We start from the raw sequence: 70,850 nt of genomic DNA, 5'->3' as shown, positions 1-70,850 counted from the left end.
GGATTCAAGCCAAGTGTCTGCTCTCAGGCACAGACCAATAAGATATCTGCTTTCTGCAATCTGTAGTCCCATATCCCACCACCGCTCCTCCTCCTCTTGTCAAAGTCTCTCCTTCTGGAACATTCTATAAATCCAGTTTGGGTGACAATGGTGGCTGCAGAAGTAGAAGGCTATAGCCAGGGATCTTTCTGACTTTGGAGAGAGGGCTACAGCTGGAGGCCTAAGGTCCTCCCATCTTAGGCGTGGCTCTTCTATTTCCAGTCCATATACTGGCTGCTTTCTCTACTGCTCGCTCAGGATACCTCTCTCTGCCTGGTCTGATCAAAAGTGCCCATACCCGACACTGGGCCCACTGCGAGATCCAGGCTCCTACCTCTCTCTGGCCATGCTTGTTCTAAGCCATCTTCTTGCACCTCTGAGGACACCCAGCCCTGCTCCTTATCCTTTGCCTTCAAGTCTGGGCTTCCATTATGTACCTCCTCTCAGCTCAGCTCGCTCTTAGCTCTGGCCCCATCCACTGGTGACATGGCCAACTGATGGCCAACTAGTTGATCCCCTGTTATAGATGATGGTGTTGGGAGTTTGCCCACAGTTGACACCTCTGTGGGGCAATGGGGATGAAAAGATATCTGCCCTCAGGGAGCTTGCTGGTGGCCGGGGTGGCAGCTATAAAGACTTGGCTGGAGGAGTAAGTGTCCTCCAGCTACACCACCCCCACAGCCCCCTACCCTCCACAGCCATCTTCTTTTGACCTGTGGTCTATAATTTTTTAGATTGTATCTGGAAAATTTTGAAATTTACAGAAAAGTTTTAAGAATGGTTCAAGAAACACCTCTTTTGCTTCACCTGGAGCAGTGGTTCTGAGCTAAGGGATGGTTTTGCCTCCCACAGGAGGACAGGTCTGGAGGCAAGATCTAGAGATATTTTGGTGGTTAACAACTCCTGCCTTCTAGTGCTATAGAGGCCAGGGATGCTGTTAAAGGAGCTATAATATGTGCCATGTGGTGATGGTCCCTCACAACAGAGAATTTTCTAGTTCTCATCACAGGCAAAAAAAAAAAAAAAAAGAGTATAGTGATGGATGCTAACTAGAATTATTGTGATCATTTCTCAATATACACCTATATCCAATCATTCTGCTATACCCCTAAAACTCATACAATGTGGTACGTCAATAATATTTCAATAAAGATAAAGAGATACATTGAAATAAAACCACACTGAGAGTTGTGAATGAAAGCTGGGGGAAAATGTATAATGTGAAAATACTAACCAAAGAAAACTGGTGTAGCCATATTCATATCAGACTAATAGATTTTAAGCAGCTATATTAATAGGATTACAAGGGAAAATACATAGAGTTAAAAAAAATTCTTTAAGAAGGCACAACAATCATAAATGTGTCTGTGTCTAAAAGCATAGCCTCTAAATATGTAAATGGAGAAATGTACAAACCCATAATTAATTTGGGATATTTTTACTACATCTGTCAAGCAGACAAAAGGGAGAGGATATAGACTTTCTCAGCAACGAAATACATGATCTTTGTTAGAGATAGACAGATAGATAGAGGAACCCCAGCCAAGGCTGGAGGACTTCTTCTTACACAGCGAGGTACTAAATCTCATGGTATTTGGGCAGTTGTCCCCTAACAGCCCTGGAGATGACATATTAATGCCAGCTCAACTCTTACAATAAAATGACGAATTTGGAATTGCCATGTGAACTCTAAAGAAAAAAGGAAAAAAGCATTTTATGGCCCAAAATGTCAATAATGACAAGATTGAGAAATCCTGCTCTAAATTAACCAATGATAAATGTTTGACTCATATACTTAAATCTCTCTTTCTATTTTTTTCTTCTTCTTCTTGTTCTTTTTCTTCCTCTTGCCCTCCTCCTTCTCCTTCTTTTGATGAGTTCTTTCAGAGTAAATTGCAGACATCATGACTCTTTGCCCCCAAAAATGACTCTGTGCCTCCCTGCATTACCACAATACACATTTGATGCAAAACAATGATCTTGTATACAGTTTACACTGAGATGCTGCCAACTGTCCCAGTAATATCCTTGATTGCATTTCTTTTTGTCACCTGGAATCTAGCCCCAGGTAGGGTCTATATTCAGCTGCCCTGGCCCTTTTCCCTCCTTCCATCTGGAACAGTTAGTTCCTTGGCCCTCTGTATCTTTCATGACCTTGACATTTCAGCAGAATACACGCCCATTGTTTTGTAGCATGGCCTTGTCCTTCAGCATGGGTCTGTCGGGTTGTTTCCCCCTAATCAGATCCAGGTCCTGCATTTTTGGCAAGGACTCCCCGACAGCATAGCTGAGTCCTCAGTGAATCACATCAGGAGGCATGTGATGTCTGATGGTCCCAACTGATCTCTCGGCTAAAAGCATGTCTGCCAGATTTCTCTCCTGCAAAGGCTTGCTTTCACCTTTTGGAATTCGTAAGTAATATGCAGGCTGATGTTTGGAGACTGTGTCTATGTCCTCCCCATCCCCAGCAAACTACCCCCTGTGATGATTCTTACCTAAATCCATGTTCACTCTTATGGAGCCAAATGGTTTTCTCACTCCATTGTTCCTTGATGATTCTGACCCGATGACTTGCCAGCATCCACTGCTGAAAAATGAATTCATTTTTACTACAGCGGTTGTCCCTTGATGCTTTTATGAATCCATCATTCCTTCTTTGCTTATTAGTTGGCATTCTTCTGTAAGGAAGTGCTTTCCCTCCTCCTCCTCCTCTCCTTCCTTCCTTTTTTCTTTATTTTGTATTTATCAATGTGAATTCATGGACTCTTCTATTCAATATGTCATAATCCATTGTCATCATTATTCAATGCTCAATTGTCTCCGATAAGTCAATACTCAAATTGTTCCATAGCTGGCAGCAGTGGCCGCTTCAGGCTGGCTCCTGCACCTTTTTGGTGTATCTCCATCATTCTTTGGTCATTTCCATACTTTCTGCCAAAACTTGATGTTCCAGGCTCATTTGTATTTTTCCTGTTTCGGCCTTGGAACCATCCATTTCCCCAAATTGCCCCAGTTCCTTTTACTGGGGAAAGACATTTATGAGCTGAGATCTGTGTGCTCATTGTTACGGGGGTGTCATTGATCCTGTCCTTTCCAGCAGAAAGAACCGGAAATCAACATTCATTTATGTTTTAATGTATTTATATTGTGAGCTCATACTTTCACCTCAAATTCCAGTCCAACACCGCAGGCTTCTTTTTCATCATCTCCCTCCTATATTTGGACCTTCCCTCCTGAAAACCCTAACACTCTGACATTAATTAATGTATTTGCTCATTTGCTTGGTGCTACCATAACTGCAAAATAGCTTCGGACCTGGTGAGCAACAGGAAACCTGATTACATAAAGTTCAGGCTATCTTTCCAGCTTGGATTTGTTCTTTGTCCCCTCTCTGTCATATCCTGCTATCATGGGGGTAGGATATCAGTTTGTTAGAGTTAGATGAATTTGTTTTGGTTTGGATTTAATTTTAGGTTTTGCTGAGTCTTACTGATTTGATTTAACACCTTGCTTAATTCCCCTCTGCCTCTACTTCCTGCGATGTTGGACAACGACCTGGGCTAAAAATGCCAGGGTGCCGCAGGTGCTGCTGGGAGCTCCTTGTGCTTCAGGCTTTCCCCTGCTGCATCTCTGGCAGAGATTATTTTTGTTTTTATTTATTTTTTAAAAGATTTCATTAATTTGAGAGAGAGAAAGCACGTGCACACACACACACACACACACACAGGCATGAGCAGGAGGAGGGGCAGAGGGAGAGGGAGAAGCAGGCTCCCCTCTGAGCAGGGATTTCCCCATATGGGGCTCCATCCCAGGACCCTGGGATCATGACCTGAGCCAAAGGCAGACACTCAACCACCTGAGCCACCCAGGCGCCCCTGGCAAAGAAGATTTTTATACTGACTTGGCACTACTAGCAGTAAATCACCTGGTGAGAAGTGGATTCTTTTTCTGATTCCCCTTCATTGTCTGATGACTTCTGGAGGCAAGTCTCAGGTTGCAGTTACTGTGGCTTTAATCGCTCCCTAGCGCTCGCTCATCTCGCTTTGTAAAAAAAGTTTGAGCCCCCCCGCCCCCCCCCCCACACAGAGCCTGTAGAAGGCAGTGTTATTTAGGTAGAAGACAACATTGGCTTATTCATCTATGTGTTTTTTAGAGCCAGACTGCCTGATTTCAGTGGTAACCTTGCTGCTTTCCTTCTGTGACCCTGGGCTAGTTACTTAAGGTCACCGTGCCTCAGTTTGCCCAATTCCATGCTTGAGACATAGTGGCTTCCCAGTATAGGACTGTTAAAATGGCGCATGGGGTCATGTTTGTAAGGTGTCTAGCAGAGAGCCTGGCAACATGGTACGCATCAGCTATATTCATTTGTATGATGACCTTCTGTTGATGGGAAGTGATTCTAGCTTTCCATTCAGGATAATGATGCAACATTTCCTTTTAAGATACATTTAGCTCAGCGAGCCAATGAAAAATAAAGATTGAATTTAGAAACAAGTGGTCTTCAGATTTAGCACAAAGAACGAAACACTACAGTGTGACTGTGACGAGGCAGATCTTCGGATTTCCTGCTGCCCCTACTTATCAATAAGAAAGAGCACTGGAAACTGTAGAGTGCTCTCCCCCCCTCCCCTCCTTCCCTCACTCTTTCCTCCCTTCTATCTTCCTTCTTCCCCTCCTCCCTCCAGCCCACCTTTCTTTCCTCCTCCTCCCCATCCTCCTTCCACCACCCAACTCTTCCTCCAGCCCTCTTCCCTCCCTCCTCCCTCCCCCCTTCCCTCTCCCTCCTTCCACAAGTAATAATAAAGACTACCCCTAGCTGCTGGGCTCCAGAGGTGAGTAAGTCATGAAGCCTCCTCCCGGAATTCACAGTCTGGTTGGGAAGGCAGACTAGTAACTAGATAATTATGAGCCTGTAGTAATTGCAGTGATGGCAGATCTCAGCAGAGCATGTAATTGGAGCAGAAGGGGGGTGGGATTGCCTCACACAGCAGGGGTGAGGGTGGGTCACAGAGGGTTGCTGACGTCAGAACTCCATCTTGAAGACTGCATAGGAACTATTGGGGTGAAGATCGGGAAGGTGTTTCCCATGGGGAACTCCACCCGTATGAAATTGCGTGGCCTTAGAGAGGGTGTGTTTGCTCAGGAAAACGTGAGCATGTCGGGGTGGTGGGGTGCAGGGTGCAGGGCTTGGGGGTTGAGGCACAAGGCTGGGAGAGGTCCACAGGTGTCACTGATGAAGGAACCAGAAGGTTAAGTCAACATCCTGGGCTTGATCCTGGACTACCGTGAAGCCACGGGAAGAGCGAAGTATAGCCTAACTTGGCCACATTGCATTTGGGGAAGGTCATTTGGATGCCAGGCAGCGTGCCTGGAGGGGCCAGCCTGGAGTCGGCATTTGGGGAGTCTCTCAAGCTTGACCCCACAGTCCCCAGACCCCATGCCTCTCCCTGCTCCAGAGGCATTTGGACCCACTCCCTCCTGAGCCATTTTCGAGCTCGGGTCCCAAGACAGAGGCCCCATCCAGCATGGTAAAGCGAAGACTGAGTCACCCTGATCCAGTATCCTAACCCAGCTCTGTCATTCTCTGGCCAGGAGGTCTCGAACAAGTCACCTCCCGTCCAGAAGTCAGTTTCTTCATTGGCACCATGGACAGAAACCCACCTGCTTCAAGGATCACAGTGAAGATCAGTCATGGAACCCTAAGGGAGAGTCCCTAATGCCTTGTACAGGGCCATGTCCACGCATGGGGTGGGTGTTGGCACCCAGTTTCTCAAACTCCCATAGCACCTGGCTGAGTCAGGGCTTCAACATGCTTCGCTGCCCTGTTCCTAGCTCCAGGCCACCCACCCACTCCTGTCCTTTCTAGCAGATGTTCTAGGTCAGGTCTCAGGGTTCCCTCATTGGTGCTCTGTGCACATAAGAGGTTGCCAGCCCCTGATGATGGCCTATCCCCAGCTCTGACGGCTGCCCCACACTGGATGTCCCCACACTAGAGGACCCTCTTACCGGAGTCACTGCTGCCATGTCTGCCGACCTACTTCCTGTGAGTCAGGAGGACAACAGGAGCTCAGGTCAAATGGTCTTGTGTCCATCCATCCAACCATCCATCTATCCATCCAACCATCCATCCATCCACTTCCATTCGAACTCCAAGCCTCCATTCATCTTCCCTGAGCCCCTTTCTCAGTGCCAGGCACAGAGCTAAGCTGAGGAGAGAGGGATGAAGGAGATGGGTGCGTACCTGCCCTCATGCGCAGTGGGTTTGTTCAGGAGAACAGGAGCATGTCTGGGTGGGGAATGTGGGGCTCAGAACGTGGGGGTGGAAGCACGAAGCTGGAGAGGTCCAAAGGGGTCAGAGTAGAGGCTGGTGGGGAGATGACTGCACACAGGTAAACGAGACCACTTTAGGCTGGCGTAGTATCAGGAAGGCAGGGAACAGGGCCCTCCAGGGAAGGATGGTTGGGTTTGTTGGAGGGCTGGCAGTGGAAGAGGGTGAGACCCTGGGGGCTTGTGGACTGGGCTTGCTGATGGGTGGTCCTCAGGGATGGTGAGGAGCTGCCACCAGAGAACTTGGCTTGCCCTCCAGGTGGCTCTGAGCCTTCTGGATGCAGGCAACCATCTGCCCCAGTGTGGAGACCTGGGTTCCAGTCTGAGGTCCTCTACTCCCTGGTTGCATGATCTTGGACCAATCATCTTCCCTCTTGGACTCTCATTTCATTATCTCTAGAATGGGAATCATGATAGTACTGTCCTCTTGAGTGATAATGATAAATACACATCAAATAACATCAAATAACTCAGCAGGGTGCCCGCACCCAGGAGGTGGTAATAAATGCTAAATTTTCGAAGTCTCTACTCCTTTCTTCTCACCAGGGGCCTCAGGAGTTCCAGAAACCCTGAACACCCTGCTTGGTGTGGCTCCTGCTACAGCTTCCCCATCTGTAAAATGGGGTAGTAACAGTGCCTTGTATATAGTGAGTGCTCGGTCAATGTCAGTGGCTGCCGTGATTGCCTCAGCAGCCAGAGGAGCTGTTAGCCTGCACCTTGCAGACCCCTTTCTGAGAGTCTCGCCACTGCATCTGCCCCTGACCCCACTGCCACCTCTTGCCTCCTCCCCACGGGTCTCATGGACTTTCATGCTTCAGGCCCTTTGCTCAAGAGGCTTCCCTCTAGCCAGCTCCCTGCTGCTCTCCTTACTCCCAGTCCTTGGGCACTCGATCACATCACTCTTTTATTTTCTCCAGGGTCTTATTTTTTGCTGGGATCGGAAAGGATCTTTCTTACGTCTTCTATTTATCTGTTTATTATCCGTTCCCCTTAGTTTGGGAGTTCTAGAAGGCAGAGCCTACATCTTGCTCCCTGCTCTGATCCCAGCTCATAGCACAAGGCCAGGCACACAGTGCATATTTGCTGAGAGAAGGAAGGAGGACAGGAAGGGAAGGAGGAAGGAAGTAGAAGAGATGAAGGAGTGGAGGAGGGCAGCAATGCCTGTGGAAGGAGGGAAGGAGGAGTGGCCAGGGGTGGGGGAGCCCCACACCTCCTCCCCTGCTTCTCCACACAGTTCTTTTTCACATTTCTGTGGTGACTTTTACCTGAGCTTGCTTCCTTTTTTATTTTATGGTGGTAAGAATACTGAGATGAGTTCCATCCTCTTAATAGATTTTTAGGTGCATGATACAGTGTTAACCACAGGCAGTGTTGTACTGCAGACCTCTAGAACTTACTCCTCTTGTGTGACTGAAACTTTATACCTATCGAAAAGTAACACCCCTTCCCCCTCCCCCCTGCCCCTGGCACCCACCATTCTCCTCTGCTTCTATAAGTTCTATACCTCATATAACCAGAATCACGCACTATCTGTCCTTCTGTGACTGACTGATTTTCCTCAGCATGGAGTCCTTGAGGTTCCTCTGTGTTGTCGCATGTGGCTGGATTTCCTTTTTGAAAGGCTGAATAATATTCTGTTGTATGTCTATACCACATTTTCCTCACCCATTTATCTGTCCATTAACATTCAGTTTGTCTCCACACCTTGGCTGTCATGACTGATGCTGCCCCGAGCATCAAAGCAGATCTTCCGCACAGTGAAGGAGACAGGAAACGGTGAAAAGACACCCCACAGAACGGGAGAAAATACTTACAAACCATATGTCAGCTAAGGGATATAGATCCAAAATATATAAGGAACTTCTACAACTCAATAGCCCAAAAGTGAGTAAGGCTTAAAAAATGGACCAAGGACTTGAATAGACATCTCTCCGAAGAAGATGCCACAACGGCCAACAGATATATGAGAAGATGCTCGATGTCACTAATTAATCATAGGGAAAATGCAAATCAAAACCTCACACCTGTTAGGATGGCTATTATTTTTTAAAAAGGCAGCAAATGTTGGTGAGGATATCAAGACACTGGAACCCTCACGCACTGTTGGTGGGAATGCGCACTGGTGCAGCCCCTATGGGAAACAGTGTGGGGGTTCCTCAAAGCAAATTGTCAGGGCGCCTGGGTGGCTCAGTGGGTTGAGCCTCTGCCTTCAGCTCAGGTCATGATCTTGGGGTCCTGGGATTGAGCCCCGCATTGGGCTCTCTGCTCAGCAGGGAGTCCCCCCCCCACCGCCTGCGTCTCTGCCTACTAGTGATCTCTGTCCGTCAAATAAATAAAATCTTAAAAAAAAAAAAGCAAACTGTCACATAATCCAGCAATCCCACTGCTGGGTATATATAACCAAATGAATTGAAACCAAGCTTGATTTTGAAGTGGCCAGTACTCTCCTTCCCCAGGCTTCTATTGGGCAAAGGTGACTGCCCTCCCCCACCCCATTCCCACTGCCCCTGGGCCTGGGTACTTTGTTGGGGCTTTCGGTTCAGGAAGCACCTCTTGATGCGATGGAATGAGCTCTGGGTGTTACGTGCAAATGATGAATCACTGAACTCTACCCTGACACTAATAATACACTATATGTTAGTTAATTGAATTAAAACAAGACAAAACAAAACAAAACCTGAACCTTCGAAATCTTGTTTCTCATCGGTGATTGAAGATTTTGTTGAACAAGGGGCCTCTGTCGCCACCTACTGGGCATCTGGGGGAAAGGGCTCCTACATTCCCCTCCTGACATCTGGGCACTTAACAAATAAATGTCAAGAACAACTGCGAGAGAAACAGTCATGATTACTCTTTGTCAGATACTGTACCAGGTGCTTTAAAGACATGATGTCTTAATCTTCAACAGCCTTGTAGTGTGGCTGGGGTTACACTCCTGTTACACAGAGAGATGAGGAAACAGACTCAAAGAGAAAGAATGGTCAAGGTCACACAGCTAGTGAATAGCCAAGTCTGGGTTCTAACCCAGGTCTCTCTGGCCCCAAAGGGGAAGCTGAGCAGTGTCCTGGAGAAGGGCAGAGGGGGAATGAGAGAGCAGGCAGGAAAGATGGGAGAAGGGAGTAGGGTGGAGGGCCATAGAAGGCTCTAAAACTATTCCTGGTGTCCTTGCCAGGAAGGTTTACTCACAGTCATTCTCAAGGCACTCGCTGATGCTGTCCCAGCACCTTGCTCTGAGCACCCCCTCAGGACATCCTCCCAGCCACCCTGAGTGCTAATGCTGGGAAGCCTTCTTGCAGTCACCTCTGTCTGCCTCAGGTCCTACCCTCCCTCCACGCCCCACCTGCCAGGGAATGCTAGCGGAAAGACCTGGGGCAGTCTTATCTCAAAATATGTATCTGATCAATGAATGAAACTCTGAAATGCACATTTTTATCCCCACCTTGCAGATGCGGAAACTGAGGCTTGGAAGGGGGGAGGTGATTTGCCCAGGGCCACGCGGCTCTGTTGGGTAGGACCCAGACAATAGCACCCTGAATCACCTCCCATGAAGAGAGCTCTGGGTGGCTGGACTTCCTCAGGGCTAGCTGAAGCCCCCAGCTTAGGCTTGGGATCAAAGGCAGCACCGCAGGAAGCCCATCCCATCCCGACTTCCCCAGAACTAGGACAGGCTTTGACGTCAACACATTCACATTCCTGCCCTCCAGGCCCAGGGCGGGGGCACTGATTTCCTCCCTCCAGCCTGGGCATCACAAACAGGAAGCTGGGTCATGTGGGTAGGTTGGGGCGGGGCAGCAGCAGGGATGGGGGTGGGTCCCCAATCCAGGCAGCAGCTCCCAGCCAGTGCCTACCTGGCCAGGGCCCCTGAGGAGAGCCAGGGGCTGGCATTATATTGTGCCCGCAGGGCACCCACAAAGGGTCCTCAGGGACCCTGACGGTCTCCTCTAGCTACTGCGCTCGCATCATCGACTACCACTGGGTTGAGTGCCTCATGAGAGTCCTCATTTAATTCTTGTACACAATCTTCTTATCTTCCTTTGCCAGATGAGGGGACTTAGTTACTGGCAAGCTAAATCAATCGCCCAAAGTCCCGCAGCAGTTGGGGGTGGGCATGGCAGGGACTGTGACCTGAGTGTCCACACACAGCCTCCTTCCCTGCTCAGCCCCTGCCACTGCAGTGTGGGAAAATGCAGATCAAATCGTGTCTCTCCTGGGCTAACCCCTCTTCCATGGCTCCCCTTTGCCCCAGGGACAAAAAAAACCTGTGCTCTGAGGATGGCATTCTATGCCCTTTATCTCCTGTTGCCCTCACCATCCTGGTCAGCTTTCCTGCGTTCCGTGTATTGAGCCCCTGCTGATTCTGGAACCAACATTTTTTTTTTTTTTCATAATGGCCTCTTTCATAGAGGAGGAATCTGATGGTCAGCAGGGATGGACTTTATCAGATCCCTAGAAATGTTGGGAGACAACTGTGGCTGGCCCTATGCCTTCCGTGTGCAAGGTGCTCAAATGTTAGGAGGCCTGTTCAGAAGGCAGCTTCCTGGGCCCAACCTGGGAGATGCTGGGGGCGGGGGCTGGGAATCTGCATTGTCGGTGATCTCCACCCCCACCCCCTACCCCCGCCATGAGTTTGAGCTCCTCTGCTCCCCAACACTCTGCGGCCACCAGGGCTGTCTGGTGGACTCCCAGGTGTCACAGAAATGGTAAGACTTCATCTTGTGGGACTTTTCCAGCCAGTGGGCCCTACCCATCTAGGGGTCTTATCGACCGGAGCCCAGCTCAGGAGAAGTAGCTTGTCTTTTCACTCCCCTTCTCCCTCAGAGTCCTGCAGGGACTACTCCACGCTCTCCTCCCCCTTTGTCTTGCTTCCCCTAGGGGCAGGTACATTGGACAGACCTGAGGAAGGGCTTGATGGACCCAAGGATGCCCTGGAGGGCTCTAGACCCAGAAGGCCAGCCCCAGCCTGAATCCCTGATTTGGTCAGGGGATGCTCCAGCTGATTCAGAGCTCCACCGTGAGAACCACAGGTGTAGAAGACGGGAGATGCATGGGAGGCCAGCCAGCAGGCAGGGTGTGTGTGTGGTGGGTGGGTCACCATTTTCTACCATGTACAGCTGTGCCTCAGTTTCCTCATTAACCCACATTGGGAACAAGAATACCTACTTCTCAGAATTGTGCTGAGGTCTGAAGGGTGCATGAGAGCAAGGGACTAGTATTTGCTTTTCTTTCCCACTCACAAGTCCTTTTCTAGGCTGGTTCCTTCCACAGATGTTTCTGAACAAATGCATGTTTCTCCCCTGAGGCTCTTGGGCTCGGGTTCTCACAAGGGCAGGGAGAATTTTTGCCATTACTCTGATTTCCGTGGGACTTAAAGCACTAGCTCTGTGGGGCAGGTGCTGGTGGTTCAACAATCCCATTTGACAGATGGGGATATTAGTGGTGACTGAGCATCCTCTTTGCACAAAGCTAGGAAATGGCAGGGGAGAGAATCAAACGGGGTCTCAGTGTCTAGTTGCCCGAAGTGCTTCTCAGGGAGACCACTGCGCACACGCCAAGGGAGGAGACCCCGGGCGCCAGACTCCATCCCCTGCCTGGGGCTTAGGATAGATCTGATCTTTGGGCCGATATTTCAGGTTATAGCGCCCTCTAGTGGTCCTCGTGCAAAGGCGAGGAAGGCCTAGAGATGAAGAGGCTTGAAGAGGAGTTAACTCAGAGGAGAGAGTGGAGATACAACAGTCGTGGGTATCTCTTGGAGTTTTAGGCAGCAGGCTCCGCAGGTGCAAAGGCCGTGAGTCAGGAGGAAGCCCGGTGAGTGAGCTGGTAGGATCTGGGCTGAGTGGGGTGGATGGGAGGAGGACAATGATGGGAGAAAGGCTCTAGAGGGAGTCAGACCCAACCTCACAAGGTCTTCTGAGCCTCAGTGGGAAGTTTGCTTGTCTCTGTGGTGCACCAGTTTGGTGTCGGGGCTACGGGGTGGGCTATGGCCCTAGGCCATGTGGGCTGAATCCTGTTTCTGTCTTATGCCAGCTGGGTGACTTCTGGCAAGTTGCTGAAGTTCTTTGTATCTCGGTTTCTTCCCTTGGGCAACTGGGATGTTAACAGAGCTCCCCTCTTAGGGCTCCTGTGAGGAATGAGTCTGCACAAGTGACACTCCTGGAACAGTGGGGGCCCCTTTAAGCCCCCCTCCTTCCCCATGAGTGTGGGCGGATATCACTGCTGCTGTGCTAGTTATTTGAGAGTTGTGGGATGGGGTGACAGGATCTTAATCCCAGGGGCAGGAGGACTCTGGCCTCTGAGGAGGGTGGCTTGAAGAGGCCTGGAAGCAGGGAGAGCAGGGAGGGGCTGCTGCAGCCCACTGGAGGGTAGAGGATGGTCGTGGAAACAAGGGTACTGGTGGGGAGGAGACGCATTCCACATGTATTGAGGAGGGAAGATGGATGGGGCTTGATTGATGGGTTAGATATGGTGGGGTCAGGGGCACGAGGGAGAGAGCCAGTCCAACATGACTCCCAAGACCCAGGACTGCAGGGCTGGATAGAATACGAGATGAGGACCAGGGGGTTGTTATTGCACTGATTGGTTTTACGTAACCGATTGGGGGAGTGATGACATATGCCAGAAGCCCAGGGCTAGTGCACAGCTGCGGGGAGGCAGCCTGAAGGAGGTGTCTGGCAGAGGGTGGCTGTGAGGCACAGTGCTCCAGGTGAGAGGGGCATTCTGGGTCACCTGCATTGAGGTCATTATTAAAGCCAAGATTGAGGATACCTCCAAGACGGAGAGGATGCAGATGTGAAGGAGGCAAGGCCTGTTCTGAGCACCTAGGAGAGCCCACCAACAATGGCTGGTTAGGGAAGGGTGAGCTGGAAAAGATCCCTGGGGCTAGGGTTTCTGGACATCACAGCATCTGGCCCAGGAAGGCGCATTTCTATCTGCCGGGCCTGAGCGCTCTTCCTCAAAGGGACTGTTCAGCTCAATTCACCAAGTGCCTCCTTCTTGTTTCTTTTTTGTTTGTTTGTTTTGTTTTGTTTTAAGATTTTTTTTTATTTATTAGAGAAAGAGAGCACAAGCAGGGGGAACAGCAAAGGGAGAGGGAGAAGTAGCTTCCTCACTGAGTGGGAAGTCCACAGTGGGGCTGGATCCCAGGACCCTGAGATTATGACCTGAACTGAAATCAAGAGTTGGATGTTTAACTGACTGTGCCACTCAGGTCCCCCCTCCCTGTTTCTTTCAAATGCCCTTCTCCTGCTGCCTAGCCTCTACCACTAGGTCATTCCAATAATACTTTCTACTCTTTTACCTCCCACTCTTTCCATACCCCTCCTCTGTGCAGCCCAATCAGTCCACAGAGTAAAGATTCCACCAAATGCCCCATACCCTCAGCTCCTCTCTATGCTTGCCATTCTCTGCTTATAAGATTTCCTCTTTGTCTTTGGTTTTCAGTCATTTTTCTATAATGTGCCCACGTGAATTTTGATTTGAATTTGCTTTGCCTGGAGGATCTTAGCATTTCTTCTAATTGTGGCTTGAGGTCTTTCATAACCTTTGTAAAATTTTAGCCACTATCTCTTTGAATATTCCTTCCACTTTTCTCATTATTCTCTCCTTTGAGAATAGATTTCACGGATGTGCCATGGGCTGAATTGTGTCCCTGCCTCACAAACTCATATGTTGAAGTCCCAACCCCAAGGACCTCAGAATGGGACTGTATTTGGAGAAAGAGCCTTTAGAGAAGAAACTAAGGTAGAATGAGGTCTGTGAATGGAGATCCTGTCCTCCTGGAGCCCCCAGGCAGGTTCCCAGGTAACTCGCGTGCCCAGGCAAGAATGAGGACGGCACACAGTAGGTGCTCAGTAAATGGTTACTGGGCAAGAGGTGGGAGGCCACAGAGAGAACATGCAGGGGGGAGTATCAACAAGCACCTTGAAACGTGATGTTAGATCTGTATTTCACGAGTTAAATCAAAATAAATTCTAGATGACTCCATTACCTAAATGTTTGTTAAAACCATATAAATGTCCTATAAGATAATATGGGTAAATATATCATCTTTGGATTGAAACATTGTTTTAAAGATTCACCCCAAAGGCAAAAGACCAAGGAAAAGACTGATAGCCTTGGTTACCTGAATTATCATTTTTTCTCTTTACATATAAAACATCTAAGCAAAATTGAAAGTCAAATAAGAAACTAGGAGAAATACTTTCAACTTATCTGGCCAACAAAGGATTATTGTTTTTACTAGCATTCTTAACTCTTTGGCAATAACACTTTGCCAAAAAATCCACAAAGGACAAGGAAAAGGAATTCACAATAAGATAGGCAGTACTCAAACAATAAAATGCAGTGATTGCCAATAATAAAAAACAGGCATTGCAACATCAAGGAGAGGCCATATATTTAAAGTATCTAACTGATTGAAGATGAAAAATAAATCCTACCCAGAGTTAGTGAGGTTATAGGGAAGTAGATAGTCCCACATTGCTGGGGAAGTTGTAAATTGTTTCGGTGGCTTTGGAGAGCTGTTTGGCAGTGGAGGTCTACTGTCTTAGATCTTTGCATATTTTTGGACTTAACACTTCCTCTGCAAGGAATTCCTCCTATAGGAATTTCCTACAGAAATTGTAAGATGAGCAAAAAGAGCTTCAAGGACCTGCAAGACAGGGTTGTTAACCATTGGAAAATGTCACATACAATTTAAATGTTTATTACTAGGGGAACGATGAATACATTTTGGATAATTTAATCAATGGAATACTATGCATTTCTTAGAATTAATGATAAAAATACATGTAGCAATTTGGAAACTGCCCATACATGGTGTGAACCCTAGGGAGCAGCTGTCCCAGAAGCCACCGCTCAGCTGAAGAAGCCTCCAGGCCACAGAAGTAGAGCAAGGTGAGAGCCCATGTCCCTGGGAGACCCTCAAGGTGACCCCGCCCTGCCTCCCAGCCCTCTGGGCCTTCTGTCTTCTTCCAGACTTTCCCTGGGGCCAGTAGTCCCTGTACAACCCCTCAGCTGGCCCGAACCTGCCCGTCCCCCTCTTCTCTCTCCTTCCCTCCCTGCCCTCTCTCTCTTCCACAACACGCACTCCTGCATCCACACACTCACACTCTCTCTCACACACACCAGCACTCACATGTACCCACCCACATTCACGCACTTAACAGTCCCAGAAACTCACAGCCCCCCCCCACACAGGAACCCTCAGCCACCGTATATTCTAACATGCACACACACATTCACACCCGCACTCACACTCAACACATCCTCGCACCACCCGTACACACGTACACAACCACTACTCCCACACACATTTGCACACTCACCCACATATTTGCACCGCACTAACACATTTTCATGTATGCTCCTGCACTCCCACTTGACACGGGCACGCACGGGCACACACAGGCACGCTCAGTCACCTCCCCCTGCCCCGCCCTCCTCTCTGAGATCAGCAGCTGAGGCTCTGAGCTGTCCTCTCCTCTCCTCCCTGGACTGGAGCTGGGCTGCCCCTGAGGACAGGCTCCCTCTAGGTGTATGAGGGGGAAGATGTGTCCACATCCACGCGGGGTGCCTGGGGGCCAAGCATGGCTCTGCAGGTTCCCAGCTCCCTCTCCTTGAAATTCTATCATCCCTTCCGCCTCGTGGCTGCCATCTGCCACCCCACTGGACAACCCCTCCAAGTCCCAGAAGACTGGACCTCGCGTGGGGGGACTTGGAGGCTCACGGGAGTGGCCCATCCAGCTCCGGTGATCTCTTGTTCCCTGACCCCTCAGCCCCCTGACCCCACTGCACGCCAGGGACTTTCCGTCCTCAGAAACCACCACCCTGCAATCCTCCCGTGACTCTCTAGGTTTTCTTTCCCATTCTGAGAACACAGCTCTCCCCTCCACCCCGAGCCCCGGCTCTCTTTTCTTAAGCCCTTTACTTCTCCCGGACTCGCAGCTGATGATCTCAGCTCATTCTTCATGGAGTAATAATAGAGGTCTCCAGAGGCAAAGCTCACATCCGCACCCCCAAACCTACCACCTTCCCACACAGTGGACGCCTCCTCTCTCTGCCTCACAGCACAGCGGATGTCCTTCTCCCCACCATAGCCACCTCACCTTCCGGGCTCTGGATCCCCTCTGGCTTTCTCAGAAGCCTTGCTTCTTTGATTTTCCCTCCCTTCAACATCACTGATGTCTTCTTTTTTAGCGGATCTCCCTACAGCTCTTGGGAGCTCTGTGTGGGCCAAATCTCGCCCGCTAATCCCCTGAGGACAGACCACCTCCATCTTTGCCACGGCGGCGGCCAGCCCGTCTGTCTGCTTGGCCACTTCCAGCCCCGGCTCATTGTCCACAGCTTCTCCCTACCTTGTGCCAGGTTCTGGGGATTCAAAAGTGAGTAAGATAGACTTGTCTCTGCTTCCATCCAGCTTCTGATAGGGTGAGAGAGAAAGTAAACTGACAATGTGAGAAATGCAATAAAGAAGGGGCGCCTGGCTGGCTCAGTCCATTAAGCAGCTGCCTTCAGTTCAGGTTATGATCCAGGGGTCCCGGGATAGAGTCCTACATGGGGAGGGGGGTGGGCCTTGCTCAGCGGGGTGTCTGCTCCTCCCTCTCCCTCTGCCCGCCGCTCTCCCTGCTTGTGCTCCCTCTCTCTCCAACACATGGATAAATACAATCTTTTAAAAAATGCTATGATGAAAATGGGATGCAAGGAATCCACACCTGCGGAGTGTGGTCAGGATGGGTGTTTCTGAGTGCGTGACCTTTAGGTTGAGACTTTGATGCCGCAAGGCCTTGCAGGCCCTGGTGAAGAGTTTTGGGCCAGATGGCAGAATCTTTGAAGGATTTTTAGCAGAGGAATTATGTAATTTGGTTTATGTTTTGAGAAACTCCCTGCAGCCGTGGTGTGGCCAAGGGGTGAGGCGGGGCGAGGTCAGAAGGAGGTGGGAAGTGTGGCCAGGCCAGGCCATGTGCACAGCTCGCAGCCAGGGGAATGATACCTGCTGGCAGGATTCACACAGATGAGAGTGGGGTGGGATTTGTCCCCTTAGGGAAACTGAGGTGCTGTTTCCAAAAGGAGGGGAATAAAGACTGAGCGGGACAAGAAAAAAAAAAAAAAGCTGTCCACATCAGTGACCAGAGTGGAAGGTATTGAAGGGATTATCATGGAGAAGAAGTGCCTAAGGATGGAAAGGGCCGTCTACACCTGGGACGTTCAGAGGCTCAAAGAAAGTGTGTGGAATGAAGAGCTCACATAGGTAGCAAATATGGAGGGCTCTGCACTCCGGAAGGGGAGACCTCTCTTCCCTTCTGCTGATTCAGGAGGAGAGTTAGCAGCGTTCTGTGGTGGTTTCTCAAGGGTGTTCAAGGTTAAAAAGCTGTGGTCCACATGGTCCAGTCTGACAGAGCCAGTTTCGGCAGCTATCAGAAATAACGCCCTCTTGGATACTTTAGCCCACTCTGTCTTCCTCACTTACCGGTGGTCATTTGTTCAAGTGGAGAGCAATCTGGGGGTGCCTTCTAAGAGGTGGGCACTGCTCTGAGCGCCAGAGATCCAAGAGCGAACTAGATCTTATCCCTCCCCTTGAGGAGCTAATGGTTTACTGAAGGAGACAGAGAAATAAGCAAGTTAGTACAGATTAACCCAGCCTGGTGGTGCAGGGGTGAAGGGTGGCATCTGCCAGGAAGGCTTTCTGGAGGAGGTCATGCGGAAGCTGTGAGGTTTGAATGGAGAACCGGTGAGTAGGCGTGACCCAGACAAAATCTGTGTGTATGCACTTGGAGAGGGGGCATAGAGGGAAGCATGTGTACCACGGGTCTGAATCTCAATCCATAAACCCAGGCTTGCCTGAAATGAACTTATTTTCCTCACAACTTCATTTCTACTTGGAGACCCCACTCCACTGGGGTTCCCTCCCTTTCCCCGAAGGTCATGGCCAAGTTGCAGCTGGTATCATGCCAAGATGTTGATGGGGTACGGACATAGAACTCAGGAGCTGGTCCTCAATTCCATCCACACAGTGACCCTGACTGGTCCTAGAGCATCAGATTAGGTGCTGAGCCCTTGCACCCTTTGTGCTTTCTGCCCTGTGGGGAAGAGAGGTTCCAGATAAGGGAGGGAAGAGGGGAGCAGAAGAGAGATCCCAGATAAGGGAGGGAAGTGTCAGGGGTCAAGGAGACTTGGTTAATATTTAAAAACTAAGAGCTTTCCACTTTCATAAAGTTGGCAAAGTGTAGGGTCAGGGTGATGGGGGGTGGGGAATTGTAGGGGAGCAAGAGGGAAGAGTTGGGGTGGACCCCACATATCCTCTTTCTTTTATCCAAGAAGGAGAAGGTGGCCTGAGTCTCTCCATCATCACTGTTCTCTCCATCAGTGATGGGTGGGCTCTTGAAGGCCATCTGGGGGTCTTACAATTTCACTCTTCCCAGATCCTGTAGTGAGAGGTCTTCTAGGTGGTTTGGGGCTATCACATACCTCTTGTGTTACTACAGAAACCAAGGGGAGCAAGCAAGTGCCAATCACTTTGCTGGGGTCATGCTGCTGTCAGAGCTCACTTCTCAACCCCTACCCAAGGCACATCGCCTGTTTTCCTTGCAAACAAGTGGGGAATGATAAACAGTCCTGGGACACTCACTGTCCTGATTTAATCTGATTTAACCGCTTAGCATTAGCTAGGCAATTTTGCAATTTATCAGGAAAACCACTGCTCCGGGGAGAGTCTTAAAAGGTGAATCAGGGCTTAAGTGTTTTCTATTTTATGTGAAGGAGGGAGGGAAAATAACAAGGACTATTTACAAAGAAATATTCAAAGGCTATAGGCAAGGTGCAGTATCCATCCTCTCCAAACCAGCTCCTTCTTATGCTTTTGTTCTTGTTGTTGGCCTGATAAATCACCCAGGAACCCACTGTTCCACCTACGCAGAAAACCTTCCTCCTTTTCTCCACCTGGAGACCATCTGCTCCCCCTTCAAGATGCTCCTCCCAGAAGTCTTCCTTGACCCTTGTAGGGTAGACCAGGACTTTCACGTCCTCCTGGGTTTAGCCAGGCCACTCTGCTGTAGTGTCTGCCACCACCACCCCCGCAGGTGGCACGTTTGGTGAGGCTGAGGGTGTGCTGTTCCATTAACCTGCTCCCTGGGCTGGGCGCCCCTCGGCCAACTCTCTCCAGACGGAGGTGGCCTCGTCACGTCAGATCTCTTTTCCCACTGTCCAGACCCTTCTTGCACCAAACAAGGATAATGACCCTTCCAGGAGTCATATGCTGAAAGCCTGATCCACTGCCTTTGGAGATGGGGCCTTTGGGGAGGTAAGGGGGGTTAAATGAGGTTATAAAGGACTGGTGTCCTCATAAAGAGAGGAAGAGACACCAGGGATCTCTTGCTCTACATGCACGCAGAGGAAAGGCCATGCCAGGATGTGATGACAGGAAGAAAGTCACCAACACACCACCCTGACAGCACCTATCCTTGGACTTCCAGCCTCCAGAACTGTGAGACAATGTTTCTGTGGCTTAAACCACTCAGTCTGTGGTATTCTGTCATGGCGGCCCTAGCAAACTGGGGCAGGGGTGTAGGGAAGCTTCCCCTTTGCCCGAACGGCCAGAGGGACAGTTTTAGCAGCACTGCCATTCCTCATCTATATTTGAGAATTTTGTTTTCCTTTCCAATTAAAAAAAAAAAATTGTGGTAGCTGTGCCTGGGTGGCTCAGTTGGTTAAGCATCTGCCTTCAGCTCAGGTCATGATCTCCGGGTCCTGGAATCGAACCCTGCATCGGGCTCCCTGCTCAGCGGGGAGTCTGCTTCTCCCTCTGCTGCTCCTCCTGTTTGTGCTCTCTCTCTCTCTGTCAAATAAATAAATAAAACCTTAAAAAAACCAACTGTGGTAAAATAACACATAACATAAAATTTGCCATCTTAGCCGTTAAAAAAAAAATTTGAGAGAGAGAGAGCAAGAGTGAACAGGGGGATGGGCAGAGACAGAGGGGGAGAGAGAATCTCAAGCAGACTTCACGCTAAGCACAGAGCTGGATGAAGGGCTCGATCCCACGACCCTAAGACCGTGACCTGAGCTGAAATCAAGAGTCACCCACTTAACTGAGTGCTCTCCCCAAGCGCCCCCCACCTTAACCGTTTGTAAGCATATAGTTCAGTGGCACTAAGTACATTTTCGTTATGCAGCTATCGTTACCGTCCATCTCCAGAATATTTTTCATCTTCCCAGACAGAAACTGTGTCCATTCAACAGTAACTCCACAGGCCCCTCCCCCAGTCCCCGGTAGCCTCTCTTCTGCCTTCTGTCTCTATGAATTTGGCTATTCTAGAGACTGCATGGAAGTGGAATCGTCCAGTATTTGTCTGTTTGTGATTAGCTTATCTCACTCAGCATCATGTCTTGAAGTTTTCTTTTTCTTGCATTTCCTCCTACTTGTTTAATTTTAATGTGCCTGACACAGGGCTGTATGTGTAGGTTAGACTGAGCCAGTCAGATCAGTGACCTGAGGTGAGGACCAAAGTTAGGGGCCAGGTAGTATCCTCCTAGTTTTGCAGTGTCTGGGGAAGGAACCTGTCCTGGCCCCAGCCCCAGTCCTTCCCCACCAAAGCTTCAGCTGAGTCCCAGACTCTGATGTAACCTCAGCCTGGACCTACCTCAGCCCAGACCCAGTGTCACCCTAATGTGTCCTCCTCAAGCTTCCCTGGACCCACAAGGCCATCTGCAGGAGCCGGCATTCCCAGGCCATCTGGTGACATCTTGAGGATGTGCCAGGGATGGGGTGGGAGCCATAGCTTCATCCAGTGCCTAGACCTTGACTGCCCATCCCACAGTTTCTTTCTGCTTGTCTTTGCTCACTCTCCCAAGACCAGGAGAGGGCGACCATGCTCCATCTTTGGCAAAGAAATGGCAGGCCCCTCCCAAGGAGGAGTCTGGAAAAACCTCTTCTCAGGACCTCAGGACTTCCAGGTTCACTGCCCGCCCGGAAGGTGAGACTAGGGAAGAGCTCCTAGTTCCAAGGGGTGGGGGGGGCCCACCCGAGGCCACTTTGCTTCCTGACCTCTGCCCAGGCTACTCCAGGGCCCTGTGTCCCATCTGGAGCTTGGGAAGCCTGGCCTGTGGGAGGGAAGCCCACCTAGAAGCCAACTAGGCAGCAGAGTCCTGAGATCCTCTTGGAGAAAGACAGCCTGGCTGTAACAGAAGGAAAATGTCTCCTGGGGCCCTCTGTCTGGCCCCTGGTCTGCTCTCCCAGCAAGCGGCCCCGCGTCCTCTGCACTGGGGCATCTCCCTTCTGCACTGGCCAGTTTGCTAGCCGTCTGCTGTCCACCCACCAAGGCCGACCTATTGTGTGACTTGCTCAGGGAAGCCTCGCCCAGGCCTCTGTTTAGAACAAGGCCAGCTGAAACCCCCCTCCCTGCCCCAACACCACCCTCTACCCCCAAACCAGGGTGGATAGACAGGAAGACTGGGCCTGGAGGGATGGCCCCGGTCAAATCTAGACAGCCCTAGGACTGCCTGCAGCTCCTCTTGGAGGGGACAGAAGCTGAAGGAAGACTAGAAGTGTTCAGAATAATGGAGAGGGTTCTGGGTTTTTTGAAGCTTGGGGTGGGGGGTGGTACCAGAAAGGGAGAACACTAGCTAGCAAGGGAGACTAGATGGAGAAGGCCAGAGACATCTCACTGGGAAATTTCTTTCACTTCTATCCTGTGCTGGCAATGGGTATCTTCTATCTTCTACCCACTGGGGGTGGGGGGAGTGCAGATCTCCCTGGGGGATGTGGAGGTGGGCATGGCTGGTGCTGAGGCTGTGAGCAAGGCCAGGCTGCAGGCAGCTCCCCAGTCTGGTCCTGGCCCTTCCCACGCCCCTCCTGGAATGTAGGGCTGCTCCTGGGAGTTGAGCGAAAGTGTGACTTTCCCTCTGGAGTCTGAGGTCAGTCAGCCTCCCAGGCCTGGTCCAGCATTCTTGATGGGGAGCCAAAACAAGCAAGGGGCGAGGGGCCAGGGCAAACTCAGAGGCCTGGCAAGCCCCCGCCATCTGATTGCCCCTTCCTTTCATTCCTTGTGGGAAGGAGGTGTGTTAATGCCAGAAATTCCACCCCGGGGGGAGGGGGATTAAATACCAAGGTTCTACTCTTTGGGAGACCCTGTGTGATCACCTGTAGATGCTGCTAATAGTGTCATGGGGGCCAACCCCTGAGGCAGTACGGGCCTGAGGGAAGGCACGGGGGACTGTGGAAGACTGAGGCCCAGCTGGGATGTGGGGGATGGGTAGTGGGACGAGGGAGGGAAGGGAGATAGCACAGCTTATAACACTGGTAAAAAGAAGAACCACCATTGCTGAGCACCTCCCAAATGCCAACCACTTCCTGACCCAGTTGGTTCATCTTGACACAATCCACAAGGGGGCTGAGACCTTAAAGATCCAGACACTGAGCCTTAAAGAGAGTCAGTAACTTGTCCAAGATCCCACAGCAGAGGCAGGCCTAGCCCCCAGGCCCTTATGTCTTCTCTGCTGTGCTCTCATCACCCCCTCACCTCCACCGCCCCACACCCTACTAGGCCCCAACAGGCTGCAAACTGCTGCTCCAAGCTTTGAAGCCAGGAGGCAGCCTCCCTTGGGCAAAGGTCCCCAGGAGACATTTTTTTTCTGCCACAATCTGGCTCCCTTCCTCCCCGCTATGGGCTTGAGGGGATGGTCTTAGAGGCCCCACCTAGAGGCAGGTAAGTGAGTCATAGAGAAGGGGGCTTCCCACTGTACAACTCCAGGGGCCATATCCATGCAAGCTTCAGGATGAACAGCACTCCTGGGGCTCCTGATTGTTGGCGGCAGGGCATGGACGTGAGTGAACTCAGGTCAGTTCTGCGGACTTCTAAGCAGACCCTTTGGGCTCCTAGGACGATGGCTTGAGCCTTTCCCGGGCAGCTGGGGAGAGGCAGGAGAGGGCAGGCTGAGGCGCTCCACTCAGGGAGAAGGGTTACACCTGGGCAGGCCAAGCCAGGAGGGGGGCCGCTGAGGAAAGCTGACTGGCTGCCCCAGGCACTTTGTGTTGATGCAGCCACCCCTGGGCTTCTGGAAGCTTCCCCTGGGTGCATTTAACAGCCAAGGTCGGGGCTCTGTTCCCACTGTGGATGCCTGGAATATTCGTGTTTTCCACATCCCTGTGTGGGAGCCAGAACCAGCTTCCAAGAGCCAGCAGAATTGAGCCTGAAGGGAGAAGGGAAGATTCTCTGGCCCTGGAACCACACTGATGGCCATTGTGTAAGTCAGGGACCCAGCTAGGCAGCTTTCTTCCTTTGCCTTTCTGGGTGCACAACCTGGTTCCCTCCCCTCCTATCCCCACTTTTCTTCTCTTTTCTCCTCCCCCTCCTCTTGCTCCTCTCCCCCATCCCCCTTCTGATAATTTACCCACAGACAAGCTGCGATGCTGTGGGAAGAGTCAGATCTGGTTCAAATCCCCCCTCCACAGCTCACAGGTGTGTGATTTAGGGCAGGTCATTGCCTTTTCTGAGCCTCTCTTACCTTGTCTGCAAAATGGGAGTATAATATCTGTCTGACAGATTGTTGGTGGGGTCAGTGAAATCATATGTTCTGGGACCATTTGCCCTGGGTCTAGATCCTGGGAACTACTTTTGTCTTTGAGAGGCCATATGGAATGGCATAAAGTTACTTAATCTGAGTCTTGGTTTTCCTTTGTATAAAACAGAAGTAATGATGGGACCTACTTCAAAGAGCTAGAGTGAGGAGTCAGACATGTCATGGAGGTCCTTAGCACATAGTAAGTGTCCAGTAGATGATTTGTTCTTATCTTCGCAGAGGATTGTTTGTCCTGCAGGAACCCAGGAAATAAGGGAAAAAGAAGTCTCCATACAGAACTCCGCTGAGGCTAGCTGTGCTTCCAGCGGCGGGATGGTGAGGTTTGGGGCACAGGCTTTGTACATTGAAGCCTTAGAAGAGAAATATGGTGTACTAGGAAGCATGACCCAGATATCAGTGAAAGCCTGAACAGCCAGGAGAATCAAGGATGTTTAAATTATATATCACTAAATGATCTATGGTCTTTATGCCTTGAATTTGATCTGTCCTGGCAGCCTCAGGTCCACACCGGTTTGAACATGTCTCTTTATGAGTCTGCCTTCCCCTGTAGATTGGCTGGTCCTTGAGGGCAAGGGCCATGTCATCCTTGGTTTTGTATCAAGTGTGGGTGTGTGACAGAAAGTGATTTAGGGATTGGACTTTTGATCCAAGGGGTCAAAAGACAGATGCCCTGAGACTTTTCCTGAAAGGTTTCTAAAGGGTCACTAAGCTGGTATGATATGAGTGAGGAGCCACTGGAGACCATCTTGGTTACAGAGGGAGAGCCTGCCTGAGAGTGATGTCAACCCAGAGGAAAGCAGAACTGAGACAGAGGCAGATACCTGATGACATGTGAGCACCTGGATCCAGCCATTACTGAAGCAGGTTGACCAGTTTAGTTGTGTGAGTTGTTTCTTAAGTTGTTTTTCTTGAGTTGGCTTTCAGTCTCTTAAAATCCAAAGAGTCTAAATTAGTATGGTCTTTACCCCTCTTTATTTAAAAAAAACAAAAAGTCTTAATTTTCAGATGATATCTGTGAAAATGTCCCCTGGCCTGCTAGAAATGAATGCTATCTTTCAGAAGCACATTTTGTCTTAGCTCTGGAACAGCCACATCTAGGGTGGCTTCCTTCTTCTGCCTAGAAGGGACCCTGCTTCCCTCACCTGTAAAATGAGGAGACCAACATTGTTGTGAAGATTCATTGAGAGAAGAGGAAAATCATGATTTCTTCGGCTTCATAAACGCAACTTCATTTTTCTTGCCCCATTGTTCCCCAAACTCAGTGTCACCAAACCAGGCTATTGCAGCAAGCCAGGAAAAGCAGGTGTGAGCAGCTCCACCTTCTCCCTTCCCCGGCTACTCCCCATACAATGCAAGGCTCCACCCCCAGAAATCTGGGCCTTAAAGCCTGGCTGGGAGAAAGCCCAACCAAAATGGTCAGCCTGGCCTGGTCTCCACTGGAAGCTTGCAGGCCTTTATCTCTACTGTGACTAAATTTGGATCTCAAACTTAGACAGTCAGCCTGGGAATTCCTGACGAATTCCAGCAAGGGCTAGCTGTTTTCATCAGTTTTTGCAGGGACGGGAAATACTTTTTCCAAGTAGCATGTTTAAATTAGAAGTAATAATTTGTCATTACAGAAAATTTAGAAAACACGGGGGGAATGTCCGATAATACCATTATCCCAACACAGCCCCCTGGAGATTTTTCCTTCTTTCCTGTTGGTCATTCCAACACAGTCTGGTTTGGGGGCTGTTGTTTGTTCATTTGCTTGCTTGCTTGTTTTTACAACCACGAGATCAGAGTGTATGTGTAGTTTTATATCTTGATTTTCCCACCGTGTTTTGACATAAACATGTTCCCGTGTTGTAAACTCTTTGCTGAGCGCCAGACACGGTGCCTAGCACATCACCAGCACGATCTCAACAATGCTCACACCCATCCTAAAATCAGGGAACCTTAGGATTCTTGCTTTGCAGATGAGCAAACTGAGGCACAAAGAGGTAAGTGTCTCGCCCAGTGTTGTGGTGAGGACCAGGCCATCTGGCTTCACGGGTCATACCACTAACTAGGTACACATCTGTATCATGGTTCGTTCAACCTTTCTTAGAGAGAGCGATGCCTGTTGTTCCTTCCAACTTGCTCAGCGCTTGTTCCTCACTGGAGACTGTGATTCCCTACTCTCAGTTCTAGGAGAGCAGCTATTGGGTGGAGTTGAGTGCCTATGGTAGGTCTGGTCAGTAAGAGGCCTGGATCTCCCTGGCCTCTGTGATTGGCTCAGAGTGGGGCATGTGATCCAGGTGGGCCCACACAGGGAGGCTGTAGGCTGCTCCTACCCCGTGCTGTGCCCAGTTGTCTTGAGAACCCTCCTGGGATTGGGCCACAGCAAAGGAGGACAGTGTGAGAAGCAGGGGAGACCAAGACCTGTTGCAGCATTTCAGATTCTGGATCCAGCTGTACCTGAAGTGGCTTCTTGGGTTCATGACACTGGACTTTGCAGGTAACTGAGTTTTTAAATCCCCTTAAACCAGTCTGAGTTCGGTTTCTGTCACTTGAAACCAAGAGCTCTGGCAAGTTCACCCTGGTTTGTTGGTTGGCTGGTTTAGGGTGGCTTATACAATTTTTTTTTTTTACCATTATAAGTAATGCCACAGTGAACATTTTTGCATATAGAGCTTATCCTTGATTAGAATGATTTCCTTGTGATATTTTCACAATAGTTACTTGGCAAAAGGATCAAACATTATCAGGACTCTATGGACATAATTTGCAAAATATTTCCTCAAGGTCAACAATGCTTTGTACCCCTCACCTTCACTCTCCAACAGTATGTGCTACTGCGATTTTTAAAATTGAGTTCTGAAGAAGCTTTCTTTTTTAATAAGCCAAAGTTGTATTTGTTTTTTAAACAGAAAAAAATATGTTAATATAAAACAGATAAAAATAGACAAAAACCAAAACACACAACACACAAAAGCACAACACACAGGACCAGTGCAAACCCTTCCCAACCCAGTCCACCCAAGTTTTAAAATCTTTATTATAGATCCCCAAAGATTAGATTGTATTGGAGAAGTCACAGTATTGAATCAGTAAAATAAGAATAAGAGACATTTTTAAAAAGGTCTGTACACAGGTAGTGGGGAGATGGGGTGAGAGACGTACACTTCATCACTCCTACATCAAAAAACATAATGCAGAAGGGCTTCTGTGATTAGCACATATTTCTAGAATACTACTAGGTATGCTAGTCCCCTGCCCACTTTTTAAAGTTGCTTTTAAAAAGGATAAAAAGTGCACAGACACTTTCATAAGGCACAGACAGATTGTTGTACAAGTTGTTTCATTAGGGGCTTAGGAAAGACAATTAAATACCAAGAAATGCCAGGAGGCCACGTGTTCCTGAGCAGACATCCCTCTGCCGGAACTGGGGCAGAGATGGGATTGGGCAGGGGGAGGTTACTGCCTCTCATTCTCCAAGACTTTGCACAAGCCCATTAGTTCTCGACTGGAACTAACGAGGTTCTCTGGGGACCAGGGGATTGTTTCCAGCAGCCACTCCCAAGCCTGAAAGTAGCAGGTACCCATCACCCCAGGGGTCTCCCTGGGGGGACTTGAGGGTAATCATCAAAAGGTGGAGCCTTTGAGGGCTCTGCCCAAGGCCATTTTGGCAGCAGCTCGCTGACTACAAAGTGCCTGGCATTTCTAATGCTGAAGAGGCTTCTCGAAGCATGAAGCTTTCAGGAAGGCTCTGGGGCACTCACCAGGATAGATCCCCAAAGGCAACAGAATGGCCGAGAAAGACCACAGGATTCTGTCCCTAGCATCTCATTGTCCTCTAATGTCTCTACTTCTGAAGGCAGAGCTAGGGCGCTGTCCTCTCAGCTCCACATCCCCAGCACTCCACACCTAGCAGGCACACAGCAGATGTTTGTTGAATGACTGTGTGCATGTGTATGTAGTGTTTTACCAAACCCCTGAGCCCTTGTAATTTGATTTCTGGATTTCTTCTGTAAACCTTTAAAGAGTACCTACTATGTGCTAACACAGGCCCCAGTTCCTGATGGGGCACATGGAAGGTTATAAATCTGCCCAGCTCCAGACTGTCACCTCCCTGTGGACTCTGTCTTTAGTCCGTTTCCAGTGCCGTGTCCAGAACACAGGCCATGCGATGAGTGGGTGCTGAGCAAAGTGTTGCAGCACTTAGGGGAGCAGCTGCCCTGGGTAAACCCCAGGAGACTCCCAGTTCTGGGATTGGACTAGGGAAAGAAGCTTGTTTTGACTTGGAAACAGCCCAGTTTCTCTGGTGGTTCAAAATAAACAGGCACAAGACCACAACAAAGGTATATCTTCTGGTCTCCCCCTTCTCAGCCCTGGAATCCCTTCCTGAGGCCCAGGAAGGTGGTGGGACAACGCCTTGGCTCCTCCACAAAGTGGCCCCGTGTGTGCTTCTCTGTGTCACAAAGGAAGCCTTCGGGTTGGACTCAGGATCTCACATGGCTCAACTCTGCCAGAAGGCAGGCAGCGGGAAGGTGAGCCTGAAAGGAAGGACACTTGTCCTTCTAGGATATGGGTGGCAGAGGGACCACAGTCTGGGGCAGGAACCCTCCATACAGGTGCAGGTGCCCAGGGTCCTTCCAGGGGCTGCCCGGATAAGGTTCTAGAAAGAAAATGCAAGGCAGTCTCAAGCTTTCCGGGGCTTGGGGCCAGGCAGCCAGGGTGTGGGACTGGACACCAGACACTGCTGGGTTTGAATCCCAGCCCTGCCACTTATTGCATGTGATCCTATTACTTCACTCACAGTACCTCAGTTCTCTGACCTGTCAAATGGGAATAATACCATATTCTATAGATTCTAAATAGCAGGGTTTTTTCCCCCCCCTCACATTTCAAGTCTCTGATTAGAATGAATCCTATAGCTGAGGCATCTTAGTTAAATCTGCATATTTTCCCCTTAGTGGGACATAAGGTGGTGTATTTTATCATCAGTGGTGTTTTAGATCTGACTCAGTGGGGTAAGAAGGCCTGCCTTGCAGGACCCCTGTGCGGGGATGCCTCTCCAGCCCAGCGCCGAGGCACATAATGGCGTGAAGTGAGAAAGAGGAGTTCCCTTTGCTCTTTCTCCCGCCATGTGAGGGCCATGTGAGCCGCTCCTCTATAGCACTGAATAAATCAGTTTAGAGTATCAGGAAATGTCTGGTTTTTAGAAGATAAACACCCCCTTAATTCCTCTTGGAAACAAGGAGGTTATTTATAGCAGCAGCAGAACAAGTTAAACAGGCCACCAGCTCCTTTTGATCTGGGTAACAGGTCACCAGGAGCACGGCCTGGGGCCACATCGGGTCCAGGCCCTCAGTCACTGGTTTCCCAGTGATGGCTGTACATGACCCTGGCTGGAACCCAGGGGTGGGGGCAGTTAGGAAGGGCAAGGAATAGGGGAGACCAGCTGCCTCCCGCGGGCTTCTGAGACCACCAGAGCTTGGGACTGGCTCAATCCTGTCAGCGGCACTGCTGCCTGGAGAACCAGCTCTAGTGGGGAGGAGGTCATGAGTCCTCTCCCACGAGCTGTGCTGACAACCCGCATGGGGGACGTGGAAGGCTCCTGCTGGCCAAATGCAGCTGGGCCCTGGGTGCTACCGAGCTTCTCCAGCTCTTGTCCTGGGGCTCCAGTCCTTCCCCAAAAACTTCCGTCACAAAATTTGAAGGTGGGCATGTTTCCCAGATTCACTAGGGAAAAAGAGCCAATCAGGGTTCCTTGCAGGGGCAAGGGTGGGGGTTCTGGAGTTGAGATCAGGTCAGAACACTATGACCACTTCAGACAGAGAAGAAGCAGGTGGTCCAAGAGCATCGCAAAGACCAACTGGTCTTATGGGCTTTGATTTGATGAGGGCCCAACTGGGCTGGGCTCTGGGCCCCCAGACACCTGGCAAACGTGCTCTATGAATGCAGAAACTCTCTGAATGTTCTCCTTTCCCTGCCATCATCTGTGCGGCAGAGGAGCAGTTTAGGAATTGTAGTAAAAATGTTACCCATTCATTGCAGGGTGTCGGGCTTTTTAGATGTTATGGTGGTCCTCTCATGGGTTCTGGAGTGGGCAGGTACTGGGCCTCATCTTAGACAGATTGGGAACTGAGAATCAGAGAGGCCCAGGGGCTTCCTTAAAGGTACAGCACAAAGTAGGGCAGAGGTTAGGCCCAGACAGAACTGGAGGCAAAAGGAAGGAGCTGGCCTGGGCCAGCCTATCAGCCCCGGGGTGGTCTGGGAGTCTGCAGACGTGGGCCTCAGCAGGGGTGAAGAAGTCAGGGACAGGGCCAGGTCCCAGGAAATGCCTGCAAATGGCCCTGGACTCTCCCTGAAGGGGGGGGGGGGGTCCTACGGTCAGCATTTTAATATCTCAGCTATTAACATTTTAATGATCATTTAACATCTTATAATCAGCAGCGAAAAGAGAAGCTGAGAATCAGAACTAGTTGCAAAGTCTTTTCCTCCTCCCACTTCGCTAGCAGGCTGCCCTGGTGGTGCCCACTGCTGCTGGTGAATGCCAGGCCCGGGGTGACAAAACAAAATGTGGAGAGCCGTCTGCAGGATGGGGTGGGTGGTCTTTCCAACTGCAGGTGAGTCAGCTGCCTCCTGGATTCTTTCCCTCCCCCAGGAAAAGAGAACCTGCTGCTTGTCTTCTTGGGGACAGCAAGGGGTGGGACAGACAAAAAACATCTAGAGGGACCAAGTCAAGGTGCACTATGCTTATTATTAGGCTATCTGGGGTGAAGGGGTGAAAGGCTTCCGGGGATGACAGCACCCAGAGCTCTCAGTGGGCCGCAGCACCCATCCAATCTCCTCTCCAGGACTGAGGAAGAAACTAAAAAAGCAAATTGTTCTTTTCTGTTCTCCACCCACCTTCCCCCCAAGGCGTTGCTGCTTGGGAGCTGTAAACAATGAGCTATTTTTTCCTCCCCTTAGAAAATCTGAGTGTCCCTTTTCTATACCATCCAAGGGAGTTCTCTTTAGGTGCAGGCTTCATACATTCAAAACCAGCTGACGTTCCAGCCCCAGAAAGTGAATAATTTCGAGTCACGCTACCGTCTGGGCTCTGGATTGCACATTTCTTAGTGTTAAATAACCTCCTAGAGCCAGGATCCCTGGATAAATATCTATGCGTTCTCGCTCACTCATTCTCTCACACACATTCCCTCTTTCTCCTCTGGCAGCTCCCTCCCCTCACCCTCTCTCACACACACTCAACCCAACTCCAGCAAAGAGCATTGCACAGAGGATGCTGTTTCCCAGCTGAGAGGTCACCAAGGGACAGGGTGGTCTGCCAGGCAGTTCCTGAGCTCGCTGTTGGGACGACATTTTGGGGGCAAAGCACTTTTGAGCCAGAAGCAGCCCTTGCCTGGGCTCAGACCCCCAGGGCTTCATCTCCATGACTGTCATGCCTTGCCCACCACTGGAGAGTGGCAGACTGGATGGCCACTGCCCTTGGACCCCCTGGTGGCCACAGCGGTTGCCTGGCCCAGGGGGCCTTCAGAAAGGTGACCTTGCTCTGGCCAAGGCCCGTTGGCAGGCCAGGCTATGGCCTATAGATCTTAATGACATCCTTGATGGGCCGCCGGCAGATGGGGCAGCAGGCACGAGCCTGCCTCTTGAGCCGCAGGCCACAGCTGTGGCACAGACACATATGTCCACACGTGTAGATGACTGTGTCCACTTCGCCGTCAAAACACACCGTGCACTCGCCGTTCTTGCTGCCTGCCGGCTCTGGTGGGGAGAACACGGGGGACACTGGGGGGCTCAGTGGGGAGCTGGGTGCGGTCACTGCAAAAAGGGAGAACAAGACAGACCATAATAATGTGGTTTTCAGGGGGGCTCCACTGGGGCAAGCCCCAGAAGCCAGAGCTTCTGTGGCCGAACTTGTGGGGAAATAATTTTGAGAGACACTTGGGTTTTTCTTCTGGGCTTTGCCCCTTCCCTACCCTCCTTCCCCCAAGCATCAAACACCATTATCTCCCTTTGGGATACGATATGTAGATATCTCCTCCCTCCAGATGAATGTACATCCGGGGAAGGAGAGGATGCAGGGGGCAAAGGTGGCCATCCTTGCTCAGTCTCAGGAAGGTTCTGGCACAGCTGAAGGAGCCAGGGCAGCCCCTACTCCCTCTAGGGTTTATACCTCCTTACCCAAGGATGACTCAGATGCTGAGGAGGACTGGTTGACACTGAAGGCCATATCAGAGTCGCTATCATCCTGGGAGCCGCTGAGGGACCCTGATGGGGATGTGGTAGCAGGGCTGGACTGCAGGGTGCCTGAGACCAAAGAGACTTCATCAGGGGAGGTGGGAGGTGGGTCCTGTTCTGCTAGTCCCTGGTTCTTTTGCACCTTAGCTTCCCTATCTGTCTAATGGGGGGGGGTAAAAGTTACCTCCCAGGTTTCTGCTAAGGACTGATGGAACCGTCTATGTGGGGTGGACACCTATTCTTTGCCTGCTCAGCCTCCATTCCTGTTTATTTCAGAAAGAGTACCAGGATTTTGTTTTGGGGCACGGACTTCACCCTCACTCACATGATCCAGGCCAGGCCAAGAAGAACTTCCACCCCCTTGGTCTCACTGATGGTTTAGATAAGGGTACATAACCCAGTGGAGGTCAAAGAGGTCTTCATGAGAACAACTACAACTGCTGGGAAAGAAGGGTCTGGCACCGTAGAGCCTGCTTGAGAGGCTCTACATAGGGGAAAGTGAGCTTTGGGATGGGATCCTGCTGGCATGCTTTCAAAACCTCAATCCAGCTGCTCCTGAATCCATATCCAATATAGTCCCAGACTTTTGAGGTGTGTGTACCCATACCTTTCCCTTTCAGTTTAGGGCACTTTGAGTGGGGTTTTGTCACTTTCAACTACAAGATTCCTGACTAGTAGTATTCAACAGGAATGAGCTTTCTTCCTTGCGTTCACTGCCATTTTGGGTAATAATGGCTTATTTATTAGGTGAGAGAGATGTTCCTTCCCTTACCCTACTTGAGGATGGATGGACAAATAATGGAGTGCTGGGGTTGCTGTCAGGTAGAAATCAGGACAGCAGGTCCCTGGCCTCCAAAAGAAGTTGCTTCCATTCTACCTTCTCTTCCTGACCACTCAAGGACTCATCCTGGTTGCTCTGGAGGTGCTGGGGAGGAACGTAAGGAAGACTGATTCTAGGCTTAGTTCTTGCCAAAGCCACAGTGGAAACTTAGGCAACTCATCTCAGGGTAAATGATGACTATATCTGGTCATCCCTTAAACAACAACAACAACAAACGATGACCTTCCTTGTTGTTCTTCTGCCTACAAATAGCGGTCATTGATGTTACTGCGTATTAAACATGCTGTACATGGCAGGCACCTGCTGGAAGCATTATATTAACCTCATCATTTCACCCTCCTGACGATGCCACGATGCAGGTGATTACTCCCTCTCTACACAGAAGGAATCCAAGGCTCAGAGAGGGTCTGTGATTTGCCCAACATCTTCATGGCTGACCAGCTATCTGACTGGGACAGTGAGTTAATCTCTCTGTGCTTCAGTTTTCTTTCCTGTGGATGGGATAGTGATACTGGTCTCACAGAGGCATAGAGTATAAAATTCAATGAGAAAACATGAAGTGGTCATCATTTCTGTTACCATTTGGACTGACTTCTTGAATCATGAAAATGGAACGGGGCTCTCTGGGAGCCTTCCCTGACCACCACCTCCTTTCTACCAAATGGGAGACAAGGCCCTCTGCAGTGGCCCACAGCATTCCATCCAGGGGTGTCTGTAGGATCCCCCTGTGCTTAGCCTGTGTCCTGTCCTCTGCCATGCCCCACCCTGGAGCCTAGCGCCTGGTCCACAGCTGGGGGGTGCTCCATGTCTATTGGTGGCAGGAATGAAGGCAAAATCGTGCCAAAATAAGATGGTTCAAGCCTCCATCCCATTTTCTGTAGACGCTGTTATTTTGATGTCCTCTCAAGTGTAATTGTATTTGCTTTTTCTTCTACAACTTAATATGCCTCATGTATGTAAAAAAATAAATATGTGATATAATAAGTCATAACAACAGAAATAAAAATTGCACTGACCATCTACCGACTGCATGAAGCCGTCCAGGCCCTGACCCCAGTGGGAACTTAGGTCGGTGTGGGCAAAGGGTGGGCTTGGGAGCAGCAACATGACATCCCTGGGACACTTGTTTCAACTGCATTTCGGGGCCACCCTGACTGAATCAGAAACTCTAGGTGGAGCCAGGAGGGTGCTAACATGCGCTCAAGCCTGGAAAGTGGGCCTGGGCTTCCTCCGTGGCTCAGCTACCCAGCGGACGGCCCCGCGCATGCGCGGTCGGTCGGGGAACTCACCGAGGAGGCGCAGCTGGCCGGCGGCGCCACCACGCACGGCGAAGAAGGCCCAGAGTGCCTGCGTGGTGTCGACGCACAGCAGGCGGCCGCGCGGGCGCCCGTTGACGCCCAGGAGCACGTCGCCGCCGGGCCGCAGCGTGAAGCTGAGCGCGTCGCCGCCGCTTGGCACGGGCCCGGCACGCGCCACCACCCAGTACTCCTTGCGGTCGAGCAGCGCGTCGGGGTCGGCCGGCAGCTCCGCGGGCCGGAGCCCGCCCGGGTCGCACGACGTGATGCCGAAGGCCAGCGCGCCGGGCGCCGCTAGCCCCGGGCGGCCCACCTCCACGAAGAGGCTCTCGCCGGGTCGCAGCGGGCGTTCGGAGAAGACGAGCGTGCGGCCGCCATCGGGCCGCGGCGCACAGGCCACTTTGCGGTCGGCGTACAGACTCACGTCGGGTCCGCGCGTGGCATGGAAGCGCAGATCAGCCTCGAGCAGCGCCGGCGACGATGCGGGCCGCGGGCGCTCGCGGGGTCCGCACGGGATGGCAGCGGCCGAGGCGTCGGCGGGCAGCGGGCCCAGGGCGCGGCCCAGTGCCAGGTGGCCCAGCTTGGCCACCACCTGGTTGTTCTCCAGCTCGTTGTTGTCGAAGTTGGCGGCGTCGTGGCTGCTGGGCGGCAGGCAGGCGCTGAAACGGGCCTGGCTGAGGCGTGCGGGCGTCAGCGTGTCGGCGAAGGCGCTCTCTGCTCCGGGGCAGAAGGGGGGTGGTGAGGGTGCGGGCAGCTGGCGGAGAGCCCTCGGTGCCCCCACTGCCCCTCGCCCGCGCCCCATAGCCCCTCACTCTTTTCTAGTTTATGTGTGTGCTGATTCAAGAACCACAGGTGCACAGACTCTGAGTAAGCACAATCCTGTTGACTTCTCTTTGGGTTGGGCAGGTGAGGCCTTTTCTGTTTTTCTTCCTTCGTCCCTCCCTCCCTTCCTTCTTCCTTTCTTCTCCCTGCCCCTACCCCCCTTCCTTGCCTCCCCCACTCCAGAGGTTTTCTTACACTTTGGAAGATTTGAAGACCCTTTATTGTTGGCCTCCCCAGCTAAAACATAAGCTCCATGAAGGAAGACTTTTTGCTTTTTATTTGTGGCCTTATGTGACAGGTGCTATGTTAAGCTCCCTTGGTGTGTTATCTGAGTCCTCACACAACCTGTGAGGTGTGTTCTGTTATTACCAGCCATTTAGCCAAGAAAGAAGGTGAGGCACAGAGGGGTTAAAGAATGCGACCAAGGTCACACAGGTACTGGCAAAGCCACAAGAACCCCCAGCTCTTTAGCACTGTGCTGACACTGAAAGAACGCAGCACAGAGCCCTGTGCCTGGGTGCTGCACAAACATTGAATATGTTAGCTTTCTGCGAGACAGCCTCATTTTATAGGACAGAAAACTAAGAGTTTTAAGTCCCCATCATGAAAATATTTTTGAATAATTTTTAGTGGTATGGAACATGTTCTTGATACTACATATGATATAGTTAAGTAAAAAAACAAAATAGTGTTTCATTTAGGTAATACAGGTTCTTCATACTTTGGTAGATTACTTGCCAATTGTCTCTCCAGCAAGAATGTGAGTCCTTGCCTGTCTTTTCACTATCACCTTCTCAGGGCTTAGCAGTGTGATGGGCATAGACCTCCATTCTTTATTGGATGGATGGATGAATGAATGAATGAGGTTTGAGGAAGACTCCCACTCTGAGTAACAAATCAGGGAAAGAAACAGTCATTGAAGTATTATGAAGTTTTTTTTAGTGATAAAGATATCCTCATTAACCATAATAAGTAAAGCAAGAAAAAGTGTTTTTCAAACTTCTCTAACTAGACCCCTCTAGCTAAGATTTGTCATTCTGTAATTTATATCATGGAAAAAAACTATTCCTCTTTTTAGTTTTCCAAATATAAAATTGTCATAATAATGAATATGCTTTTTCAAAAAGCATGCCCTAGCCCCTAGTGCGAGTCTGGTATGTTACTCGCTACTCCATCTGCAGAAATCTACAGGGCAGATTTTATAAACTGGCCATCCCTGTTCTGACCCTGGCTCACAGAACTGTTTGTTTGGCTTACTGGTATATTATTCAATATTTCTATAATAAATATATATAAGTCTTATCAGAAAACCCCAATATTTTAAAAAAAATCTTTTTTTTAAAGATTTTATTTATTTATTTGACAGATGGAGATTACAAGTAGGCAGAGAGGCAGGCGGGGGGGTGGGGAAGCAGACTCCCTGCTGAGCAGAGAGCCCGATGCGGGGCTTGATCCCAGGACCCTGAGATCATGACCTGAGCCAAAGCAGAGGCTTTAACCTACTGAGCCACCCAGGCGCCCCTAAAAAATCTTTTTAAATCAATAGTTAATAATGTGGGAAAACACCAATGATATAACATTAAGTGAACAAAAGAAGATACAAAACTGAATATATCATTTGATTCCAATGGTGTATGTATAGGATGCATAGAAAAATACAGGGAGGAGATACATAATCTGAGGATGGTTATCTCTTGTTGTAAATTGACTTCTTTACGGTTTTAGATTTTCTCACTTTTCTCTAGTGAACATGTATTGGTTTTGTAATCAGAAAAAAAAAAGGCACATATAAAAGACTCATGTGTTTTTTTTCTTTTAAAGACATTTTTGGTAAGTGGATGTTTCTCACGTAGCATCCACTTCTGGTGGAGCCTCCTGATGCACTTTCCCAGGCCTCTCTGTCCCACCCATCCTGCTAGGCAAGCCTCAAGGCATTATCCTTGGGCTTGCCCTGGGCCTCTGCCCTTGCCAGTGTCTGCTGCTGTCCTCCACCCCAGTGCTGCTGCTCCTTGCCCCAGCAGCTCTACACAGGAGTCCATCCTTCAGTGCAGCATTCTCATTAAGAGCATGGCCTGTGGAGATGGTTCAGGTCCTGGGTTCTGCCCTTCCTGGCTACGTGACTTTAGGTAAGTCACTTAATCTCTCAGAGCCTCGGCTTCCTCAGCTTCAAATGGGATAATCCTGGTCCCCCTCCCTCACGTGGTTACAGAGTGACATTAGATGTTGTTATGAATAGTGTAGCCCAGAAGATGGGACAAAGTAAGTGCTCAAAACATGTTAGTTATTATCACTATTCCCTCAGCGCTTTTTGAACAAAATGTATAGAGCACTTGCCATGTGCCAAACACTGTGCTGGGTGCTGGGTAAAGAGAGGTAAACAAGCAGGCATGGCTTCTGTGTTCATGGAGCTCCCCTTGCAGTGGGTGAGGCAGACTTTAATGAAGCACTGACATAAAACCACGTAAGGACAAACTGTGATGAGTGTTAGTAAGAGCCGCTGTCCTGCATGGCTCTGTAGAATGAGCATGCTTCAGTGTGGGAACTCAGACTCTGAAAGGCAAGGAGAGTTACTCCACATCATGCAACCAGGGAGTGACAACTGGAGTTCTCTGAGTGTGTGTGAAAGGGGGCACTTGGTCAAAAGTGAGGCCAGAACGGGTCTCTGTGAAGATGGAGTGAAGACCTGAAGGTCAAGGGAGTAGAGGGGTGCCTGGGAAGTGGGATATAACCATTCCAGGCAGAAGGGATAAACTGAAGAAACAGCATTTCTGAGGTGAAAGGTTAGTCTCTAAGACTGGTCTAACAACATATGTGACAGCATTTAGGCTAATACCCGGCACACATCAGCCCCTCAGAAAAGGTTGGGCCTCCTCATTTATCTCTGTGCAAGGAACTTTGTCCCCATCAGACATTGTCCCTGAGTGAGACAAGCCCAAGTCAGCACACTTCAGAATCCACCTCTCAAAAGATTCTCTGTGGAGAATCAGAAATCCCACAATACCAAGAGACCCCCAAGGGAGCTTATCAAGTCTTCCTAACCTCTAACCTGTGATTTGCCTCCAAACTCTCTAGACCTGATGAAAGTACATACATTTTTTTGAAACCCTGCCTACCAGATGCAATTCTGTGCATTATCCCCATCAATCCTCACCACTATCTCATGTAGCTCTGCAAAGTGGGTACTTTTCACAGCGGGAGAACACCGAGGCTCTGAGAGGTGGAGTGAGTTATTTAAGGTCACACAGCCAGGGGTGACAGAAATGGGATTCCATCTTAGGCTGTATGACTCCAAAACCAGATCCCCTGACCACTAGCGGTACTGCCTCCACAAAGTTCACCTGTCTTTGTTCCACTCTTAGAGCTGCCAGCACGTGGACTCAGCCTTCGGCCAAGTCGCTCTTGGAGTTGCAGTCCCCACGAGTTTAATATGATCTCTGAGAGAATGAGTCTGGCAGTTCTGTTCCCGCCCCAAACATCTACTAAATAGCAGTCCAGGGGCGCCTGGGTGGCTCAGTGGGTTGAAGCCTCTGCCTTTGGCTCAGGTCACGATCCCAGAGTCCTGGGATCGAGCCCCGCATTGGGCTTTCTGCTCAGCAGGGAGCCTGTTTCCTCCTCTCTCTCTCTCTCTGCCTGCCTCTCTGCCTACTTGTGATCTCTGTCAAATAAACAAATAAAATCTTTAAATAAATAAATAAGTAGCAGTCCAAGGCCAGGCACAGGGAGACTGAGGTGGCTAAGATTGGCTCCACAACCTCCAACTCTCCCTGGCCCATATACAGAGCCTGGCTCTGGATCTGGGAGAAAGTTGGATTCTTTCCTTTCCCTAGCTCTCTCAGGTCAAATATATCTGGGACTAGATGGAAGCAGAGCTGAATTTGTCTCAGGAGAAACCATATTTGTGTGAAGATGAAGGAAGCCAGGAATGAATTAGAGACAGAAAAGACCGTTCATCAGTCACTCATTGTCTCCAAAGGTGTTTTAGGACATGCTAGCAGAATGGATGTAAGGAGAGGAAAAGAGGAATTAGGAATGACTCTTGAGGTTTTGGACCAGTCAAGCAAGTGGGTGGTGCCCTTCAGTGACAGTGGGGATGGCTGCCTGAATGTGTTCAGTGTGGAATGCCTGTTGGATGGCAGGAGGAGATGTGAGTAGGTAAAGGGAGGCATCAGGGCTGAGAATATGGACTTGGGAGCCAATATCCTAAAGATGGGATTCAAAGCCTGGTGACAGGCTTGGATCATCATCTGGAGAAAGGGTAGATGAAGATATGGTCTTGCTTTATGATGGCTTATTAAACTTCACATATGTTTTGTACACTTTTCTACATGCATATTGATAGAGAAGAAAGTGGACAATAGAACCCTGGGGTTCTCAGCATACGGAGACAGGCAGGGAAGAACCAGAAAAGAAGCCAAGGAGGAACAGCCAAGGATTCAGGAGGAAAACCAGAAGCCTGTGAAGCCAGGAGGCATGAGCAGGTCGGAGAGGCAGGGAGAGATGACCTGTGCCAAAAGTGAGAGGCCAGGTAAGAGGACAAGCCTGAGCTCTGGATCTGACAGCATGGGGCTGAAGGGAGAGCTTGCAGGCTGAAGTCTGGTGAGACCATGAGGACAGCTTGGGAGCAGCCAGATTTCAGTGCATGAGGCAGAAATTGGATAAAATCATTGTGAGGAAGTACATGAGCACCTGCTACCCCACGTGTCACTGCTACAGCTGGGAACAACTTTCTCCAAAGTACCTGCTGGTGAACTTAACCCAGGAGAAGATGAAAATGAAGGACTAAAATGCTGACAGATATTGGTCATCAAGATCAAGTCCAGCCAGACTGGGTCATTGCTAATTGCATTAACTGGTAGAGACCAAATTTTGAACCTCTTCAGTATCCATTTTTTCCTGTACATACTACAAAGCCTAAGGAAAAAAGTTGTTTTGGTTCAACTTCAAGAGGAAGCCTTGTTTATAGTCCCTAAAAATTACAAGCTGGTAGCTATACCATTGTTTGAATTGCATGACAATACACCAGGCTCTGGACCATCATTTCTTGTCTCCTTCAACTTCTGAACAAGTTCAATTTTATATACAGCTAAATTCTGTGCAGTGGTGAAACGAACACACAGCCATACACAGTGTAGAATGAACATGGTAAAAAAGTCTTTTCAGGGTTATTTCTTTCCCATTCCCTAAATTGCTACCTACTTCCTACTGTTAGAATAGTAGAGTTAATGTGGAGAACCATATTATATATGGCCATGTATATACATATATACATATATATGAGAATGTATATACATATATACATATATATGTATATACATGTAGTATAAACAAATGTGATATATAATTTATTATTGTTTCTACTCATACTTCTTTGTACATTAAAGTGGACTTCTTTCTTTTTGTATTTTCTTTTACATTTCACATTAAAATTTTAAAATTAAAAAAATACATATTACTGGGATAGGATAAAGAGGATTGGAATGAGCCAAAGAGGGAGGTGGAGAGGATAGCAAAGATATTTTTGAAAAAATTTTGCTCTGAAGCAGAGCAGGGAAATGAGAAAGTAGTTGGTGGAGAAGATTGCCAAGGGCATTAAAAAAAAAAAAAAAGATTTACTTATTTTAGAAAGAGCACAAGCCAAAGGGATGGAGGAAGAGAGAATCTCAAGCAGACTCCACGCTGAGCACAGAGCCCAACGTGGGGCTCAGTCACTTGATCCTGAGATCATGACCTGAGCCGAGACCAAAAGTTGGAAGCTTGACCAAATGAGCCACCCAGGTGCTGCAAGGGGATTTTTTTTTTTTTTAAATGGAAACCAGACCTCTTTTATGTGCCTCATGGGAACAATTTTGTGGAGAAGGTGAAAGTGAAGGTGGAAAAAGAGACAAATGATAGGAGCAATGTCTCCAAAGAGGCAGGAGGGAACAGGAGCAGAGCTCCTTCAGCCATGGCCATTGGAAGGCTCGCAGCAGGGCAGGGGTATTAGGGCTTAAAAAGGAAAGATGCAGATGCCAGGTCTGTGGGCCACTGAACCCACGCTTTCTGACAGAAGACTGGACCAGGGGAGACAGACCTCCACTGGACCCTGTCCGGTCCTGGATGTGACCTTAGTTTCCTTCTGCAATGTGAGGACCTTCATCCCTGTCTCATAGGTCCGTGGGAAAGGTTAATGGCAGATCTGTGGAATAACAATGTACTTGGCACTGTGCCTGGCACAGAGTAGGCCTTCAGGAGCCTGGGAAACCACAGTCCTTCAGGCAACCCTGCCAGGCAAATGCCTTACTATCAAGACAGGGAGCTGGGTGCTGGCCTAGACCATTTAGAGAGAATACATTCACTGCAAAATCCAGTTCCCGTGTGCTGCTCCCCACTGAGGCTCTGGATGAAGCCACCTGCAGCCATTCCTCCCTGTGTGCTGTGGGATGCTCACAGCTCCCATGCTGAGGCACCCCCCCCCCCCAGGTCCTGGACCCAACCCTCTCCCCTAACATGACCACTTATCAGCTGGGTGACCTTGAGCAAGTCCCTGCCTCTCTTTAGGTCTCAGTTTCCTCACTTGAAGCATGGGGTGGTACAGTTGACCTGTAGGCTTTATATCTGGATCCATAAGTTCAAGTCTTGGCCAAACACTTTGTTTATAACACTAATAAATAACAAACATCAACTCTAACACCACCAACTGATAGGTAACCTTGGTCAAATGATCCATCTGTGCAGGGTCTGCAAATGGGGACGATGCTACTTCCTGCCTCACGGTGTTCTAGTGAGGACTGGAAAACAACATCCATGTAGTTCCCGGCATAGTGCCTGGTGCATAGTAGGTAACTAATTTAACAAAGGGGCTAAACGCTTTCAAAAAGGATAAATGGCTCCCCTACAAGGCCTATATAGAGCTACTGTTTCCAGGTGTATGGCATCCAACCCCCCTTCTTCAGGCCCAGTACCCAGCTTTTGAGAGAACTGCCCCACACCTACCTCCCGACTCCACTAATTACCCTGAGGAGGAAGCCTTAACTTGGCCAGTCACTATCCCACTGCCTGACAATGGAGAGCAATGACGCTAAACCTTGAACTTTAGCTAGACCTTGTAGGAAAGCAGCTGCTCCGCTAGATTTGCTAATCTGGTGGGATGACGGACATGGGAATGGAGCTGCTGGTGGCCTTCCCCCCACCCCAAAAGGGAGCCCAGCTGAGGATGATGCTAATAAGGATGGCAGGGCAAACAATAAAGGGAGGCCAATATTTCAGGTGCTGTTCATTGAATGCCTGCATCAAGCCAGCTTTACAGGTAGTCATTCTCCTGAATTTTCTGTCACATGAGACATTTTTTTTCCCTGCTTGAGCAAGATTGAACTGTTTTTTGCCACTTAAAACCAAGGATTTCTGACAGCATAACCTGCAATGCCATGGCCTTGGATTGGTGTTGCTTATTCGGTCTGACCAGCCTTCCACCACTGGGCAGAGGAAGGACAAAGGGGCTATATGGCAGTGACCACTACGGAATTGTCTGGAAGAGGGACAGAGGTGCCTCAGGACATGGGGCCTGAACTCCAGAGCTCCAAGAAAGAGCTTCCAGAGGAGCCAGGGACAGGAGGGGGAAACCTGACTATACCTGCCTCTCCTGGGTCCAGGAACTACTAAAGTCAACAGAAAGTCATTTGCCTGGGCTCAGCCCCTTCTCTTTGGCCCAGAGGAAAATCTAGAGAAATCAGTTCCTCAAGATGGACCACTCCGGGGTCCAGCAAGGCCATCCTGGTCTGTGCCCCAGACAACGGTAAACCCCAGCAGCCACAGTACAGCCCTGTGGGAGAGTATGCACTGCAATGTAGTTCACTTGAGGGGATGGGGGGACTGGTGGCATCCTAGTCCCACCAGTGCAGAAGCTCATAGGGAATAAGAAACCAGCAGGTCTACAACAGCACAGACAGATCTAAAAATGAGGCAAGTGGAAAAAGAATAATGGAATAAGAATCTTTGCACAGTCTCATCTATCTATGCATGTAAAACTCTACATGTTTTTATAAAAATACTAAACATAAGAGTAGTGCCTATCTGGGCAGGGGAAGGAGTGGATGCGAATTTAGAGTAAGGATTGTGGATGAAGGAGTAAAGTCAAACCAGAGAAGGGGCTTTTGTGGTCCAGGGACGACCCCATGCTTTGCACTGACATGTCTGAAAAACTCAGCTCAGCACCCAGCAAGGAGGAGAGACCGGCACCAGTGCAAAGGGGACTGTTGTGGTCACAAGCCTGGCCACATCCTGGGATCACCTGAAGAGTCTTAAGAGATCTAAAGCCTGGGGCCACGCCCTGAAGCACCGATTGAATTGCTGTGGGTGCTGCCACAGCCAAGAACCACGGAACTAACAACAGACGAATGCATCTGGGTTCTAATCCTGGCTCTGCCACTCACAAGCTTGGTGGTTCTAGACAGGTCACTTCCCTTTTGTGAGTCCTAAATTCTTTATCTAAAGGGGCTAAATCCCCGTGTCTTGAGGAGAGAATGAGCAGGTCACCAGAGAAGGCACACCAGACACCGGGCTCTGTAGCTGGAACCCCTTGCAGGAGGAGGCTGGGCTAGGAACACAATTCCATCAACTGAAAGAAATACATGAGGCCTATGCACTTTTTCTTTTTGAGACTTAACTTTAGCTCAAGTTCCAGGGCAAATAAAGGTCCCCCCCTTTCTACAAGCCAGGGGGGGATATTTCCCAGATGAGGGGTGCCAGATAAAATCCGGGATGCCCAGTGACATTCGAATTCCAGAAAAACAACAAATGCTTTTATAAGTATGTCCCAAATATTGTTTGGGACATACTTGTACTAAAAAAATCCTTTTCTGAAATTCACATGTAACGAGGTGTCCTGTATTTTTATTCAATTTGACAAACTCAGATGACACTTGAGCTTGTTGGTTTTCAGTCTTTATCTAGTGAGGTCTGTGAGAGGTGAGGACAGGGTAAGGGGTCTCTATTCTGGGGTTTTCTATTCTGGAGTTTCATAGCTGACAGTCTCTAAAGGAACTATGTCAACTCCTTGTTCCTTGTGAGGAAAAGGAGATCAGAGGGCTCTGGATTGCACAAACATTGGCTGACTTGTATTTATCCACTTGGTACCTTAGACACTGCCATTAGAAAGCCCAGTTCTAAGAACTGGGAGAGGGAGATCCCATTTAGGGTGGGATTTCTGTGGTTCTCATGTTGCCTCACCCCTGCTGCTACCAACAGTAGGGTATCTGTTGCCTGAACTCAAGCCATTAAAAAATCATAAAAAAGCTTACCTTCCTTATTTTTATTATAACTTTTTTTTCTGATCATGAGTTGTTAGTAACTTTGGTGGTAGTGGTGGCAGTGGTGGGGACCACCCATAATCCTTTTACCCAGATGTACCCAATGGCAATTTACTCTTCCCCTGGGAAGGAAACATTAAGCTTTGATCACATGCCAGAAATGTCCCCATTATCTCATATAACCTTCAGAAAGAAAAATAACTTTATTGCCCTTTCTGATTGTAAAAGCACCATAAGCTCTTCACACATATTTTTTGGTAAAGTAACTCATAGAGGTATAAAGAAATGAAATTCACCTAGAATCCTATCACTCAGAAATGGAATTCCTTCGAATCTTACTTGTACACCTGGTCCTGTAACACAGGTGCTTCCTGTCAGCCCGCACATCTCCGGGACTACCTGAAGATTAGGAGACCGAGGAGCTGTCTACCACATACACTAGTGTTCTAGGGGGCTCTCTCCCTTTCCTCCAAGGGGCTTGGGGCGTTGAAGGGGGTTCAATAAAAGTTTGCTAAGTGAACAAATGTGTGGGGGAAGAGTCCATACTCCTCACAGATTTATTCAGATTAAGACCTCAAAGGCGGCTTCCAGTTCGTAAATTTTCAAAAAGCCCTAACCCAGATTACAGGGTGGATAGGATTTCTTGGTGGTTACTCGAACACATGGGCTATATGAGAAAGCAGGTGAATGAGGTATGATCATTTCCCTGCTCTGCATAGAGACCTCCAAAAAAGAGTGACAGGAGATCAAGGAGGCTTTAGAAACTTACATCTCCTGAAGGTGAAATGCGAAAACGTCTATGGAAAAGAGTCGGGGGGAACATGGTTGAAATGCTCAAGTAAGGCCCCAGCTTGCAGGCTGGGTAGCTATTCACAGGCTGGTTTGCCTAAGGCTGGAATTGAGACATGTGCTTAGCCTCACATGCTAATGGGCTGAGATTCTGCTTTCTTAGCTATTATTTCTCAAGTACCTTCTATGTGCCAGACAGTGTGCTGTGTCCCTTTCATATACCCTCTCAGGTCACCCAACAATGCCAGGAGGCGAGTACTACTACCATGAACCCATTTTACAGGTGAAGAAACATAGAGGTTTAATCACCTGGCCAAACCCACAGAGCTGGCAAGTTGGCAACCAGGTATAGCACAGAGGTCTGTGTGACTTTCAACCTTCTATTCTTAACTACTCAGAAGTTATGCCTTCCTTCTTCGGGGAAAGGAGGGCACAGCCCGGGTGCATGCATTTTCCGGCCTTGCCCAGTGGTGGTGCGGGTGGTAGTGGTGAGCGAGGTGAGTGGGTCAGAGTGTTCCCTCAAGGCGCAAGGCAGAAAACCCAGAAACCGCCCAGATACTCAGATCCACCAACTATGGTACCTCTCTATCATGGGATATTACTCGGCAATTAAGACGGAACAAACCACTGATTCACACAGCAACAACACGGATGAATCTCTAAAATAATGTGCTGCGATAAAGCAGCCAGACAGAAAGCGCATATACCGTATGATTCCATTTATGTGAAGTTCAAGAATAGGTGCAACTAATATATGGTGAAAAGTCAGGACACAGGCTGCCTCCCAGAAAGAGGGGAACCTTCCTAGGTTATGGCGGTTATATAAATCCATCCAAACTCAAACTTAAAAAACAAAAACTTTAGATCTGTGGATTTACTGCAGGTAAATGACAGGCAGAGCTGTGTCCAGATGCTCTGAGAAATCTGATCTCCCCTTCCCCAGAAATCAAGGCTGGGCTGGCTCACATGTAACCTATGAGTTCAAGAGCTAAGGTCACAAATACAAAGCAGGTCAGTGGTTGCCAGGGGCTGGAGGTAGGGAGAGAATGGGGAAGGACAGCTTCATGGGTATGGGTTTCCTTTTGTGGTGATGAAAATGTTTTAGAACTAGAGGCGATTGTTGTCAACTGAATGCCACTGGATTGTACACGTTAAAATGGTTACTTTGACATTATGTGAATTTTAAATCCTTTAAAAAGGTAAGAAAAGAAAAAAGGTCTCAAGGGCTTCTGCCCCTATGGATTTTAGCATTAGTGGCTGCCTCCTCCGTTAGAACCACGGCTAGCCAGCCTTCTCTGCCTGCCTCCCCAGTGGACCTGGAGCCCCTTACCGGTGGCCACTGTAGATACACAAGGACTGGGGCATACATTTGATTGCTAAGTGGATGTGTGAGTGACTGAATGAAAGAGCAAATGAATAAGTACCTGTGTGAATGATTGAATACAACGAATGAGTGTGCAAACACATGCATAAGAGAATGAGTGAGCAAATGAACAAGAGAGTGAAGGAATTAGCAAAGGAATGGACAGGGCCTGGACTCTGGACCCAGCCCTTGTGGGTTTCAGTCCTGGCTTTGCAACTCAAGTTATTTAACCTCTCTGTGCCTCAGTTTTCTCACCTGTAAAATGAGTATGGCAGGTTGTGGTAAAATAATGAGTTAAAATGTGTAAACTGCTTAGAACAAGGCTTGGCAAAGTGAGCCCTTCCTGTTTGCGAATATTGAAAAAAAGACACGTCCATGCGCACGGAGAACCAGTGCCTGGTCCGGCCCGCAACCTACCGAGGAGCTGCACCTCATCAGTGATGCCATAGACGTCGATGAGCGCCCAGAGCGGGCCGCCCACGGCCACGCCGCAGTGGAAGAGCACGGGCTCGCCGTCATTGACGCTGTAGAACACGCGGCCGTGGCGGTCCGCCCAGTAGGCCAGCACGGTGTCGCGCAGCGCCAGGTTCTCGGGTAGCGCCTTGGCCCAGTAGCCAGGCCGCGTGACAAGGTCGGGGCAGGCGTACTTGGGGATGTCCTGGGCGCTCATGAGCGACGGGTCATGCGCCGTGAAGCCGAAGCGCAGCGCGCCGCTCCAGCCCGGGCGCACGGCCACCAGGCGCAGCCGCACCTGCTCGTACAGCCGGATGGGCCGCTGCGTGAACGTGACGCCGTTGCAGAAGCTGTTGCGTCGAGTGGCCCGGCGCGAGTGGCCGTCCAGCCGCACGTTCTTGCCTTTGGCCTGTGCGTGGAAGCGCGGCGCTTCACCCAGCACTGGGCGCCGCTCAGGGCCGGGGCCACAGCACGGCCGGGTGGCCAGGAGGCGAGCCGGCGGGCTCGGGTCTGCGGAAAGAGACAGGCAGGAGGATGAGGGCCCTTCAGAACTCCATGAACAGGTTCGTCTTTTTAAAAGTCGTTTCCTTTTTAAATTCCATCTTAATTAGACACTAATAAACTCTGAGTAGGTTCCAGCTACCGCCAGCCTGCCCAAGGCTATCACAACAAAGTCACTCTATTCTGTGACTCCCCCTCTTTCTCCCCGCCCCCCCCCCGCCCCCCAGCCATTTACCCATAGAAAATGAAGGCATTCTTTATAAGCAAGGTTGGCTTTTCTAGAACATGCACTGTTGAGGATTCATTTCTAAGGGAATTTTGCCCCAGAGGACCTGGAGAATCTCGGGAGGGTCTTGGTTCAAAGGAGCGGGCTGCTGGCCACAAACTCAGGTGCCTGAGAGTTGAGGTGGGGGCTTCATCATTTCCACCTGTCCTCCATCCCAGGAGCAGTTCCTGGCTCTGGCAGCCTGGGAGACGGCAGGGTGGGGAATTATTGCACGAGTCTCTGCTGCTCGTTCACAATAGCAGCTGAGTACAGTTTTCATGGCAAGGACTTATAAATCACAGGCAACCCCTGGCCCATAGTGGTCTGCAGTCATGAGAGAAGAATAGTCACGTTAGGGAATGAGAGGCTGTTGTGGGGACCACTCCTCCCACACCCAGCCATGAGGTTCACTGCGCTCTGGGCACACTGTTGGGCTTCCACTAATACTGAGACAAAGGGGAGTGAGGACAGGGGAAAATGAAGAGAGGTGTACTGATGAGCCAGGGAAGCTATGGTTCCCCTCCCCAAGCCTGTGGGGGAGGTAGAAAGCCATGCTGGGAAGCTGGAGGCCCCTCTCCAAACAGAAGCCAGTAATCCCTAGAAGACAAAATATAAGGACAGAAGCCAAGGTCCTGCAGAAGGAGAAAAAAAGAAAAGAATTTAAGGGACTCTAATCATTCGTTTAACAAATCTTTAATGAGCAGGTAGTGTTTTAGCCAGGTACCATGCTAGGCATCGGAACTACAGTAGTATCCAGGAAGGATGAGGTTCCCATTCTGAAGAAGTGGACATTCTGGGGCGGGGGATAAAGACAAGAAGTAAAACGTACTCTAACTGGTGGGAAGCGTGACAGAGAAATGCAGTCAGGAAGTGGGGAAGAGTAAAGTACTAGGTTCACAGAGGGCCTCTTGAAGCAGTGACTTTTGAGCAGAGGTGAAGGGATTGAGCCATGAGGGTAGCTGGGGGCGTGCGGGGGGAGTCCCTTCCAGGCAGGGGCAAAAACCAGTGCAAAGACCCTGAGGTGGGAATGAGCTGGTGTGGCTGAGAAACAGCAGGGAAGCTAGCGGGCTGGTGTGAGCAGGTGTGGGAAGTGGAAGCAAATGAGAGCAGAGCTGGAGAGGGGAGTGGGGGAGGGGGAGGAGAGGCCGTGGTTGCTGCTTGTTTTTTAAGCCAATTTACCACAGTGAAAGGGATGTTACTGGAGGTTTCTAGCAGATAAGTGATGAGGCTGCTGCGTGGAGAGGGGACTGCTGGCAGGGGGTGGTCGAGGGAGCTGGGGGCTGAGGACAAGTCTACTGGATTATTCCAGGCACAGATGATGAAGGCTGAGATTGGGAGGTGGGGAGGTACCTGTCAGGGTGGCTAGAAGGGGTCAGATTCTGGATATGTTTTGAAGGTAGTAGAGATTGCAAATTTTGAGGTTTTAATAAGCAAGGAAATATTCCATATACTAGCTTTGGGTGGTTAATATAGTCGAAAAATAAGACAAAATGGATACTTGACGGGGAAGCAGAGAGGTGGTGAGGAGGGATAGGGAGATACTAGGGTTGGATCCTGGAGGGCAGGGGCTTTTTCATTTCATCTTTGATTCTCCCTGTGTGTGCCAGGCACACTTCAGGCACTGGATATATCTCAGCTGCTGCCTCTATTTTAGAGCTAGAGCAGACCTCAGAAATCCTCTTCTCTGATAAGCCCATTTTTCAGATGGGGAAATGGGCCCAAAGAAGGAGAAGGGCCTGCGGAGTTCAGGGTCAGTAGGGGTCCGGGCAGACCACCTCTGAGGCAGGAGGCAGAATGGCAGAGGTTACTTCCACCCAAGGGGGATAAGGAGAACATCTTTTGCTTATAAGCCACGTCGAGCCAGGTTTCTGATATTTGCAACCCAAACAGCCTTGATTGATAGTAACCTTGTATGAGGCAGGAGGGAGAGGGGGCTACGAAGGGCCTTCAGCAGAGCAGGCTGAAAGGCAGGGCCTCCCTGGGCAGCAAGGAGGGTGAACCCCGAGCCATACTGCGGGCCATCTCCAGAACCACAAGGATAAGAGCAAGGGCCGGTTGGAGAGCTGTTTCAGGGGACAAAAATCAAGCAAGTCGAGGAAGTACAACCCCAGTGTAAACCATCAAGAGAGGCCGCCCAGGGACCACAGAGTCCACCTTCTCCATGCACACTGTAGCCTCGTGCAAGCCACCCAGCTTCTCTGGGCTGAGACTTCCTCCAGTGTCCACAGGCTGAATTCTCCCCAAGGTCCCCACAGCTGGCACAGTCTCCAGGAAACACTAAATATGACCACAGATCAAAAGCGCTTCTGAGCACCAAAGCCCACAAGCCATGGTTATGTGATTATTTTCCTCTCCCTGACATCACTGCTCTTTCCTCAACCTTCTCTCTCGGAGAATTTCTTTACCCAACAGCTTGGGAATCCTAATAGATGTTCTTTTAGAGGGGGCTGGCGGTTGAAATGAACGCTGGCTGGGGAGACACACTGCTTTGGTCCTACAAGGGGAAGTTTCCTGTAAAACCAGCTATATGTTAGGATAAAATACAGCCAAGTGACCTGCGAAGTTTACATACTTGTTGAATCTTGATAATACGATCCAACTTCCTTTAGGGAGTGAGGGATAAACACTCTTTCTACCTGCTCAGAATCCACTGCCCTGACATGAGGTAAAAAGATCAGAGTGAAAGTGTCCAAGAGGATGTGTTATTTATACAAATTGAAAATGCTTAAGATGAAAGAACAATAAGTAATCTCACTGTCTGGTTTTAGCTGGGCTCGGGGAAAGTGGCTTCCACAAGAAACAGAAGTATGAACGCGGACCTCAGGGACCCCGCAGAACATCCTAGTTTGGAGATATCAACAGAAAACCTCAAGTTGAAACGCCACAGCCATGTTATAGAAAGTTCAGCAGGGAGGAGAAAAATACCTCCTTTCTCTCTCCCTTTACACCCTAACTCATGTGGCATTTTCCATGGTCTCTGTCTGGTCCTTCTCCATGGAAGGGCTGCTGGCTGTGCCCTCCCTCTATGCTGTGCCTCATGCTAGATGTCTCCTGGGACATGGGATTGTAGCTACTTTTCAGAATCTTCACCTGCAGGATTTTCTAGGCGAGAAACAAAGCTCCTGGCAGCAGAGACCCTTCCCCTCGGCTGCGAGAAGCTGTGTTGTGATGTAGGCCCAGCAACACCTGATCCCAAACCAGCGTTCCTTCCTCCGGTCCCAGCCTGTTTCCGTAAGCAGCACGCACGTACTGAGTACTAAGTAGTCCCGAGCATCTTTTCCAACTTCCCTGCAGTCAGAGCCCACATCCAGTTTTGCTTCCTGCCTTTTTGTTTCTTAACTCGACATTATATAAAAACCATTTTCCCCACATGGCTCCTGGAGCCTCCCAGTGCTTAGGTTTCATGGCTGCGGAATAGTCCATCGAGGGCCAGAATGTCCCCCACCGTTCCCCTCCTGGGATCACTTCAGCTGTTCCCCCAAATGGCCGAGTCTGTGGGCACAGAGGTTCCTAGCTGCTGGCGCCAGCACCAGATTCAAACAGGCACACTGTCCGGGGCGAGAAAGCCTTTGGCCAAGAAGAGGCCCCCACACCATGTCTGGGAACAGGCCCCAGGCCCCCCTCCTTCCCCGGAAGGCTGAGCACCCGCCAGCCTTGTGAGGGTACCCACTATGTCCAGGGAGCCCCCTGCTCTTCTGGTCAGGGAATCCGACCCAGGGACTCTAAGGACAAGGCAGGGCAGAAGGGGTCTTGTGCAGTGGGGTCCCAGGAGACTGCTGCAGGAGCCCATCCCATGCGTAGGAGGGAGCAGGAGACATTCCTGGCCCAGCCTCACAGTTGACCAAAGGCTGCTCCAGCACTGCCAAGACCACAGGGAAGGGTCTTTCCAGCATTTTGTCAGGGAAGCAGTGCCTGGACTCTAAATGTAGGGGCAGGAGCGCCTGGGCAGCTTCGTCGTAAAGTATCTGCCTTCGGCTCAGGTCATGATCCCAGGGTCCTGGGCTCCCTGCTCAGTGGGAAGCCTGCTTTTCCCTCTCCCACTCCCCCTGTTTGTGTTCCTTCTCTCGCTGTGTCTCTCTGTCAAATAAATACAATCTTTAATAAAAAATTAATAAGCATAGGGGCCGTGATAGGGGGGCACATTGAGTGGCTATGGACAGTTAGGGAGGACGGGACTCTATTCTGACTAAATAAATGTTGCCACTGCCCAGTCTTGGACAAGTCCTTGGGTAAGACAGTGGATGGAAGAGCAGCTCGGGTGGTGGCTATGTGCTTTTCCCATGTCCGTCCTTTAGACCACCCCTCCTGGGCTCTGGGTTTGAGCCTGAGCTTTGCTGCTGATTTGCCTGGGGGCCCTGGGTGGTCATGTCACTTCCCAGTGGTGCAGTTTTTCATCTGGAATGCTGTGTGACCTTAGGCCCCTGTCTTGGGCTGCTGAGAGGCCGGGAGAGCACAGAGATCGGGCAGAAATCCTGGCACATAGTAGATGATCACTGAACGTTCCTTTCCTTCCCTGTGGGAACAGCAGATCCAACTTCTGGGGGAGCCCTTCACCTCCATCTCTCCCAGAGTCTCATTTCCTAAATCTCCATGTGAGAGGCAGTTAAAAAGAACACAGGCTTGGAGTCAGATCTGGGTTTAAATTCTGTTTTATCATTTCATAGTGGTGTGATGTTATGGTCCATGCCTAACTTCTCTGGGTCTCCCCGCCCAGACCTCCAAAACTGGTGGGAGTCCTCACCACCCTGCAAGACCGCTGTGAGCAGTTTTGAGTTGGCAAGCTAAGTTCATCAGACATGATGCGTGGCACGTAGTAGATGTTCACTAAACACGTAGTCTCTCCCATCAGCCACCTTACTTTGTTCCTTTGACAAGAAAAGGTTTCTAACATCCTTTGACATCCGAGAAGTCTACCTGTAGGTCTGGGGAAATACATCTGGACATGTTTCTCCATGGAGGGCTGGTGACCTTGACCAGGAAAGGCCTCTTAAAAACCTAGGGTCGCCTTTCCTTAGTGTCCAAGGACAGGAGCCCATTTTTAAGCCATCCCAGCAGTGTCCCAAATGTGCCTCGCTTGTTGCCCCAGCCCAGCCTCTCCATTGATCTAAAAAGAGCCTGAGCAAATGGCATTTACGGCCAAGAGGATGACAGGAAGCAACACCCCAGCTTCTCGGGCCGCTGAGATGACAGCTTCCAGCGTGCTGGCATTCAGCAGATGGCATGCTGACTGAAATTTTCAGCAGATTCCGCTCCACAGGGAAAGGAAATCGCCAGCCGGGAGAACGGTCTATTCTGTACCCCCCCTTTCACATGCAGCCCTTTACTGAACCCCTGTTACAGGCCGGTGATTGCCTCTGTTTATTCGATTTAGTCTCTGGGATGACCCTGCAGGATAGGTTTTACCACCTTCGTTTTCCAGAGGGGAAAACCAAGGCTGCAAAGCTGGGCAGTGGCAGCAGAGGGCCAAGCCTGGGCCCTTCCATACCCTACCCCTTCTCCAAAGCAGCCCCCTGTAACCACTGGAAGCAAGTGTCATGGCCCTTGTGAAGGGTGATGAAAGCTGTATAGGCCTCTCTCCCCCGAAAAATACCAACACTCCGTGAACATAATTTGGCATACAATTTCAGGAGCTTCCTAGACTCCTATTACCTCTAGGCTCAGACAGTATACCTCCGGTGAGAAGAGGCTGGTTCAAGTGACATTTGTCCAGGTCCGCAATTCAAATCAATGCTATTGGCAACATGGTGTGTGTGTGTATGTCCTTTACAGAGGAAAGCACAAGGCCGGTATTGGTAAGGCTTCCCTCCACCCAAAGCCAGACAAGAATATGTCTTCTCTGGCAACACGAAGTACTTTTGCCATTGGTGGGTTTGAAAGCGGGCTAGGAAAAAAATAACCAACCTTCCCTCACCTCTGCCGAATGGGGCAGTGACAGGCACCCACGAAACAGACGCCAGCGTAATGGGACTTTGTTCTCTGTTTCAGAGAACCTGGGAGGCCAGGATGGAAGGGAGCCAGCCCACACCGGTAACTGCCACCCTGCTCCTCCCCTCCCTTTTCTTTGCAAACAAAACCTGGTCACCCCAGCACAGCTGGGAAGGCCCCACACTCCTGTCAACACCTACGAGGAGGCTGGGGAGGGAGGCCGGAGGTCACTCGACACTGCTTGTTGGGAGCAAAGCCTACTCCTTCCAGGCCTAAGTGGCAGCCCTCTTGGCTCAAGTGGGCTCAGATGCACCGAGTTCCCAGGGGGTGAGGTCATCCCAATGCCCCCTTGAAGTGTGCTCAGCGGAGTCAGGATTTTCTAGCCCATTCTGACCCTCTGCTGGGCCCCTTCACTGAGGTCTCTCCCTGATAAACTGCCCCAGGAAACTCCAAGCCCCAGGAAATTCCCAGGGGCCAGATCCCCTGGTTAGGGTCCCACTGGCACTTTGGGGCAGGGAGCAGGGGGAAGTGCCTTCATTCTCTCTCAAGTACATCACTTCCTCCTTCATCTGACTTTTCGGGAGCACGCACTCCATGCCAGGGCCTGTTCTGGCTGCAGGGACACATACGCTGACAAGTCACACACAGTCCTTGCCCTGTGATCTGAGACTGGCTGAGCGGCAGACACCGACACCAGGGCTGTGCAGGGTGGGTGGTGGGCAGGGCTGGGGCCAAGGGGACGCTTCTCAGAGCAGCCATGCTACAGGACTGAGGCAGAAGTGGCTAGGAGGTTGATAGGGTTGGAGAATTGTATTTGATGCAGAGGGAACAGCACAGACAAAGGCCTGGAGGTGAGAATGAGTGTAATGTACTTAAGGAACTAAAAGGCGCGTAGGGCAGAAGACAGAGGGGAAGTTGGAGCCAGAGCCCGGGGCCGCATCACAAACGGTCTTAAAGGCCATGCAGAGGGGGATAAGTTCCTCAAGAAGGCTCTGGGGACCACGGAATTGTTCGGAGCAGGGAGGAACCCTGAGGATCCACCTCTTTAAAGAATGAGAGTCAAGCCCAGCTTCTTCCCATGGAAACTTCCTCTCTCTCTTCTCAGCCTATCAAAATGACCTAGCATAGCGGGAGTAAGAAAAACAGTTCAGGTTTTGAATGTTGCTTCCAGCTGCTGGTACGGTCCTGCCCCCTCGGCACCTGCTTCTCCTCCAGGCAGCTCCTGGCAGCGGCCTGGTGATAAGCTGGCTGAGTCCACCAACTTTCTCCTTCCCTCTGCTGTGAGGACAGCCTCTCCCGTGGGCTGGGTGAGGCCCGGCCACCCGGCCACTCACTAACCTGCAGGGCTCCAGCCTGATTTTTTGGAACCATAGATCCACTGGTCCTGCTTCTCAGGCCCAAAGCAACACTGGAGGAGAAAGCCCTCCTTGAACTGCGCTCTTCCAGCTCCTAGAGCCAAGGCAGTGTTCTTCGCAGGCCCCACGGCTGGGCAGTGTTGGCTGGCTCTGAGGGGAAGCGACTGCCTCTGTGGCACACCACGTGTGTGCCGTGGGCCTGCCTTGTGGCCCCTCTGCCCCTCACCACCCACTGCCAGGTGGCTCCCAGATGACGAAACCGAGGCCCCTCTCTGGATACCCTCACAGAGGCCACCCAGCTTGCAAGGGCAGTGTCCGCTTTCGACTCTGGTCCTGTCTGACTCCAAAGGCTGCTCCTTTCCTGTTTCATGCCTCACTCCACCCCCAGGGTCTCTTGCTCATCTCCTGACCTGTAGCGGGGAAAAAGAGCTAGACTATGTCCAAGTAGCTTAAGCCGCCTTCTGGTGGGAGCAGTGGAGAGATGCCCTGGCTTGGTCTTGGGGAGGGGTGGTGGTGGGGGGGAATGTCATCAATCAGCTTGTTTTGAGCAGCTCAAAGGCCAGTTTGGCGGAACTTGAGAGGAACAATAAGCAGTGTCTAAAAAAGGAAAGCCGGTGACTGATTACAGCTGGGTGGGGAGGTGGTGGGTAGGGGGGTAGGGATGGGCCCCCCAGGCCCAGAAAAGGAATTGGGGGTGGGGCTTGGTCAGAGAGACAGACCTTCCAGGGGACAATGCAGAGACTACCATCGGCTCTGCACTCCCCAGACCTCCTGTGGTCCTCCTTGGGGAGGCGACTGCTACCAGACCCAATGAGGCAGGGAGGCTCAGAGAGGTTGGGAGAGCTGCCGGAGGCCACACAGCCAGGACGTGGTGGAGTTAGCATTTGAACCCAGACCAGCCTGGTTCACAAGGTTAGGGAAGAGAGGGCTCTGGCTGCTTCAGGCAAAGTGTAGACGTCATCCCTGCACGGAAGAAGCAGAGCACAGTGCCCGGCACACAGCAGGTTCTCAACTAACGTTTCCTTCCCTGCCACGTTTGGCTCTGAGGCCCGCAAAGAAGTGACTCTGAAGGGTGCCTCTCTCACTCCTCTTCCCCAGCTTTCTCGTTTCCCTCCACCTCCTGCGCCATGCTGACCGTCCTCCAAATGAGTGAGGACTGAGGTTGCTGCAGAAAGCCTGCATGGTTCAGGTGAACAGCTGGGTCAGGACTGGATTCTGACGTGGATCCAAAACCATGCGTGCTCTTGACCATTCTTCCAAATGGCTTCTCCAGCCAACCAGTGGGTATTCTAATGATCTCTCACAGGGACCTGAGAGGAACAGGACGACTGGTCCTATTGTTCCTCCCCACCCTCCACCTCAGCCCACCCATTTCAGGAGACCGCTTCCTCGCCTTCATGGAGTCCTCATCTTGTCTTCTCACGGAATTCCCTATTTATACCTCACTGCCTCCCTGTAAAGGAGGTACCATCATTCTCCCCCTTTTGGAGATGAGGAAGTGGAGGCTCAGAGAGGGACATGACTTGCCCAGGGTGACCCAGGTTAGATACAGTAGAACTATTTGAACTCAAGTCTTCCTCTGAAACCAGGGCTCTTTCCACCACCTCTCCTGGGATTCTGGCAAAGAGCTCTGTCTGTAATTGCTGTGTGAACCGGCACAAAGCTCAGGTCCCCAGTGTCCCCATCGTCCGCATCTGCCAGATAGGAGGCAGGTTCTGATCACTCTCTAGTCCTAGGAACAGAGTCCCTGGGGGGACTTTGTCTGCAGAGATGAAGGTCTGGGCCATCCTCGGAGTCAGGGAAATTCCACTCTCCCATCTCCTGACCTTGAATTGCCCTGAACCTTGAGGGGAAGGGAAACTCTTCTGTGGAGTGGAAAGTTACCAAGCCGACCCATCTTGGGAGACACAGGGTATGCGTGTGCCCACCCATCTCTTAAATCCATCATCCGTGGGGGAAAAAGAAAAGAAAACACGTGCCCAAGGGATAGAATTGTAATATAAACAATGTGTAATGTTGAGGATATAAACAGAGCACACTTGTGAATAGCTGTGGGCACCCTGCCCAGGGCCAACACTGCCCCCCGACACCCCCACCCCACCCATTTCCCCACATGGCTTACTCATAAAAGCACTTTCTCCCCACTGCACAGAAGTGAGGCATGAGGCCAGCTGAGCCTCAGTAATAAGAACGAAGAGAGAAAAAGGGACAAGGGTGAGTTGGGCTTCACGTCCAAGGACAACGTCCCAGACCCCGGCAAGGGCAGGTGGCTGCATCTTTCTGTGTCCCAGTGTCTGAGCCATCAAATGGGCCAAAGAACTTCCAACCCGAAGAACCGGCCGAAGGATGTTATAAAAGAAAGACTGTGAAGGGGTCTGCAGGCATTCAGCAGATGAACACCAGAGAGCACCCCCGTAAGACCCCAGGGGACCCCTGGAAGAGCATCCCCCTGGGATGGACGAACAGTTCATCTGGGGTCATCTGACATTCAGTTGCCACCACGATGCCCACATCAAGTCCCAGCCAGGCTAAACGCCAGTGCTAAACACCTCGCTGCCCTGCAGACTGCTTCCACAGTTAGAGAGTTCTTCCTTTGGTTGAGCTCAAATCTGCCTCCACATGAAGGCCCTGCACTGGTCCTGTCTGTGTTTGGTCCGCGGTGCCCTTCCCCAGCGGGTCTGCTCTTTGGCCGCAGGGATCTGCAGAGAGCTCCCAGGCCATATGGATAGGAATTCTCTACTCCCCTGGGGATGACACGGGCCTCGCTTTGCAGTCTAGAAAGCCCTTGGGACATCAGCTGTCCCCTGACCTGCTTTGAAAGCGGGTTGGAGAGCTACACATCAGGCTTTGGGGAATATCAGCTGGGGTCCCCTCGGTGAGCCCATAGGCCACTTAGAGACCATCCCCACCCCACCATGCCCAGAGGCAGGATGTGAGACAGACACCTAAGGAGCTGGTGAACAACCAAAACCGAATGTGCCAGGATGCTTACAGATTTCTGCCCAACACCATGAAGGCTTCCAGGCCCACCCGACCTCCCACCCTGACTTGCCAGTCATGGTCCCAGACAGACATCCTCGCCTTCCCGAAGCGATCATGTTGGACTCCTCGAGCTGTGTGCCCTTGGGCAAGTTACTCTCCCTCTCAGTGCCTCTCTGTTCTCTCAACAGTCGTAAGGGAGTAACAACAGTAGCTGTCTCCTGAGGCTTGTTCTGAGGGTCAAATGCAGGGACCTACTCATAACAGCGTCTGGCACAGACCAGCTGTGTGACACAAGTGTGTGTCTTCTGGGTCTGTCTCCCCCAGGAGCATAGGGATCAGTGCAGAGCAGGGGCTGGTTTCCCCCATGAGTACATAATCCTAACAGGCACCCCGTGGGAGCACTCACTATCTGTCAGATGTCCTGCATGCCTGTGAAGTGACATCATCACCCTCTTTCTGCAGAAGAGAGAACCCAAGCACAGAGAGGTCAAGTTGCTTGTCCGGCTAATGCAGGCATGAAGGGCTGCAGTCTGTGTTGTCACCAGCTCTGCTGAGAATGACAGCACAGTCCAGAGACACGACGCTCCTCACCTGCAGGAAAGCCTGGATGCTGGGTGACAAAGGGCTCCCACCTGAGCCCCATACCCTTGCTGACTGATGGCTGGGTGCTGCCTGGCCCTCTGGGCAGGCAGGGCCCATGAGTGGCTGGGCTCAGGGGAAAGGGTGTGGGCGCACTGTGACACCTGCAAATGGCAGGTAGGGGTGGCCAACCACAGGCCAATGGTTACCAGGCAGGAACCTCAAAGAAGGGGTGCAGAGATCAAGTTCGCCCTTCTCCAGGGCCACCAAGTCTACAGGCCCTGGGTGAGGTCAGGAGGGGTGAGGAGTGAACGGGCAGACAGAAGTAATTCATCTTCCCAAGGACAAAAAAGGTGGGAAGAGGCACCTGCAGGCAGGACCTATTGACAGGGGTGGGGCTCAGGATGAGGACAAGGGGCAGCAGCCCCAAGAGGCCGCAGGGCACCATGCCCTTTGGTGATGGAGGAGAAGGAGCTCTGGGGCTGGGCAGGCCTGGGGTCAGATTCCACTCTGCCACTTTCTGGCTGCCGGTCTCAGGGCACAGCTTCTTTCCCCTCTGAGCTCAGTTTCTTTATCTGCGGAATGGGAGACTACTTCTGGAAGGCTGCTCCTGACCGGTGAGAGAGGATGAACAGGCTAAAGGCCCGGAATGCGGCAAGCCGGTGGGAGTTGGGGGCGCTCTGCTGCTGCCCAGGTGAGCGCTCACTACCTACAGGGCTCCACCCAGGCCTCCTTCCTTTGCCCTCCCCGCTGGAAGCGCACACCTGGCTTCTGGGCTTCTATTTTAAGCCCTCATAGAGCACCGCAAAGTACAGAAAGCCCTTTGGTCCAAAAGAGGGCAGAGCTGACTCTTGTCCGTGGGGAAGATTAAACAGCTCTGATGGCCAAGCCCAGTGAAATTGCATGCCCCTGCTGGCAACTTCCGCACATAATCCCGGCAGGGAGCGCGGCAGCTAAGAAATCGAAGCCTCCTGACGCGGGCTGGCCTGTAAGAAACCATCCGTTCCTCTGACACGGCTTCTGCCCACCGCTCTATCCCCATGGGCCACTTCTGCTTACACTGGAACCCCCAGAAGGCCACAGCTCCCCACGTATGCCCCGTTCTCCCTCCACTCAGGCCTCTGCACACCTAGCCCCTCTGTCTTGAACAGCTTTGCTCATTTTCCTTCTCTTGGCTAACTTTTCTGCTTTCTGGTCTCACCAGATAAGCACCTTCTCCAGGAAGCCTTCCTGCATCCTGCTCTGGGCTCTCACAGCCCCCAGGGCCCCCCTACCCCACTTACAGTAACTGTCCTGTCCTTGTTGGTCTTTCCCACTAGACCTTGAGTCCCTAAACCCAGGCTTAACCCCAGGCTCAGCAGAGAGCCCAGCCTGGAGGTCTGGTGAACAAATGGAAATGGTAAAATGCGATCTGCCACGAGTCTTCTCATCAGAAATCTGGTGTCCCAGAAAAGCTGGAGAGGCCTTGGGAATTGCGGCTGTCAGTACACGTGAAAGGGATGCCTCCCAATACAGCCCTGGGTTCAAGGCTCACAGTCACCTGGACCGGGCTTTCAAGGCAGAAAGTGAAGGGCACCTGTCATTCGTCCCCAACCAGGAACCCCAAGGGCAGGCTCAAGTCCTCTCTTTCCACATAACCATGATAACCATGACCGTGAAAGCCCCAGGCACTGTGCTAAGATTACCTGCCCTTTTCCATTTAATTCTTGCCACCCCAACCATGAGGGCACTCCCCCTATGGCCCTCACTTCACAGTGAGGAAACTGAGACACACAGAGGGAAGCACCTTGCCCAGAGTCACTCTACTGAGCAACGGCTGAGCTGAGATTTGAAGCTGGGCACCTGGACGCTAGGGTCCCTGCTCTAGACTCAAACACCAGACCTCCCGCTGCTGTGGACCAGTGAGTGGTCGCCCTACAACTCTTTATCGATGGGGCCCATGGAGTCCAGCACGCACACATGCAGGCACAATGGAAACAAAATCTATGAAGAAAAATTCTCCTTACTACCTCAATGTGCTTGATTTTTTTTGTTTTGTTCTATTCTATGTCATTAATTTTTTTAAAAAGCTGGTCATGCATGAGCCACAGTAGACAGACCAGTTGGTCTGGTGGCCAGGCCTTGTTTGGGGCCCTGGGCCCCCCATGCCTCTCTCTCTGAGGCGGGGTTTGCAGCACCTTGTGCTCTCCAGGATATAACCAGCTACGTGTCCCGTTCCTCTTCCACTAGAGGCCAGCTCCACGGGGGTCTCTGGTGGCTTTCATCCAATTCACAGCTAGACCCCCAGGGCCTGGCACATGACAGGTGCCCCAAAATGTCAGTTAAATGAATGAGGATGCACACTCAGGAAAATGCAGGGCAGGACAGACCCTGGGAATCACTCTAGCCTGGGCACATGGCCCCTAAGGACAGATGTTGCCTGCCTGGAAAATGGGGCTAAATATAGTCCTCCTAAAGGGATGTTACCAGGATTTGTGGGTATAGTCCTTGACGCAGAGCTGGGCACAGACCAAGGTCAACATACTTCTCTCACTCCAAGCTCCAGGATGCCAAACTATTGAACTAACACTAAAAAGGGCCATTGACTTGGTCAAGCGTGGACCAACTTAATGATTAAACCCAACTGGCAGTTTGAATCCAGTCTCTTCTCCAATCAGAACTGTGGGGGAGCCCCGGAGGCGCGCTGGCGGGAGGGTTGCAATGCGCCGGTGAGAGAAGGGGGAAGGGGGGAGAGCCCCACCCCACTGGAATTCCATCCTCCCCGAGCTCCATGTGTTCACTTTTATTTTTATTCTTACAAACCCCAGAGAAAGGGAACAGGGTCCAGAGAAAAGGATCATGTGGTATTAGTAATAAGGTCTTCTAAACCCAGCTTTGCCTCTGCCAACCTGTGTGAGTTGGGTCAAGTGTCTGAACCTCTCTGTGCCTCATTCTCCTCATCCATAAAATGGAGAAGCACGGCACCTTACTCCGCAGTACTGAACTGCAACTAGAAAGACAACGGGTGATGCATACAGTAGGAGCTTGGCAAACGCGAGTTCTCGCGCCGGCTCCTCGACATTTCTCTTCATAGGGCATTCGTCTGAATTTGCTGATGCCCTTTGTGAAGACTGCCAAGGGGCTTCCCACGTCAATCGTAAAGGACACTCCCTTTCTTTGGCATGTCATTATTGCACACAGTGACATGACAGAGTCACTTGGGGGCACCCAACACAAGTTATCTGAACCATGGATTGGGAGGGTACCACAATGCTGGAGGAAGAATGTAGAACTTCGGAGCCAAATCAACCTGGATTCCAAACGGGGGGAGCCGTGTGAGCCGGGATGAGTCATTTGATCTTTCTGAGCCTTGGTTTCCTTATCTGTAAATGGAGATGATGATCCATCCCTCGCAGGGCTGTTGCGGGCATTACAGTCATTCATTCATTCAACAAGCAGGTACCGAGTATCTGTATACTAGCCCCTGCTCCAGGTGCTGAATATACAGCCGTGAATAAAAAGACAAGATCCTCCCTGGGGAGACAGGTGATGAAACAGCTATGTACACACACCGTGTGGCACACAGTGATCATGCTAAGGAGAGACACCAAGCGGGAGAGAGCAAGTGGGGCATGCCAGGGGCAGGGCAGGGGAGGTTACGGCAGTACCCACACTGGAGCAGGGAGGTAAAGGAAGAGAGGGGGAAACCACGTGGAGGTCTGGCGGAAGAATGCTCCAGGCAGAAGGAGCAGCAAGTGCAGGAGCCTTAAGGAGAAGCATGCTTGGCATGTAAATGAATCCACATATGCAGGAAGCCTGGTATGGAATCCAGGTGCTCAGCAAATGCCAGCTCTCTATTTCAAGTCCCATAGAAGGAACCCCACGCATGTGTCCTTTTCCTGAGAACGAAAGCACAAGGATTTCTACAGGGCAACACTGAGCCAAGTGTTCTTTCAGCCTAAGACGCAGGCAACATGTGAGCTCTACCACTGGTTTTTGAGTGCCTGCCAGCCACTAGGCTCCGGGCTGGGCAACCAGGGATACAAGATAATCAAGACATGGTTTTTGTCCTCAGGCAGCCCTGAGGCCAGTTGTGGAGAGGGGTGACGACGATGCAATGTGGTCGGATGCACAAGCAGAGCCATCAGAAGGTCTCTAGGTAGCAGAGTGAAGGGTGGGATTGGTGTGGGTGGTCAAGAAAGGCTTCCTGGAGGAGGTGACAGCTAAGCCAAATTTTAAGAAATGCACTAGACAAGGAAGGATATTTCAAGTGTGGGAAGCCTTGTGTGCTGACACAGAGTTGTAAAAAATGGCATAGTGTGTGTGAGAAACTAATGACACACAGGCGGGAAAACAATAAACGGCCCTTCATATTCTCAGTATGGCAACCTGATGTGCCTCAGAGCTCCAGCTCTGTCCCTTTCCTCAAACTCAGGGAAAGCATCAGCCCCAGTGGAGAGTTTTAATTTTTTACACTTAGCTACTGCCGTGGGAAAACAACCTTATCCCCGGGCTCTTAGCCCGGGTGGCCCCGTTCACAGGGCAAGAGCCCTGTGGGATGGAGAATATATAAATCGCCAGCTATTTTTAGCCTGCCGGGCTGTGGCTGTGTCTTCACTCACCCTAGGGCTGACCCACAGGTGGCAGATTGGATTTTTTTTTTTTTTAAACTAGAACAGCATAAATATTCTTAATTAGGAACTCTTACGAAGGGGACCATGCTGCAGCCAGGTATCTGTGGCTGGGAGAGTATCTGCTGCCATATTGACCAACAGGCCTGGACACCCCCGGGGCCAGGTGGCTGGGTCCTTCCATCCGCATCCAGCCAGTATCCCTGCTCAGAGGAGGTGGAGGCCCCTGGTCCATGAATGGACCTGGTTCAAATCCCACCTCTGCCTCCGAATACCTGATGATCCTGCTGGTGACCTCACCTGTCTGAGAAAATGGGGGTTTTGAATGCAATGGCCCTAAAGCTGCCCAGAAGCTTATAAAGTAGGAGCTGGCTCCTCTTCCACAGGCTAGCCTTGGGAATCCCAGGCACAGCATCCTCCATTTCAATACTCCCCAGAGGAAGAAACAACGAATTTTTTTATATAAAGCCTAGAAGGGGCAGGGGGGACTATATGGGAGTGTTAGAGCACAGACCACTGATCTGTCTCTCTCCCAAAACCTCATACTAAATTTGCACAGCAGCCAACTTGCTTCCCCACTGAGCTGGGCCTTTGTACTTTAAAAATACACAGATCTCTCACTTTCTGCCTAAAAGACGCTACCGATGTCCAGCCTTAAGCCAAAATAAAGACTTTTTCTAAAGACCGGGGTGTGGGGCTGACTGACATGGGCCCCAACCCAGACTCGCCCCCAATTAGCAGTATGACCTTGGGCGAGTCATTTCTCCTCCTCTGAGCCTCAATTTCTTTATTTGTAAAATTGGGATAAACATCTTGACAAGGAAAAACTGCTTTGCATGCTGCCTGGGCCCTGGGGTGTATGCAAAGTGCCCGACAAGGGGCCCCCAGCGCAGTGATCCCAGTGATCGGTTACCACCAGGTATTCTCTAGCAAGTCCTCCTCTGCCCCCTACTCCCACCTTCCCACCTCACCCCCATCCCCTTACTCTGGCCCCGGAAATTCTAGGGTGATGTTAACTAGCGGGCGATGCTCTCTGCAGTGGTGACTCCGAGGGACTAGAGAGCCCCCCACTGAGCGGACACCAGAGGGGGGCGCAGCCAGGGTGCGTGTGGGAACATGGCCAAACCAAGGCAGCATGTGCCGCGGGGGCGCTGGCGGCTGGAAATTGGGGTACCCCTGCAAGCGCCCCCCACTATCAGCAGCTGCAGTCTCGGCACAACGGGTGGTTCTGGGCGTCGGAAGCCCTGGGGAACCCGACTCCAGTCACGCCCCAGGGCGCCCCGGGCTCCCTCCTCAGCGCCCTCGGGCTGAAACAAAGGCGAGGGGGCGAGCGGCATCGCCCCAGCGGCCCCTTCGCGCATCTGGCTAAGCAGGGAGAACGAGGACTGGGGTCCCCAAGGTAACCGGGACGCGGTACCCGTCCTCCTGGAGCGCAAAGCCCAGCCACGGGGCGCGCGCGGAGCCGGGGTCCAGGAGGCACCGATGACTCCAGCCCGCTGCGCGCCGAGGGCTCCAAGTGGGTGGGGTGGCTCTCCGGAAGTCACCCAGCGGGTCCCCTGGGGAGAGGAGAACCCCAGCGCCCGCCTCCCGGGCAGGGCTCCCGGGCATACCTGGCAGGGTCCTGTGCACGGTGTTACCCATCGCTGCGTTGGGGAGCGGCGTTGGCGGCGGCGCGCGCGGGGTGCACCGAGGCTAACAACGAGGTGGGCCGGGGACCCGGGCCAGGGTCGGGCTCCGGGGCATCGCGGCTGCACCGGCGAGCCGGCGGGCGGCAGCTGGGGCGGGTGCCTGGAGGGAGGCGGTGGCAGCCGGAGGAGAAGGCGGAGCCAACCGGCCCCAGCCCGTTGGCTCCGCCTCCGCCACCGCCTCCCGCTGCCTCCAACCGTGCAGGCAGAGGCGGGGCGGTGGCCGCCGCATCTTTTGAAAGTTTGGACCCGGCGGCGGGAGCAGAACCGCCGAGCCTCCCGCTCTCGCCGCTCCCGCGCCCGGGACAGGAAGACGCGCTGGGAGTTGGGTGCCCTCGGGGTGCCAAGCCTTTCACTCATTTCTTCCAACACTTGGATAAGGCCTAGTGTGTGCCGGGCCCTGTTCCAGACGCTGGGCCACAGGGGCCAAGCCTTCACCCTGGCGGTGCAGTTATGCGGCGTGCGGGGTGCAGGGGCTGTAGATGTACACAGCAGGCAGAAGGTCACCTACTTGAGGACAAGCCAGTCGGGGTGACCGTGGTAGGGGTGTGACCACGGACCTCCAAAAGTTGAGAGGAGGGAACATATTATAACACTTATTAAGTGCATGCCAGGCACTGTGCTGGACATTTTAAGTACAGACGAGGCATGTGAGTGGTGAAAACCTAAATAACAAGTATTTTTAAAAAATTTTTTAATTTTATATTTATTTTAAGAGGTTTTTTTTTTAAGATTCATTATTTTGAGAGAGAGAGAGAGTGAGCAGGGAGAGGGAGAGCAGGGGGAGGGGCAAAGAGGGGAAAAGAGAGAGAATCTGAAGCAGACTCCCTGCTGAGCAGGAGTCTGGGGCTCCAACTCCAAACCCAGAGATCATGACTTCAGGGGAAATCAAGAGCTGGAAGCTCAACTGACTGAGCCACCCAGGCACCCCAAAATAAAAAGCAATTTAGATCACACAATATGATGATCAAAGCCAGCGAGAAAACAAGATAACTGTGATATAGTAACTTTGTTTCGGGACCTCAGGGAGAACCTGGGGCACTCCAGCTCCATCTGAAGAAACAGCAAGAAATCAGCCATGGGAAGAGCCGAAGAGCATATTCCTTGCAGAGGGAGTAACAGGCATTCCTCATCCATCCATCCATCCATCCATCCATTCATTTACCCCACCAGTATTCCGAGCAGCTCTCCTGTACAGAAACCAGACCAAACTCAATGGGAAGTGAAGCCTGCTAGTTCCTGCCTTCACTGGGCTCCATTTTGCAGATAGGAACACTGAGGCTCGGGATATGCAATGAGTTACCCAAGAAGACCCAATTCTCAACCAGTTTTTTTTTCCCCCAAGTTTACTTTTCATGCTCTTGTATCTTCTGTGAAATATATGTTACTATCCCCACTTCGCAGATAGGGAAATTGAGGGTCAGGGAATGGAAAAGAGGTGCCCAAGATTTCCCAGCTGGTAAGGGCCAAAACTGGCCTGGAGCTATGTGAATGAAAGGGAGACATCTAGGACAGAACCCCCAGGTCTGTTTCTCCAACGCCTTCTGCCTAGGATTCCTGACCCATCCCAGAGGGTTTTCATTCTTCAAGGTTAGCACAAAGCTTCCACCTCTGGGAAAGCTTCTCTATACCCCACCCACCCTAACTCACTATGTCTGCACATGAAGTTGACTTCTATTTGAGTCACTAATTTCTCATCTTACAGGTGCTCTGTCAGTTACTTAATTTTTAAACACAAGTCCTGTTCGGGAAAGGTACATTGGTTCAAAATACCCTCAATGCATATGAGCTTGGGACGTATATAGAGGTCAGGATTATCACCAAAGAAGCCAAGGAAATTTTCCTCATGCAAAGCAATGTGGTGCAAATGGGACTTTGTGACTACAAGGGTCACCAAGGGAGGGTCACAAAGGGTGAGTGCAAGGGAGGTTGGTATAAACCTTTTAAAGGTCAATTTCAGAGCATCCAAGTAAGCGCCTGTGTTGTGCAGACCACAGTACACACTTGGAGCAAATAAAGCCTCAACTGCCCCAATGCTGTGCAGATGGTCCCTGCAGAGGAGACACAGTGTGCAGTGGCCAACTGACATGTGTATCTAAAAGGGCTGTGTTTTAGCATCTTGGTCCCTGTGAATAAGATCCGCTGTGCAGGGCTACCTGGGTGGCTCGGTGGGTTAAGTGTCTGCCTTTGGCTCAGGTCATGATCCCAGGGTGCTGGGATCAAGCCCCATGTCGGGCTCCCTCTTCCTCTGCCACTCCCCCCACTCATGCTCTCTCTCTTTCTCAAATAAAAAATGAAATCTTAAAAAATATCTGTGGAAACTAAAAAACACCCCCACCCACAAAGCAGATGATGGGGATACCGGCGTCAAAGCCACACATGGAGGGTTTGAACCAAATAGTTTCTTGAAATTTGAGAGTAGACAAAGGCAGTCTTTCCAAATTAATATCTTATATAACATTATTTAAAATATGTATATCTTGCTAAAGAAATAACTACTGGGGGCACCTGGGTGGCTCAGTGGGTTAAAGCCTCTGCCTTCGGCTCAGGTCATGATCCCAGGGTCCTGGGATCGAGCCCCGCATTGGGCTTTCTGCTCAGCAGGGAGCCTGCTTCCTCCTCTCTCTCTCTCTGCCTGCCTCTCTGCCTACTTGTGATCTCTGTCTGTCAAATAAATAAATAAAATCTTTAAAAAAAAAAAAAAGAAATAACTACTGGAAGTAGATGTCTATTTTATCTTCACCATTTAAAGTTTATATTATTCATCTTTATTGTGCATCTTCTCATTGGGGGACGAGGGATTGCCCTTAACCTTTCTTTGAGTTGCCTTATATTTGTGAATGTACCGCTGTCGCTCACCCCTCTGAGGCCTGTCTGCTCTTTGTCCTGTCCCTCAGTTACCATAGCTGTTACCCTTGCATCCACTCCACTGGCAGATGGGAAGCCTCCTGTGGGCAGGACCCAGCACATAGTCTCTTTGAAATCTCCAGTGCTCAGCACAGGGCTGGCATACACAGATGCTCAGTACACCTTTGAATAAACTGACTACGGAGATGCATTGCTCTGAACTGGAAAAAGAAAGGGAAGAAAAGAAGGAAGGGAGGGAGGGAGGGGTAGGAAAGAGGAGTGAAGGAAGGAGAATTGGTTGATAGTAGTCCCGGACCCTGGTGGGATCACTAGTGATACACGTAGGGGGAAACAAGTGAACAAAATAGGGGTGCGTTCACAGAGGTAAAGTCTCTAGAATGAAGCAGGGGCTTGCTGCTCTAGTGCACGCGGATTGGGCCATTGGAGGAGAAGATGCTTTGGCTCTGGGTATCATAATTGAGAAGCAAGGCAAAGCTGATCCACAAAGGTGGGGAAGGAGGCTTTGGGAGAGAGTGATCCCTGCCACAGGGGACGTGCAAACAGAGGCAGGAGACAGTGGAAGCATCCTTAGACTTGGGCAGCAGCCTCTGGTCATAACCTCTCCTGGCTTTGAATTTCATGCCCCTTACCCTTTCCCTTAATCACACCCAGAACCCCACAGACTCTGCTTACTCTCCCTTAGCACCAGAACCCGTACTTGGGTTACAGGGGCCCTTGGGTGGGGCTGACTCTCTTAATAGTGAAGTGTTGGCACCGCCTCCTAGGGCAGTGGGTAGAGAGGGGAGGCCCTGGCCAGGCTGACTGGCATCACTCCCACAGGGCTTGCCCTGGCAGGCACGGCCCCATGCAGTAGGACGCAGTCAGGTGCACCTTGTAAAAAGGGCACACACTGAGCTGGGGGGGTGGCATGTGTGTGAAAAGACCCCTTCTTCCAGGGAACCGAAGGGTGTTTGCCTGCACTCCTGCCCACCACTCATTCAAGAACACAAAATCCAGGTTGCCATCAAGCCACAAAGCTGGGTTTTTAAACTGCTCCCTGAAGGCTCTACCTTTCAGTAAACTCCGCCTATCAAATCCTTAGTCCCCGGCCCCAGCAGGTCTTCCCCTACAACAGCAACGTTTTTCAGTGCCTGGTTACAAAGCAGCCACTGGGGAGCGGGCACCAGGCTGTGCCCTGTGAGTGATCCTCCTCGCAATCTAATGGTGTGGTCATTGACACAATTCCCACCTTGCAGGAGAGGAAACTGTCCAGTTCACACAAGCAGGAGGAGGCAGAACTCAGAGGGTTCTCTGTTCTCTCTTTTTTACAGAGGAGGAACAGGCTCATAGTGGTGAGGCCACTTGGCAAACCAGTCTGTTTGTGTGGAACAGAATCCGCTGCGCGTTACCCAGCAGCCAAGGCAAAAAAGGGAAAGAGGCTTGTCCATGCTCTCTTTGTCCTGTTGTCTTGCAGATTCATGCTTGGTGCTGGACCCCGTGCTAAAGCGGAGCCCTTCCTTGGCGCGTGCAAAGGCTGATGGGCAGAACCTTCCTCCTGAGTTTGCCCAAAGACACCTCAGCAGTGTTCTAATGGCCATAGAAAAGATCAAGGGCTGGCCATTTCCTGGAATCTGGCAGAGGCAGCTCTATTAGAGGCTGGGGTCATAGGGTCCCGGAGCTCAGCTTTATCATAACACAGGGACAGAGCTCAGACACTCTGAAACATATAATCATTTTGAGTATGTCCCATGAGCAAGGCAGGGGCTAAAAGGGAATTAATTGATGATTCCAGTAACTTGCATTTACTGTGCAGTTATGGTGGTAATTATGACACAGGAATAGCTAACATTTATTGAGTCCCAGGAGCTGTTCTAAGTCCTTCAGATGTATGAAGCTCACAATAGCTCTAGGCAGCGGTACTGTGAATATGCCCATTTCACCGAGAGGGAAACCGAAGGCCAGAGAATGTAGGTAGCTTAGCCACCCACACACAGGCAGAGAACAGTGCGACTGAACACAAGGGGTCGATTTATGTAATCCTCATAATAACCCTACCAGATAGGGAGGGAGCTAATGGGTAAGGTATTGCATCCCAGTCCTTGTATTGGTTGCTTTTTAAAACCTTCATCTCCATCCAAAGGGGCCTGCTGGGAAGCTCAGAGAGGTGAACTGGGCCTCACGCCCAGGATGGGGACCCAGCCCACTCTGACCTCAGAGTCTGCGTGCCCCTCCTCTTGGCCCCTCAGGTAGCTGAGAGATTGCAGAGCCCAGCCCAGCCCAGCCCACCTAGAGCAACCAGTAGGCAGGGCTATGCTGACCCATTTTCAGGGTCCAATGCCCAACCCTGGTCTGACCCTGGGAGAGCCCGCTGCTCCCTGCTGATTTCCTGGAGCTCTGGCGAAGCCACCCAGGAGAACACGGACTTCCAAAGAAAAACTGGAGTAACAGATTGTAAATGGCTCCAGAGTCCAGGTTCAGATCCTAGCTTAGCTACTTACTACCTGGGCAACTTTGGACAGGCTGCATCTCCTCTCTGTGCCTCAGTTTCTGCATCTGTAAAATGGAACTGATAGGAGCCCACACTTCATAGGGTATTTGGAAGAGGAGATGTGTCCATCATCGTGGCCTGGCATATAGTAAATGGTCAGGATAGGTGAGCTTGGGAAGGGCTCATCTTTCTCTCTGCTCTCCCACTCCTGGACTCACCCCACAGGCCCACAAGCTGGTTGCAGCCCTTTTCTGCCCCAAACACTTTCTGCTGCAGAGAGGATCCAGGTGGGGCCAGGGCGGGCTGGGTTCAAGTCCTGGTTCTGTCTTTTCCTGGCTGGGTGACTCTAGGCAGGTCATTTCATCCCTCTGAGGCTTTAACTCCTTCTCTGTGAAATGGAGAGATCACCTGCAAGCAGCCCAGGCCTGGCCAGGCCCACGAGGCCCACGGCCTCCTGCCTATGCTGTCTGCTCACTCGGGGCATCTGCAACCTCCAGTGCCACTGACCCTCCCGTCTTGTGGCTATGTGTCTTTGTAGTTACTAAGCCTCTCTGAACATCAGTGGCCTGATCTCTAAAGTGCCGATGGTAATAATGCCGACCTAATAGGTGATAG

At 50.9% G+C, this 70,850-nt stretch overlaps 1 protein-coding gene and 1 pseudogene across 1 annotated transcript; one reads left to right on the top strand and one right to left on the bottom strand.

The window, feature by feature from the left end:
• Nucleotides 1–30,515: 30,515 nt before the first annotated feature.
• On the bottom strand, nt 30,516–64,971 carry NEURL1B (neuralized E3 ubiquitin protein ligase 1B). The gene is made up of 5 exons (XM_032851818.1): nt 64,826–64,971; nt 46,963–47,508; nt 34,282–35,001; nt 32,095–32,220; nt 30,516–31,731 (listed from the first exon to the last, which is right to left on the bottom strand). Exons 1-5 carry the CDS (start codon nt 64,854–64,856, stop codon nt 31,487–31,489), a joined length of 1,668 nt encoding a protein of 555 aa, XP_032707709.1. The 5' UTR covers nt 64,857–64,971; the 3' UTR covers nt 30,516–31,486.
• Nucleotides 37,497–40,292, top strand: LOC116864397 (annotated as a pseudogene).
• Nucleotides 64,972–70,850: the final 5,879 nt, after the last annotated feature.

Source organism: Lontra canadensis, unplaced genomic scaffold (assembly GCF_010015895.1).
Source record: "Lontra canadensis isolate GAN:19392208 unplaced genomic scaffold, GSC_riverotter_1.0 scaffold5, whole genome shotgun sequence".
Taxonomy (NCBI): Eukaryota; Metazoa; Chordata; class Mammalia; order Carnivora; family Mustelidae; genus Lontra; species Lontra canadensis.
Note: the sequence above shows the minus strand (reverse complement) of the source record. Positions and strands in the feature narration are given on the sequence as shown.

Coding starts and splice junctions, on each gene's coding strand:
- NEURL1B (XM_032851818.1), bottom strand. CDS start 64,856: ATGGGTAACACCGTGCACAGGACCCTGCCAG. Junction 32,221..34,281: donor CGGCCAGCTGCGCCTCCTCG/GTGAGTTCCCCG, acceptor CTTTGGTCTCAG/GCACCCTGCAGTCCAGCCCT. Junction 31,732..32,094: donor AGCATCTGAGTCATCCTTGG/GTAAGGAGGTAT, acceptor CCCTTTTTGCAG/TGACCGCACCCAGCTCCCCA.